The sequence below is a fragment of the Mustela nigripes genome, chromosome 1 (assembly GCF_022355385.1).
Source record: "Mustela nigripes isolate SB6536 chromosome 1, MUSNIG.SB6536, whole genome shotgun sequence".
Taxonomy (NCBI): Eukaryota; Metazoa; Chordata; class Mammalia; order Carnivora; family Mustelidae; genus Mustela; species Mustela nigripes.
The window spans coordinates 4,542,698-4,613,623 of record NC_081557.1 but is presented as its reverse complement, the minus strand read 5'-3'; the positions used below and the strand labels follow the sequence as shown (position 1 = coordinate 4,613,623).

The window sequence follows — 70,926 nt, the reverse complement described above, 5'->3', positions numbered from 1 at the left end:
TCCTAGTGACAATAATAATGTCCTTTATAGCAAGGGAACCCATCCAGAATCTGAGTTTCCTTGGTTGTCAAGTCTCCTCAACTTCCTTCTGGAGCATTCCTCCCTCTTTCTTTGACTTACATGCCCTTGGCACTCCTGAAGGTTACAGACCAGTCATTTTGTAGTACGTCCTTCCACTGCAGTTTTTCAGATGCTCCTTATGGTTCGATTAAGGTCAAGGATTGTTGAGAGGAATGTCGCGGGAGCGAGGCTGAGATCTCATCGCATCCTATCGGGTTGGCGGAGGATTTCAGTTTGCCCCATAAATGATGATGTTCACTTGGGTCACCTGACGAAGGGATGTCCGCCAAGTCTCTCTGCTGGGGAGTCACTAGTTCTCCCTTTGGACTCTGTGGAAAGGTGTGTAAGGGGATGCAAACACCATATTCCTCATCAAACCTGCAATGTATTTCTACAGATTTTGGGGGGCAGCTTCACTTATAGTAGCCCGAAACTGATCACAACGCAAATGCCCTCCAGCAAACGAATGGGTAGACAAAGTGGGGTCCCTCCCTGCACTGAAATCCTACAGAAATAAGGACAAATGAGTTGGAACCCGGGCGAATTTCAAAAGCATTATGTTGAGGGAAGAGATGCCAGAAACCATAGAGTACAGACTGATTTCAAATATGTGGTGTCCTAGGGCGCCTGGGTGGCTCAATGGGTTGAGCCACTGCCTTCGGCTCGGGTCATGGTCTTGGGGTCCTGGGATTGAGTTCCCCATCGGGCTCTCTGCTCAGCAGGGAGCCTGCTCTCCCCCCCCCCGCCTGCCTCTCTGCCTACTTGTGATCTCTTTCTGTCAAATAAATAAATAAAATCTTAAAACAAAACAAAACCAAAAACAAATATGTAGTGTCCTAGAACAGAAAAAACAAACCTCTAGGGATAGAAATCTGGGGTCATTTGCCTCCGGGCAGGTGGGAGAAACTTCCGGTACAATGGCAGCATTCTGTTTTGGAGGGTGCTTACCTGAGGATGTGAGCTTGGGAAGACTTTTGGGCCAGATGTCTGAGTTCTGCACCAATTACTTCATGTGAATTATACACTCCAAAGAGGAGGGAGGGAGCACCAAGGTGGCTCACACCTGTCTACAGGTCCCTTAAGCCTCTGCCTTTGGCTCAGGTCGTGATTCCAGGATCCTCATCAGTCTTTCTGCTCAGCGGGGGTCTGCTTCTCCCTTTCCCTCTACTGCTCCCCCTGCTCATGCTCTCTTTCTCTCTCTCAAATAAATAAAATCTTAAGGAAAAAAAAAAAAGACAGGAGGAGGGAAATCTCAAGGGAAAAAGAGAATGGAACCAGGTGACTGTGAGAATGCTCTCCGGTTTTTAATGTGACTTGTCTCTCGACTGAGTACATTTTGCAAAATCGCTTTTTTTTTTTTTTTTTTTTTTGCGTGTTTCTCAGACACTGCTCCTGGGAATGACCCAGGTTCAACGGGAGGCTCAGGGTCCAAAGCCCGGGTGAGGGAGAGGAAGATTCTTGCTCCTCCCTTCCCTGCGCTGTCAGAGCGGGCTGTGGCTGAGTGATAGGGAAAGGGAAGGAAAAAGTGCTCCTGCCTCTGATGGACGTGATAGAAGCTTCTCCCAGCAGGTGAGCCTCCCTGTGCCCCCACATCCCCAACCTGCAAGCCTTTGGGGCCCCTCCTAGCTGCCTGTCTGGACTGGAATCCTCCAGCCAATTTTCAGTTGACCTTGACTGTCTCTGGCCGGGAGATCTTGTGTCATCAGGGTTTGCCCCGTTTCATTACCCTTAAATCCCTTGTCGTACCTCACGGATACACTGTAGGCTATTGGCTTGTTCCCTCGTAAATTCCTAGGGGTGGTGTTTCCTGAGTCAAAAGTAGAGATGGCCCCGAGAGAAGGTGATACAGGGCCAAGGCTCTGGCAACTGGTGCGAAGGCCCTAGCTTCAGAGTTGGGGGGCTTAGGGGTCAGTTCCAGAAGGCGTAGGGTTGGAGAGGGAACTAGTTCACCAAAGGGGAAAGGAGGGGTTTGGGCTATCTCTCCTTGAGAACATTTTTTTTTTTTTTTTTTTTTAAATGTATGCAGTTGTACAACTTTATTTTTTTTTTATTTTTTTTTTTTTAAGATTTTATTTATTTATTTGACAGAGAGAAATCACAAGTAGATGGAGAGGCAGGCAAAGAGAGAGAGAGGGAAGCAGGCTCTGCTGAGCAGGGAGCCCGATGTGGGACTCGATCCCAGGACTCTGAGATCATGACCTGAGCCGAAGGCAGCGGCTTAACCCACTGAGCCACCCAGGCACCCGAGAACATTTTTAATTTAGCTTTTTTTTCCCCCTTTAAGTAATCTCGACACCTAATATGGGACTCGAACTCACAACCCTGAGATCAAGAGTCACACGTTCTTTCCACGGAGGCACCTCTGTGAGATCATTCTTGCTCTTCAATCAAAGAGTCAAAGAAACGGGACAGCACCCCCTTCCCTGGAGCCCACAGAAAGGATAAGCAACAGAGAATCAGAATCTTTGTTTGTCCTCTCCGTCCACAGGCACCAAATCCCTCCCCCAGGCCTCAGGCGTTGCCCGCTGCCGTGCCCAGGCCCTGGCAGGGACCCTCAGGAGACTAGACCCTCGGCAGCCGCGGCCCAGACTAGAGCTCGGTTGGGGGCTGCAAGTTGCCGCTGAGCCAGCTGCGGGAGGGAGGGAGAACTTGCTGGAGAGATGGAAGGCGGGGCCGACAGGCTGGTCCACCGGGCAGGTGGGCGGGGGTCGAACGAGTTCCCGGGGTGTGGGAGCAGCGCGCGGTGGCTCCGCGGGTCGGGTCGGCCGCACAGGTCCCTCCCACACCCGCAGCGCCACAGGCGGCTGCAGCCACCGGCCGTCCAAGCCCCTGGCATCCTGCCGCTGAGGCTCTGAAGGCAGAACTGGTTGTACAGGATCGCGTTCCAGCGGGATCCCAGGCCCGCGCAGGGTAGATCTCTGCACCGCGGGCTTTGACCCGAGCGGAGGAGAATGCTCCCATCCGCACAGGGCCCGGCTCAGAGGGAGTGGACGGGCTCCTCGTTTGTAGTTTCCCGTGGCTTCAAACAGCAGATGATTCTCTCACAGCTCTGGAGGCCCCAAGTCCCAAAGCAAGGTGTTGACAGGTGCTTCCTCCAGAAGCTTCGGGGAGGATCCCTCCCGCCTCTTCCGGCTGCTGGGGGCCCCCGGGCGCTTCGGGGCTCACCGAGGCGTCCCTCTGGACTCTGCCTCTGTCTTCACGTGGCCCGTCCTCTGTGAGGCTCTCTGTGTCAAATCCCCCTGACCTTTTGTTTTTCTTTCTTTTTTTAAGATTTTATTTATTTATTTGTCAAAGAGAGAGCGAGAGCGAGCACAAGCAGACAGAGTGGAAGGCAGAGTCAGAGGGAGAAGCAGGCTCCCGGCGGAGCAAGGAGCCCGATGTGGGACTCGATCCCAGGATGCTGGGATCATGACCTGAGCCGAAGGCAGCTGCCCAACCAACTGAGCCACCCAGGCGTCCCCTGACCTTTTTTTAATGACACGTGTCGTTGGATTCTGGGCCCACCAGGAGAATCCAGAATGGTCTCGTCTGGAGCCGTAACTTAAAATTCCAAATTAGGTCACATTTGCAGGTTCTGAGGACAAGGGCATGGACACACCTTTTTTTGGGGGGGGCACCCCATTCATCGCACTCCAGCGCTGTTCATTTTGATGTGCACATTGTCCTGGATTCACACTGGCTTCTGTCCCTTTTACATGCCTCCATGGTTCTCTGGCCCTCAGCCCCAGGAACAGTCATTTCTCCAAGGAGCTCTGGCTCCTGTCTGGGCAGCCAAGCTTTGGGTTCCAGGCATTTCTCAGGGCCATCGTCGTGCTGCTGCTCTCTGGCCTCTCAGTGGACCAAGAGAATGTGTATGTCTATGAGTCTACATGCACACACATATATAATATGCAAACATTTGTGTGTGTAAAAATATATATATTTATGCACACATTTATACCTATTTATTTTTTTAAATATTTTATTTATTTATTTTAGACAGAAAGAAAGGGAGAGAGCGTGTGTGTGCATGAGTGAGGGGGAGGGAGGGAGGGACAGGGAGAGAGAATCATGAGCAGACTCTAGGCTGAGCACGGAGCCCAACCCGGGGCTGGATCTCACAACCCTGAGATCATGACCTGAGCTTGAAATCAAGAGCCGCACGCTTAACCAAATGAGTCACACCCAGGTGCCTCTACACTTATATTTCATTTTTTTAAAAGATTTTATTTATGTATTTGAGAGAGAGAGAGTGAGAGCATGGGTGGGGGAGGGGCCGAGGGAGAGGGAGAGGCAGACTCCCCGATGAGCAGGGAGCGCGTCATGGGGCTCCACCCCAGGACCCCTAAGCCAAAACAGACGCTTAACCGACTGAGCCACCTGGGCGCCCCATCTACATGTATATTTCTACGTCTAGGTGTATAGAAGGTATTTGGGGGATGCATTTGGTTAAGTGTCCGACTCGATCTCAGGTCTTGATGTGAGGGTTGTGAGTTCAATCCCTGTGCTGGGCTCCACTTAAAAAATAACCATCAAAATAAGAAAATAAGTAAGTAAACAAATAAAGACGCATAAACACCGATTTCAGCCTAATTGCAACACAGCATTCCTGGTTCATTTTCATATTCTCCCTTCACCAACACTCAGAACCCATGACTAAGATCTTTGTTTGAGCTGTTACAATACCACCGACTGGGTGGCTTACACAACAGACTGGATTCCAGAGGCTGGGAAGCCCAAATCGAGGTCCCCACAGATTGTGTGTCTGGTGAGGACCTGCTTCCTAGTTCACAGACGTCCTGTCCTGCCCTCTTCTTGCTGTGGCCTCACGTGGCAGAAGGGACGAGGGAGCTCTCTGCTCTCTCCTTTGTGAGGACACTGATTCCATTCATGAGGGCTCCTCCCCTGTGTCCTAATCGCCTCCCCAAAGCCCTGCCCCCAGTACGGACACACACTGGGAATTAGGTTTCTGTACATGAATTTTGGGGAGACACAAACATTTGGCCAATGGGGCTACCATTACTTACTCTGATTGCCCCAGGCTTGGCCAGTGGAATCCCCTTCAAGCTGGCCCCTGTCCCCTTGGACATGTTCCTGTCATTCTTAGAATACTTCCTTACTTTGTGAAGTCACAAGAAATCCTAGAATCAACTTGTACTCTCCCCGCCCCAGCTCTGAACCAGTCATTTCTCTAGGAAGGGTCATTTCCTGTTAGTGGAGAATAGATTTGAAAGCAGGATTCTGTTGCCAACCGAGCATGTTTCCACCCGCCGATCGTAGCTCCTCGGCTGTGCTAGCAGACGCGGCTGACAGCGTGTGCCATCGAGGCAGCTCATACACCTACACACACATATCTCGAATACAACTGTTACTGTCTCTATGTCGTCCGTCCGTCAAAAACAAGGAGTTCAGTTCTATGTTCTTAACTCCCTTCCCCACCAGGGAGAGACCCGACTCCCACTAACCTCAATAGAGGTTCTTATTTGGTCAAGTCTAAAATACACAGAAGGTGGTGGATGTAATTTGCATTTCTCCGATGACTAAGGATGTTGAGCGTTTTTGTTTTGTTTCGTTTTGTTTTTTTGATGAGCTCATTGTCCATTGTGTATCTTTCTTTGGCAAAGCCTCTGTTCAGATCTTTGGCCAACTTTTTTAATTGGACTTTTTGTCTTGTTGGGTGAGTTATAAACATTCTTTATTTGGATACAGGATGATATGTGTTTTATATATATATGTATATATATATATGTATGTGTATGATATAGATAACCAATATATACCACTTTATTCTAATAAATTTGACAAGTTAGATAAGATGGGCATATTTCAAAAAAAAATGGGCATATTTCTCGGAAGACAAAAAAAATACTATGAATAACCAAAGAAGAAATATGAAAATCTAAATAACCCTATACCTATATCTATCAAAGTAATTGAATTCATTATGAAAAACTTTCTCTCTCTCTTTTTCTCACTTTCTCACGCGCACATGCACACACACACACACAGAGTCCAGGCCTAGATGTCTTCACTGGTCAATTCTAGTTTTTTTTAAGATTTTATTTATTTATTTGTCAGAGAGAGAGCGAGCGAGAGCGAGCACAGGCAGACAGAATGGAAGGCAGAGTCAGAGGGAGAAGCAGGCTCCCTGTGGAGCAAGGAGCCCGATGTGGGACTCAATCCCAGGACGCTGGGATCATGACCTGAGCCAAAGGCAGCTGCTTAACCAACTGAGCCACCCAGGCGTCCCGAATTCTAGTTTTATTTAAGGAAGAAATAATGTAAGTCTTACACAAACCCCTTCAGAAAAAGAAGAGAAAGGAACACTTTCCAACTCATTCTATAAAGCTAGCTCAAGTCCAGGGCCATAGCTGGAAAAGCCATTCCAAAAAAATAAAGTCGCAAAACAACATCTCTCACGACACACATGTAAATACTCTTTTTTTATTTTTTTTTCAAATTAGAAAATGAATTTATTGCAATATAAAACCAAAGAGTTTGAAGCCATAGACAGGAAAATGTGTAACATACTTGGCGAGGAGGGCGGGGGTCCTTTAGGAAATAACCCAGCCATCACTGACGCTTGGAGCCAGATGCCAGCAACTGCACCGCCGTGGTCCCCCTCCCCCAGCTCAGTGATGGTGGGGAACGGAGGTGAGGACACAGTGTGGATGAGGATGGGGAAAGCGTCCTGACTTCAAACCTGTCGCCCTCCAGTCACTCGAGTAGGTAAGAGATGAGCCTGTGCATTCACTTGTTCATTCCACAAATATTTATGGACTGTCTCCTTTCTGCTAAAAACCCATGCTAAGTGCTAGGGATAAAAGAACAAAGGTGTCTAATTCTTGCTATCATGGTGCTTCCAGGCTCTTGGATGAGACAGAGCCAAAGCAAACTGACCCATCTGGAGAAGGGACAAGGCAGGGTGGAGTTGCCGAGGCTGACCTGTTTCAGAGGCAGCCACAGCCCTATATGGGACTCCTGGGACCTCAGTGAGCACAGCTGCCAGGCCCTCCCTGGCCAGTCCTGGCTGTTCGCCCTGCAGGTGCTGGCCTCCTCCTCCTCCTCCAAGAAGCGGTTCTCCTTCCCTTTCCCAGAGTCCAGAGCTTGTGTCGAAGAAACACCTGGTTAACAGAGCCCTGCAGGGACCAGGGAAAGGAGGCTCCAGGCAGAAAGCAGGAGGCAGGTGTTAGGAAGAGGGACTGGCTTCCTTCCCCTCGGTTCTGGCTGCCAGAGTGCTCAGCAGACAAGAAGGGCTGCTGGGAGGCAGAGCAAGCTCATCTTATGGCCGGGAGAGAAAGATCCTCCATGCAAGGATCCTTACTAATATATTAGCAAAATAAACCCATCAATACATATGAAAGATAAAAATACAGAATGACAAAGTAGGGTTTAGTCCATGAATGCAAGATTAATTTAATACTGACAAAAATCAATATAATTCACTGTATTTACATACTGAAACATATGTCAATTAATTAAAATTAAAGGGAAAACCCACGTGACATTTTAATAGATATATTTAATAAGCATTTTACAGATTTCAGTACTTTGATGATTTAAAAGGAGAAGGAGGGGAAAGAAAACCGTCAGCAAATTAGGACTAGAAGAGAACTTGTTCAATCTTAAAAAGGCCGTCCTCAAAAAACCCACAGCTGACATCACACTTCATGGTTAAAAAGCATTAGGTTCTCTCTCTAGATCAGAAGCAAAGCTGTCCCAACTGGTAGATAGCATGATTGTTTACACAGAATATCACATAACAACAACGCATTAGTAGAACTGATATACGAATTTAGGGAAGTCACAGAATACCAGGTTGATGTAAAAAAATCAAGCGTATTTCTCTAAACGGACTACAAATTGGAAAAAGAAATTTTTAAAAAATTTCATTTACAATAACATTAAATAGTTTGGGCTAAGTTTAACAAATGGTACACTAGACCTGTATATCGGAAATTTCCAAACATATCTGAGAGAAATGAAAGAGAGTCTAAGGAAATGGAGAGAGATATCATATCATAATGGAGGAGAACCATTTTAAGAAATGGGCAACGGATCTGAACAGATACCTCACCGAAGCACATATACAGATGGCAAATCAGCATTTGGAAATCTGGTTAACATAATGTGTCTTTTGGGAACTGTACACTGAAACAACAATGAGTAACTGCTACCCACCTCTTAGAATGGCTAAAATCCAAAAAGTTGACAATAATGAATGTTGACAAGGATGTGGAGCAACAGGAACTCTGAGTCATTGCCGGCAAGAGTAAAGAGTGATACCGCCACTTTGCTAGATGCTTGGTAGTTTCTTACAAAACCAAACATCAGGGATACCTGGGTGGCTCAGTGGGTTAAGCCTCTGCCTTTGGCTCAGGTCATGATCTCAGGGTCCTGGGATCGAGCCCTGAATCTGGCTCTCTGCTCAGCGGGGAGCCTGCTTCCCCCTCTCTTTGCCTGCCTCTCTGTCTACTTGTGATCTCTCTCTCTGTCAAATAAACAAATAAAATGTAAAAAAAAAAAAAAAAAAAAAAAACAAACCCAAAACCAAACATCGTTTTATCATACAATCCAGCAGTAACATGCCTTGGTATTTACCGGATTGAGTTGAAAACTTACGTCCACACAAAAACCTGTACAGGAATGCAGCTTTATTCAATCTCCAAAATCAGAAACAACCAAGATGTCATGCAACAGGTGTTAAGGAGGAAGAGACTGTGGTAGGTCCATACAATGGAGTGTCATTCAGTGATCAAAATAAATGAGCTATTATGTTACAAAAGTCATGGAAGAACCTTAAGTGCATACTGCTAGTGAAAGAAGCCAATGGAAAAAGGCCACATACTGTGTGATTTCAACTGTAAGACATTCTAGAAAAGATTAAACTCTAAACACAGGAATAAGATCTGTGGTTTCCAGGGATTTGGGGGAGTGGGGAAGGAGGTAGGGGCAGCAAGAGAACTCTGAGAGTGTGCAACTGCTCTGTGTATCACTGAGACTGTGGATACAGAGAACGCACAACACCAAGAGTGCCGCTTTCCAAAGGCCACTTGCTGCTTTCCAACGGTGCACGGGGGAAGAATGAGCCACAAACAAGTCAACTTCAAGAGGGGGCAGGGGTCAGCAGTTGAGAAGACCGTTGCCCAGAACAGCTCCTCAGTTCCGTATTTATTAGATACAGATAACAATCAACAAAGGAGTTGAAGGAGATTATAGATAAGCAAGATAAGTCTGATCAAGCAGTATAGGATTTGTGGTTGAGTAAACACATTTAAAGGAATCATCTAATCTAATTAACTACAGGTGATCTCTGGAGGAGGGGAGATAACAGAAAACAGAAGCAGGCGGCCGTCCACCCTGAGCCGGCGGGCCTTCCCAGCGCCTCGCTTCAGGGATGTGTATCATCCTCTCGCATCAACAGAGGCCTGTGGCTGGTACGTGTTCAAGCCTGTTTGGTCAGTACATTGTTCTGACGGACGGTTACACAAGGGGGAACCTTCATGTAAAGTATAGGCTTCAGTTAATAATAATGTATCAATGTCGGTTGATTGAATGCAAAAAATGTGCCACACTAATACAGGATGTTGGTAACAGGGGACACACTGGGGTGGGGTGAGATGGGGGGTATACTGGAACTTTCGGTGTTCTCCTCAATTTTTCTGTAGCTCTAAAGCCGTTCTAAAAGAAATAAATTCGACTGGGCACCTGGGTGGCTTAGTTAATTAAGCTTCTGACTCTTGGTTTCAGCTCAGGTCGTGATCTCGGGGTTGTAGGATGGAGCCCAACGTCAGGCCCCACGCTCAGCGGGGAGTCTGCTTGGGCTTCTCTCTCCCTGTCCCTCTGCCCCTCCCCCTTAAATAAATAAATAAATCTCTAGGAAGGAAGGAAGGAAGAAAGTGAAGGAAAGAAAGAAAGAAAAAGAAAGAGAGAGAGAGAGAGAGAAAGAGTCGATTAATTTAAAAAACCAACTGAACAAGGGATTTGAATTTACAGATCAGAAATGTCCTTTGTACCCAACTGGTCTCCTGAATAAGGGTCACGTAAGCTCGGCAGTCTTCAGCTGGCTCCCTCACGCTGTGCCCCAGGGCTCAGAGAACTAGCTGGTCTCCCAAGAGAAGAGAGCAGCTCTGTAAGGAAAGGCAGAAAGTCGAGACTGGGGAAGGGGTTGTCCCAGACAGACCTTGAAGAACAGCCTCTTTTGTTGCTTTGTCTGTCTAGTTTCCTGTTCCCAACTCTGGGGCAGGCTAGCAGCCCCTTCCACCTGTGGGTTCCCTATGACATCCCCAAAATGGGACAGTATGGTATCTACCTCAAAGAATGACAGTGGAGGTTGGGGGCATTCGTGTAGGGGCTCAGTGAATGTCAGCTCTCACTCAATGGTCAATGTTTCACCTTCAAGTTCTTCTAATAAGGTCCTGCCTTGGGCCCTACCTGTTTTGACTTTTTTTTAATTTCTTATAATTAAGAGAGTCTTGGGTAAGATGAGAATATTCACCAAGGAGTGGTGGAGTTGGTGGTGGCCACGGGCTGCAAGCTGGAGAAAGAGGAAAGAGCTCGGGGGGGACGGGGTCTGGGTCAGGCTGAAATGGGTTCAGCTGGGGTCTCGGCAAGCTTGAGGAGGGGGCTCTCGATCTGGCGCTCTTGACATCTGAGGCCAAATGATTCTTTGTCGCAGAAGCTGTTCTGTATATTGTCAGACGTTAATGTGTGTCCTATCCACTCCAGGCCCAGTCAGGACAAAAATGTCTCCAGACATGGCCCAAAAAATGCCCTCTGGGGACGAGGTCACTCCCAGTGAAGAGCCACTGGTTTAGAGAGTGGTTGTTTTGAGTTATGAGCTAATTTGGGGGCAGAGTAATTCCCGGTGGCAGGAAGGCCTGGGTGGGGCCATGGGAGTGGGTGGTGCTGATGGCGGCAGGAAGAGGCCCCAAGAGATAAACGGGTCAAAGTATCAGGAAGCTGCCCAGCTCTGGCGAGAAGGTGGCTTAAGATAACCTGAAAACTCATCTGCTCACAAACGCCCAGAAATGCTGAATAAAACATACTCAAAATCATTTCTAATGTACCACTGAGATTTTTTAATTGATTGATTGCTTACTTAGACGCCATTTTATCTGGTTTGGTTTTGGTATATGCTTCTGTGAGATTTCACGGAAATCTTTGCATAGTTGTGTAGATCTCGGCAAACACCACCACCACCACAGTGAGGGTTGGAACAGCTCCATCACCCCCAAACTCCCCATTGGCCTTTGTAGTCAATCCATCCTCTAAACCCTGGCAGCCCCTGCTCTGTTCCCCATCCTTCTCTAGAACGTCCCGGAAATTGAGTTCTTCAGTAAGTAACCTTTTGAGACTGGCTTGTTTCATAGTGCTTTGAGAGGTTTTCATGATGTCAATGCACCAAGAGTTGGTTCTTTTAGGCTGTAAACTAGTATTCCAGTGTGTGGCTGTTTATCTGTTTGCCTGTCTGCTCTCTGGTCAAGGTCATTTGGGTTGTTTCTGATTTTTCACGACCACGAATAACGCTGCTATAAACATTCATGGACAGGTTTTGGTGTGAATGGAAGTTTTTGTTCCCCTCGGGTAAGCAACCAGAAACAGCATTGCTGGGCCCAACAGTGTATGTTTTATTTTATAAGAAACTGCCCGACCATTTTCCAGAAGCTGCGCCATGTGGCACCCCAGCCAGGTGTGAGGTCTAGCTCCCCAACTTCTTGTCCACACTTGGTTCAGTCGTTTTTGTTTTTTTTTTAATCCATTTTTACTAAGTCTGGAGTGCAGCATCATGTGGGTTTAATTTTGAATTTTCCTAGGGACTAATGGGGGTGAGCATTTTTTAAGGCTTATTTGCCATGCTTGTGTCTCCTTTGATGAAGTGTCTGCGCAAACATTTTACTGATTTTTAGATTGGGTTCTTTGTGAGACATGTGACTGGGTCAGTCATCAGAACATGGGACTCGATCTTGGGATCATGAGTCTGAGCCCCATATTGGGGGTTGAGATTACTGGCATAAATAAATGAATAAATATTTTAAAAAATGGATTATTTGTTTTCTTATTGTTTATTTATTTTATTTTTTTTAAGAGAGGGAGGAGGGGAGGGTCAGAGGAAGAGGGAAAGAGAGAGAATCTTTCTTTTTTTTTAAAGATTTTATTTATTTATTTGACAGAGATCACAAGTACGCAGAGAGGCAGGTAGGAAGAGAGAGGAAGCAGGCTCTCTGCTGAGCAGACAGCCCAATGCGGGGCTTGATCCCGGGACCCTGGGATCATGACCTGAGCCAAAGGCAGAGGCTTTAACCCACTGAGCCACCCAGGCACCCCGAGAGAGAGAATCTTGACCAGGCTCCACATCCTGCAAGGAGCCCGATCTCACCACCCTGAGATGATCTGAGTTGAAATCAAGAATCGGATGTTTAGCCAGCTGCACTACCTAGGCACCCCTCTTATTGCTTAATTTTGAGAGTTCTTTATAATATACCATGAATATAAGTCCTTTTTGGATAGGTGATTTGTAAATATTCTTCTGGTCTACGTCTTTTTCTCTTTTAAGACGATTTATTTATTTCAGTGAGAGAGAGAGAGAGAGAAGGGGGAGGGGCAGAAGAAGAAGAAGAGAGAAACACAAGCAAACTCTCCGTTGAGCACAGAGCTGAGGTGGGACTCAAATTCACCACTCTGAGATCAGAACTGAGCTGAAACCAAGACTCAGTTTAACCAATTGCACCACCCAGATGCCCTCAGTCTGTGTTTTACATCTCATTCTCTTGTTTTGTTTTGTTTTGTTTTTTAAGTAAGCTCTATGCCCAACATGGGGCTTGAACTCAAGACTCTGCAATCAAGAACGCACATGAGAGAAATGCTCAGGACAGGGAAAGAAACACTCAAAAGGATCAGCGGGAACAATCAGAATAGCTTAAGTAGGGCCAGGAGTAGATTCCCTGCTCCCACTAGTCAGAGGGGAAAAATACAGAGCTTTGGGTAGGTAAAGTACTCAAAAAGTTGCAGCCTGTGTAGTGGGGGAAATTAGCCCTAGACTAAACACTGCTTTGATCTTGCTGCAAAAAACAAGATTAGGCAGAATCAAGCTCTGTCTGAGGATCATAACTGTGTCCCAGAACCAAGTTCAAGAATATTTATGTGAACATAAGATAGCACAAAACAAAGTAACATTATTTTTAAAACTAGTGTAAATGGTATATGGCATCCAAAAGAAAGTTGCCAGGTATGCAAAGAAGCAAGAAACTATGAGCCATAATAAGAAGAAAATTCAATTAATTGAACTGAACCAGAAATAACACGAGGATAGAATGCGCACAGAATGACATTAAAGTAGTTATTATAACTGTGTCCCATATGCTGGAAACTAAAGCAAAGATTGCGAATGTTCAGTAGAGACATGGAAAACATTTGTTAAAATACCCATAAACTTGCAGATATTAAAACTACAATGGCTGAGGGTGCCTGGGTGGCTCAGTGGGGTAAGCCGCTGCCTTCGGCTCAGGTCATGATCTCAGGGTCCTGGGATCGAGTCCCGCATCGGGCTCTCTGCTCAGCAGGGAGCCTGCTTCCCTTCCTCTCTCTCTGCCTGCCTCTCTGCCTACTTGTGATCTCTCTCTGTCAAATAAGTAAAATCTTTAAAAAAAAAAAAAACTACAATGGCTGAGACAAAAACATACATTAGATAGGATTCACAGCAGATTAGGCAGAAGCAAAGGAAGTCCTTCAGGCAGAAGGAAAATGATACCTTAGGGAAACCAGAGTGGAATGAAGAGCTTTGGAAATGGTAACCAAGCACAAGATGTTTTCTTACTATTTAGATCTCATTAGGAGGTGACCGACGGTTTATACAAAAATATTAACAATCTGTAGTGGGATTTACATAAAAGTAAACTGTACGGTAACAACATCAAAAGACTATGAGGGAAGAAATGGAAGCACACTGTTTTAAGTTTCTTAAAATATGTGTGAAGTAATGTAGAGCACCTGAAGGTAGAACCGTGATAAGTTAAAGATACATACTACAAAGCAACCACTAAAATACAAAACCAAAAAGTTTAAGCTAATAAGCCAACAGAGGAGATAAAAGATAAAATGGAATTCTAAAAAATATACAACTAGTACAAAAGAAGGCAGAACGGGTGTGAAAAGGGAACAAAGAGGAGATGAGACAAATAAAACACAAATAACAAGATGATAGATTTAAGCCTAACCATATCCATAACCACATTATATTTAAATTATCTAAACTTCGCAATTAAAAGGCAGAGATAGTCAAATTATATTTTAAAAAGATACCCTCCTATATACCACCTCCAAGAAATCAATTTTAAATATAAAGGCACAACTAAGTTAAAGGCAAAAAGAGAGAGAGAGAAAGAGTAAGAGGGAGGGAGAGAGGGAAAGATGTATCAGGTTAGCACCAGTAAGAAGTCTAGGGAGGTTATATAAGAATCAAAGTGGATTTTTGGGGTGTCTGGGTGGCTCAGACAGTTAAGCGTCTGACTTTGGCTTAGGTCATGATCACAGGGTCCTGGGATAGAGCCCCTGAGGGGTTCTGTGCTCGGCGGGGAGTCTGCTTATTCCTCTCCTGCTACCCCTCTCATTCTCTCTCTCTATCCCCTGAAATAAATAAATAAAATCTTTTTTAATAAATAGGTTTTAGGGTAAAGAATATTGCTAGATATCAATAATTTTATTTCATTGTGAAAAGTAGGTCAATTCATTGAGGGGACACAACAATCCTAAATGTTTATGCATCTAATAACAGAACTTCAAAATACATGAAGCAAGAAGTGAAAGAAATATAAGAAGGAATGCACAAGGGGTGCCTGGGTGGCTCAGTGGATTAAAGCCTCTGCCTTTGGCTCAGGTCATATCCCAGGGTCCTGGGATCGAGCATCGCATCGGGCTCTCTGCTCAGCGGGGAGACTGCTTCTCCCTCTCTCTCTGCCTCTCTGCCTCTCTGCCTACTTGTGATCTCTGCTTGTCAAAAAAATAAAATCTTTTAAAAACAAAAAAAAGAAGGAATGCACAAATCCACAATTTTAGCTGGAGATTTAATACCTCATTCACAGTAGTTGATAGAACATGTCAATGGAAAGGCAATATTATCACACAGCTTGACTCTATTGACATTTATAGAACACACCATCCAATAACAGCAGAATACGTTCTTTTCAAGCTCACATGCTTGAAACCAACTTCTGAGCCATAAAACAAGTCTCAATAAATTAGAAAAGATTCAATTTATACAAAGTATGCTCTCTGATTACAATGGAATTGAATTAGAAATGAATAACAGAAATAGCTTTGGAAATTCTCTGAATATTTGGAAACTGAACAACACACGTATACATAATAAATGGATCAAAAACTCAGAACAGAAATTAGAAACTGTTTTTAACTCAATGAAAATGAAGCACAACATATCAAACTGTGTTCTTAAAGAAGTATCTAGGAGGAGATAATAAGCACTAAATATGTATATTAGAAAAGAAGAAAGGTCTCAGAGACTTCAGCTTCCACTTTAAGAAACCAGTAAAAGAAGATTAAATTAAACCCAAAGTAAGCAAAAGAGAGGAAACAATGAAGATAAAACTGGAAATCAATGAAATAGAGGACAGAAACAATAGAGAAAAACCAACTAATCCAAAAGTGGTTCTAGGAGATCGATCAGATTTATAAATCTCTAGCTATATGGATCAAAAATAAAGGAGAGAAACAAATGATCAGTCTCGGGCCTGAAAGTGGTAACTCATTACAGGATTCATATATATTAAAAGAGTAATAAGCAAGAATTACAAACAACATCCTAAAAATTCAACAACTAGATGAAGCAGACAAAATCCTTGAATGACAAGTTACTAAAACTCACTCAAGAAAAAATAGACCACCCAAGTAGCCATATAGCTATTAGATAAATTTAATTTGCACTTAAAATTCTTCCCACAAATTAAATTCTAGGCCCAGATGCCTTCACTAGTGAATTTTAACAAACATTTAGGGAGATTTAAAAGACACCACTTTTATGCAAAATCTTCCAGAAAATTGAAGGGGTGAAAATATTTCTTAACTCATTCTTTGAGGCCAGAATTATTCTGATCCTGAAACAAAGACATCACAGGGGAAAACAATGATAAAAAACCCTGCAGACCACTATCTTTGTGAACATAGACACAAACATTCTTAACACATTTTCAGCAAATCAAATCCAGTGAAATATTGAAAAGATAACATATCACAACCAAGTTTTGTTACTGTAAGAAAGCAAGATTTGTTTAACAGTAAGAACTACAAGAAAATCAATGTAATTTAGGGGTACCTGGGTGGCTCAGTTGTTAAGCGTCTGCCTTCAGCTCAGGTCATGATCCCAGGGATCTGGAACTGAGTTCTGCATCAGGCTCCTTACTCAGCAGGAAGCCTGCTTCTCCCTCTTCCACTCTCCTTGCTTGTATTTCCTCTCTTGCCATCATTCTCTCTCTGTCAAATAAATAAATAAAATGTTAAAAAAGAAGATTAATGCAATTCACCATATTAACAAGCCAAATAAGAAAAACTATATAAAGTCCAACATCCAGAGGTGCCTGGGTGGCTCTGAGCCTTCGGCTCAGGTCATGATCCCGGGGTCCTGGGATTAAGCCCCAAGCTGGGTTCCCTCCTCAGCAGGGAGTCTGTTTCTCCCTCTCCCTCTGCCCCTGCTCATGTTCTCTCTCTCTCTCTCTCTCTCAAATAAACAAATAAAATCTTTTAAAAAATCCAACTTCCATCCATCCTGATAAAAACAGTAAGCAAATTATGAACACAAGGGAACTTCCTCAACCTGATAAGGACATCTATGAAAATCCTACAGCTAACATTATACGTAACAGTCCACTCTAATTGTATCGATTCAAAATTGCCCTGGAATTACAGGTGAGTGTAATCAGGCAAGAAAAAGGAATTAATGATATCAGATTGGAGAGGAAGCAATAAAACTATCTTTATTCGCAGATAACATGTTAAGAATCCAGTGAGATCTACAAAAAAGCTATTAATAAAAGTGTCTAGCAAGATTGCAAGATACAAAAACTGATAGTGTTTTTACCTATTAGTAAACAAATAATGTTATGTATTATAGCATCAAAAAAGAAAACATTGAGGAAAAAAGAGGCAAAAGATGTGTAAGACTTACATATCAAAAACTATAAATAAATAAAATGTTAAAAAAGAAGATTAATGCAACTCACCATATTAACAAGCCAAATAAGAAAAACTATATAAGTAGAGATGCATAACTGGTTAGTGGAAATTTTAATATTGCTCAGATGTCAATTTCCCCCTATTGATCTATAGGTTCAACACGATTTCAATCAAAATCTTAGTAGACTTTTTTGTAAGAAATGGACAAGCTGATTCTAAAATTTGCATGGCAATTCAAAGGCCTAGAATGGCTAAAGTAGCTTTCATAAGAACCACAGAGTTGGGAGGACTAACATTGCCTGATTTCAAGACTTAATATAAAGCCTCAGTAAAAAATAGCATGAACATGAAGACAGACAAACAAAGCAATAGGACAGAATAGAGATTTCAGAAGTCTGTAAATATATCTACACCTCATTTTGACAAATGAACAAAAGCAAATCAGTGAGGAAAGGATATTCTTTTCAATAAACAGAGTTGAAACAGTTGCACGTGTGCATCCAAGAGCAAATTTCAATCCATACTTCTCAACATATACAAAAATTCTCTCAAAATAGATCATAGACCTACATGTAAAATAACAAACTTCTAGAGAAAAATAGGAGAAAGTCTTTGTGACCTTGGGTTAGGCAGAGCTTTCTTAGATATAACACCAAGCACATGATCCATTAATTTATAAATTTGACTTCACTGGGGCACCTGGGTGGCTCAGTTGGTTGAGCACCCAACTCTTGATCTCAGTTCAAGTCATGATTCTGGGGTCGTGGGATGGAGGCCTGAGTGGAGCTCTGCACTCAGGGCACAGTCTGCTTGAGATTCTCTCTCCCTCTTCCTCTGCCCCTACCCCATTTGCACTCTATCTCTCTCTAAAATAAAAAATAAAAAAAAAAGAAAAGAAAATCTTTAAATAAATAAATAAATAAATAAATAAATAAATAAATAAATTTGACTTCACCAAAATAAAAAAAACCTGTGCTACTCAAAAGAGATCATTAGGAGGATGAAAACATTAGCTATGTACTGGGGGGGGGGGGATCTTTGCAAATCATATCTGATAAAGGAATTGCATTGAGAGTTTATATGTGAAAAAAATATATATATATGTCTTGAAACTCAGCAATTAGAGAATAAGCCAATTAAAAATAGTCAAAAGATTTGAATAGACAATTCACCAAAGAAGATACATGCATAACAGATAAGCAGGAAAGTATGCTTAAAGCATTAGACTTTAGATAAATGCAAATTAAAACCACAATGAGATACCTCTCAAACCTATTAAAATGGCTAAAAGTAAAAAGACTGAAAGTATCAAATGTTGACGGGCACTGGAACGACTAGAATGCTCATACACTGATGGTGAGAATTTAAAATGGTACAAACGTGGGCGCCTGAGTGGCTCAGGTCATGTTCCTGCTCAGGTCTTGATCCCGGGATCCATTGATCAAGATGCTCATGTGCTCCCTGATCAACGGGGAGCTTGCTTCTCCCTCTCCCTCTGCCCTACCCACTGCTTGTGCTCTTTTTCTCTCTCTCTTTCTCTCCCTCAAATAAATAAATGAACTCTTAAAAAAAAAATAAAATGGTACAAACAGCCTAGAAAATAGTTTGGCAGCTTACTAAAAGGTTCAAGACAGGGCCATCTGGGTGGCTCTGTTGGTTAAGCATCTGTCTTCGGCTCAGGTCATGATCTCAGGGTCTTGGGTTTGAGCCTTGAGTTGTTGGGCTCCCTCCTCAGCAGGGGGTCTGCTTCTCCCTCTCCCTCTGCCCTTCTCCACCTGCCTCCACTCGTGCTCATGCTTTCTCTCTTCCTCTCCCTCTCGCTCACTCTCTCAAATGAATAGATCTTTAAAAACAAGTTAGACATCAACCATAGGATCCAGCCACTGTATTCCTAGTTATTTACCTTAGAGAAACAAAAGCAAATGCCCATACAAAGACTTGTACGCAAACATTGATAGAGCTGCAGCTGGGAAAAACACAATACCTACTGATAGAGGAAGGAACAAAGAAACTGTGGTAGATTCGTACTATGTAATACGACTCATAAATAAAAAGGAATGAAGTGTTGACGCACTCGATATACTAGTGAAAGGAGCCACACAAAAAGAAAACACATACTATACTGTTCCATGTATATAAAGCTTTATAAAATCCGAACTAATCAATAATTGCAGAAGGTAATTGAGTGGAAAAATGGACAACATGAAGGAACAGTTCAGGAATTCCAACAGAGGATGGAAACCAAAAGAAAGCACTAAAGAGAGACATGTTAAAATTTTTAAAAAGTCTCAGTTATGAAGATATCCTTCAACAGGTTCATCAGAAGACTCGATATGGCCAAGGGATCAATCAGTAAACCTCAATTATGACATAGGAAGTGCCCAAACTGAAATACGAAGTGAAAGAGTAGGAAAAAAAAACTGAATGGAGCCTCAAAAAACTGTGGGATAATAACAAAATTTTAAAATAATGTTATTGGAGTCCCAAAAGAAGAAAGAATGGAGTAAAACAAATATTTAAAGAATGTCTCTAAGAATTTTACAAAAACAATGGAAGTTCACAAACTCCAGTTTCAAGGATCTCAGAGAACCCTAAGCTCGATAAACACACACACACACACACACACACACACACACCCCTAGATGCATCATATTCAAACCACTGACAAGCCAATAGAAGAGAAAATAATGAACAGAGCTAAGGGGGAAGTACGTTGCTTACAGAAGAGCATAGATGAGACTTATAGCCAAGTTCCCATCAGAAAATATGCAAACTGAAAATAGAGTGACAGCTTTAAAACACTGAAAGAAAAATATGTCAATCCAGAATTCTTTGTACAGGGAGAATGTCTTTTAAAAATGAGGGTGAAGGGGCGCCTGGGTGGCTCAGTGGGTTAAGCCGCTGCCTTCAGCTCGGGTCATGATCTCAGGGTCCTGGGATCGAGTCCCGCATTGGGCTCTCTGTTCAGCAGGGAGCCTGCTTCCTCCTCTCTCTCTGCCTGCCTCTGCCTACTTGTGATCTCTGTCTGTCAAATAAATAAATAAAATCTTAAAAAAAAAATGAGGGTGAAGGGACCCCTGGGTGGCTCAGTCAGTGAAGCATCTGCCTTTGGCTCAGATCATGAATTTGGGGTCCTGAGAGCAAGCCTCACTTGTGGCACGTTAGGCTCCTTGCTCAGTGGGGAGCCTTATTCTCCCTCTGCCTGTTCACTCCCCCTGCTTCTGCTCGCTCTCTCTCTCTGAAAAATAAATAAAATACAATCTTAAATTTTTTTTTTTTTAAAATGAGGATGAAGTAAAGACATCTAAAGAAAAACCTAAAATCTGAGAAAATTCATTGCTTGCAGACCTATGCTGCAAAAACTGTTAAGGAAGTTCTTTGGGAAGAAACCTGATATAAGGAATAGGGTGCCAAACAGAAACTTGGGCCAACATACAAAAATGAGCTGTGGAAATGGTTACATTGATGGTGAATATTAAAAGACTCAAACATTTCTCCTGTTCTCTCTAAAACATAACCATCTAAAGTGAAAATAGTAACAATGTATAATTTTTTTAAATTTTTTAATTTTTTATAAACATATATTTTTATCCCCAGGGAACAATGTATAACTTTTTGAAGATTTATTTATTTACTTTAGAGAGCGAGAGAGACCGAGGGCGTGGGGGGAGGGGTAGAGAGGGAAGAAGGAGAGAATCCCTAGTCAACTCCTCGCTGAACACGGAGCCTGACGCTGGCCTTCGTCTCCCAACCCTGAGATCACGGCTTGAGCCAAAACCAAGAGCCAGACACTTAACCAACTGAGCCACCCAGATGCCCCAACAATGTGTAATTTATAGAATATGTAAAAGTAAGCTGTGTGACAAAAATTTAGCACAAAGGATGAAATGCAGTAATTGGAAGTTTATTGAAAATTGTGATGTTAGGGCGCCTGGGTGGCACCTGCCTTCAGTTCAGGTCATGATCTCCAGGTTCTGGAATCGAGCCCTGCATTGCACTCCCTGCTCAGAGATGAGTCTGCTTCTCCCTCTCTCCCTCTCTCACAAATAAATATATAAAATCTTAAAAAAAAAAAAAGAAAATTGTGATATCATACCAGTGTGTCCAATACCCATCCAACACCATAGGTTCTGTTCTACATTTCTCCCTTCTCCAGCTGTGAGAAACATGTCTCTAAATCCTTAATCTCTTGGGTGCCTGGGTGGCTCAGTGGGTTAAAGCCTCTGCCTTCGGCTTGGGTCATGATCCTGGGGTCCTGGGATCGAGCCCAGCATCAGGCTCTCTGCTCAGCAGGGAGACTGTGTCTTCCTCTCTCTCTGCCTGCCTCTCTGTCTACTTGTGATCTCTGTCTGTCAAATAAACAAATAAATAAAATCTTTTAAAAAATATAAATCCTTGATCTCTTTACCTAATCAATCTTTCAATGTAACCAACTCTGCCTCTGATGTTCCCTGATGCCAACAGACCCCTCAACAACACTCAGACTCTGACGACTTAGGCCAGGATGCACATAGCCACTTGGAAGCTCTTCTCAACATCCCTGGGTTCTAGAAATCTGCACTAGTTGTCCCACCTTCATGAACATTCTCTTCACTGTTCTTGGAGTCCAACCCCTTGCACCCGGCCACTACTCTGTGGGTGTCCTCTACACCCAGCTAAGGCTCTGACACTGCACCAAGATACCTCCTATGCAGACACCGTCCTCACTCGGGCTCTGAAACCCCAAGCTGAGCTGTCACGCATGTGGACACCTCATGGACTCTGGTCAGGTTCTAACACCCCACATCGGGCCATACCCACTCATGAATGCCTTCTTGAAAGAAGGGTGCTGTGCTGAGTCATATTGGAGCTTGAAGCAAAAGAATAATTCAGTAATACTGATCCTTTGTTTAATATTTTTGATATTTTGCTCATTCTGGATTTTTTAATATTTATCTTGTCTTTATAAAGTAGTACATTAAAATGTGATTTGTCTTAATTAATGCATTTTTGAACACGCTTTTAACATTTTCAGCCAACGTGAGTTCCTCCTTCTCCTTACCCTAGTCCTGGCCCTGCCCCTTCACCTCACTCTAGGAGATCAAACTGCCTCCACCTACAAGAATGCCTTCCATAGTCTGCCCTCCCTAATGGCTTATGGGCTGAATTGTTCAGAATAGTAAGAGAAAAAAAAAAGAGAGAAACTGGAAGAGACTCCTAACATCTAAGTATTTAGCACATTTTCAGGGCTCCCATTTTTATTCTTAGACCAGACCCTGCAAATGTTTGGGGCAAAGGGAATCAGTGGACATTCTTAAATTAATAGATGTTTCTTTCTTCTTGAAGAACTCCAGACTCAGCTCAAATACTAATGTTTATCTCTTCTCCGAAGGAGATATTTACAATCCTTTAGCCATTTTTTGGATAATATTTAAATATATTTTCTTTCAAAAAAGCAAAACTTGACCTCCTTACTTTTCTGCATGCTCTGCTAACCATCCTTGTCCCTTGACTTCTCTTATGTAAGAATTCAGTGCATCTTTTTCCAGAACTTTCCCCATTCTTTCATATACTTGTGTATATTTGTTTATTTAAAAATAACGGAACAGAAAAGCATTACGAAGGATGGACTGAGGTAGCCTCAATGGTCCCAGCCTCCTGGTATTCATAACCTTGTGTAAGCCCCTCTCCTTGAGTGTGGGAAGGACCTGCGACTTGCTTCTTGTAACCAGTAGAATGCAGCAAAGGTGACAGAATGTCTGTGATTACAGGTAAGTGGTTATATTACATACAAGGTCACACAAAAGGGTATTGTAGGAAGCTCTAGGAGTTGACCCCTGAAGCGATGATGCAGTAGGAAAGAGGGACTGGAACCAGCCACTTTGGAACTCTGAAACCTGACTGGATACTTACGACACTCAGAAGAATGTTTAATGAAGGGAGAAGCTGCTATTCTTCGGTAAGAGAGAAGTGTGTAATAACCATCTACTACCCCCTTTCCTCAATCTTGCCACAGCTGTGGGGGTAGGGAGCCCATGTTGCTGATGTGACTGGCTTGTGCCAGGGTTGGCAGTAGGGTTCCTTGTTCTTCAAGTATTTTGGAGTTGTATATTTTGCTGGGTTGGTCTGGCAGTGTTTTTGAGGAGTCAGTGAAGATGCTTGTCTTGGTTTCAGACTCCTTGGCAGCAGCAGCTGAGATCCCCTGGAAGGATCTATGGGGAATTTAAAGAGACAAAAAGAGACAATTTTCCCCCAGACATTTAAGGAAATCTTTGTCAGGTCACTGGATGACCACAGATTAAATGGGACAGACACTTCCTTGGCCATGCACAACAAGGAACATACACATTGCAAGAACAGTTTGGCAAAGTCACAAATGGACAGTTGCAGCCCTCAACAAGCAAATACCAGCAATCCTTGAGGAATGGGAGCATCAGATTGACAGAGTGACTTCATTATGAAATTTATAACATCCGGTTCTCAACTAAGATGACATGACACACAAATAAAATGGAAGGAATGGCCCATTCACAGGAAAAAAACCCCCAAACTTGACAGGATACATCCTTGAGGATGCCTAGACATTGGAATTGCTGGTCAAACACATGAAATCAATTCTTAAATATGCTCAATGAGCTAAAGGGAACCAGGGACAGAGAACTAAAAGAAATCAGGAAAATGATGCTTGATGAAAATGAGAATATCAGATAAAAGACAGAGACACAAAAAGGAGCTAAATAAAAATTCTGGAGCTGAAAAGTATAACTGAAATGAAAAATCCACTAGAGAGGTTCAACATCAGATTTGAGCAGGCAGAAGAAAGGGTCAGTAAACTTAAAGATAAGGTGATTGAAATTATACAATCTGATGGGCAGAAAGAAAAAAGAATAAATAAAAATGAGCAGAACATAAGGGTCCTGTAAGACATGACCAAGCATATTGACAAATGCATTATAGGAGTCTGAGGAGAAGAGAGAGAGGGGAAGGGGCAGAAAAGTATTTGAAGATACAAAGGCTGAAAACTTCCCCAATCAAAAAAACAAACTAACTAACTAAACCATGAATATACATATCTAAGAAGCTCAACAGATCTCAAGCAGGATGAACTCAAAGAGATCCACACTGAGACACATTACAGTGAAACAGTCAAAATCCAAAGACAGAGGGAATTTTGAAAGTAGCAAGAGTGCAGCAACTTATCACATACAAGGAATCCTCAAAAGATATGGGGCACCTGGGTGGCTCAGTGGGTTAAAGCCTCTGCCTTCGGCTCAGGTCATGATCCCAGGGTCCTGGGATTGAGCCCCGCATCGGGCTCTCTGCTCAGCAGGGAGTCTGCTTCCTCCTCTCTCTCTCTGCCTGCCTCTCTGCCTACTTGTGATCTGTCAAAGAAATAAATAAATTAAAAAAAAAAAAAAGATAGTTACCTGATTTTTCCTCAGAAACCATGGAAGCCAGAAAGCAGTGGGGTGAGATATGTGAAGTCCTGGGGAGGGGGGGAACTCAACCAAGGATTTTATATCCAGCAAAACTGTCCTCCAAGACTGAAGGCAAAATTAAGATATTTCCAGATAAACAAAATCTGACAGAGTTTATTACCAGTAGACCTTCCCTACAAGATATGCTAAAAGGAGTCCTTCAGGTTTAGTTGAAAGGACACAGGACTGTAACTTAAAGCCATAAAGAACATTGGTAAATGTGACCACATAAGTAAATATAGAGGCCAGTATTATTGTAGTTCTGATTCATAATGGATCTTCTTTTCAGATATGATTTAAAAGATAAGTGCATAACACAATAATTATAAATCTATGTTAATGGGCAGTAAATATGTAATCTGCGCAAAAACAACATAAAGGGGAAGGGACAGGGATTTACAGGGGCGGAGCGTTGCTATACTATTGAAACAAAGTTGGTATTCTCAAACCAGGTTGCTACAAGGCTAAGAGGTTAATTGTAATGCCCAAAGTAACCACTAAGAAAATAACTAAAAAATATTGAGAAAAGGTGGGGGGCACACCTGGGTGGCTTACTCTTGATTTACTCTTACTCTTGATTTCAGCAAAGGTCATGATCTCAGAGTTGTGAGATCAAGCCCCATGCTGGGTTCTGGGCATTGAAGCTGCTTAGGATTCTCTCTTTCCCTTTCTCTCTGTCCCTCCTCTCTCCCCTGCTTGTGCATGCACATGCTCTCTATTTCTCTCTCAAAAATAAAAGTAAAGAAAGGGAAAGAAAAAAGAAAAGAACAGAAGAAGGAAATCAAAATAGATTTCTACCAAAAAAAAAAAATCAACTATAATCAAATACAAAAAGAGGCAGTAATGGAGGAAATTGAAGATCAGAAAAATACAAAACAGAAAACAAATCGCTAAATGGCACAGTAAATCCTTCTTTATCAGTAATTACTTTAAATGTAAAGGCTTAAATTCTCCAATTAAACGACAGAGATGGGAAGACTGGGCATAAAAGCATGATCTAGCTATATGCTATCTATAAGAGACTCACTTCAGATACAAAGACAAAGAGAAGTCAAAGTAAAAGGATGGAAAAAGATATTCAACACAAGGGCACCTGGGTGGCTCAGTCGGTAAGTGTCTACCTTCAGCTCAGGTCATGATCCCAGGGTCCTGGGATCGAGCCCCACATTGTCCCTCTCCCACTCCCCCTGCTTGTGTTCCCTCTCTTGCTGTGCTCTCTCTGTCAAATAAATAAAATTTTTAAAAAAGATATTCAACACAAATAGTAACCAAAAGAGAGATGACTGCATTATTTTCAGAAAAAATAGATTTTAGGCCAGAAAGGTTACAAGAGATCAAAAGGACATTATATATTGAACACATTGATAAAAGATGTAATCCAGCAAGAAAATATAACAGTTATAAATCTATACCTACCTAACAAAGGCAACCTAAAATACATATGAGGCAAGAAGTTAGAGAACTAAAAGGAGAAAGAGACATTTCTACCATAACAGTTGGAGATATCAATACCTCACCTTTTTTTTTTTTTATTTTACCCATTTTTTGGGACAGGGACAGAGTGAGAATGGGAACAAAGCAGGGGGAGCAGCAGAGGGAAGGGGAGAAACAGGCTTCCTACTGAGCAGGGAGCCCCATGTAGAGCCTGATCCCAGGACCCTGGGATTATGACCTGAGCCGAAAGCAGATGCCTAACAACTGAGCCACCCAGGCACCCCAATATCACTTTCAGTAAGGGGTAGAACTATGAAACAGAAGACTAATAAGAAAATAGAGCATTTGGGGGACCTGGTTGGCTCAGTTGGAAGAATGCATGATTCCTTTTTTTTTTTAAGATTTTTTTTTTTTTAGAATGTATGATTCTTGATCTTGGAGTTGTGAGTTCAAGCCCCATGTTGGGTGTAGAGGTTACTTAAATAAATAGAACTTTTTAATTTTTTTAATTGATTTTTTAAAGGTTTGTATATATATTCATGAAAGAGAGAGAGAGGCAGAGGCAGAGAGAGAGGGAGAAACAGTTTCCCCGCTGAGCAGGGAGCTGGATACAGGACTTGATTCTAGGACCCTGGGATCATGACCTGAGCTGAAGGCAGATGCTTAACTGACTGAGTCACCCAGGCACCCATAAATAAAACTTTTTTAAAAAAGAGAACAAAAATAGAAGACTTAGTATTATAAATTGGTTGGAACTAGCAGAGATATACAGAACACTGCCTAAAAACAGGTGAATACACGTTCTTCTCAAGTACACATGGAATGTTCTCCAGAACAGATCACGTGTTAGGCCACAAAACAAGTCTTAAGAAGTCATAAGAGATTGAAATGATACTAAGTATCTTTTCTGATCACAAGGGAATGAAACTGAAATTCAAGGACAGAAGGAAGTTCATAAATATGCAGAATTCAAGCAACACACTCTTTTTTTTTTCTTTTTCAAATTTTTATTTAAATTCTCTTTAGATAACATACAGTGTAATCGTGATTTCTGGAGAAGAATTTAGTGACTATCACTTGCATACAACACCCCGGGCTCCACACAACAGGTGCTCTCCTTAACACCCATCACCCATCGAGCCCATTCCCTATCCACCTCCTTCCATCAACCCTCAGGGTTTGTTTGTTTTTTTTTAAGATTTTATTTATTTATTTATTTGACAGGGAGAGAGAATGAGAGAGCACAAGCAGGGGGAGGGCAGAGAGAGAGGGAGAAGCAGGTTCCATGCTGAGCAGGGAGCCTGATGTAGGGCTCAATCCCAGGACCCTGAGACCAGGACCTGAGCTGAAGGCAGACGCTTAACCGACTGAGCCACCCAGTGCCCCTGATCACTCCTCTGTAGACTTTGGACACTAACCCTTTATCAGATATGTCATTTACAAATATCCTCTCCCATTCTGTAGGCTCCCTTTTAATTTTGTTGATTCTTTCCTTCACGGTGCAGAGAAGTTAATTTTTTTTTTTTTATCTTAATGAGGTCCCAGTATTTCATCAAACAACACATTCTTAAACAACCAGTCAAAGAAGCAATCACAAGTGAGATCAGGGGGCGCCTGGGTGGCTCAGCGGGTTAAAGCCTCTGCCTTTGGCTCAGGTCATGATCCCAGAATCCTGGGATCAAGGCCGGCATCGGGCTCTCTGCTCCACAGGGAGTCTGCTTCCTCCTCTCTCTCTCTGCCTGCCTCTTTGCCTACTTGTGATTTCTGTCTGTGAAATAAGTAAATAAAATCTTAAAAAAGCCAAGCGAGATCAGATGACGCCTTGGGATGGATGAAGATAAAGACAGATCACGCCAAAACTGACGGGGTGCAGACAAAGTCACACTCAGGGCATCTGGAGCTGTGAATGTCTGTATTAAACAGGAGGAAAGATCTCAAATCAATAACCTAACCATATATCTTAAAGAACTAGAAAAAGAAGAGCAAACCAAGTCCAAAGCCAGGAGAAGGAAGGAAAACAGTAATGGTTAGAGTAGAGGCAAACATGATGGAGGAGAAAGAACAATCAAGAAAATCAATGACACCAAAAGTAGGTTCTTTGAAAAGCTCTACAGAATTCACAAGCCTTTGACTAGATTAACTAAGGCAACGAAAGAAAGGAAGGAAGAAAGAAGGAAAGAAAGAAAGAAAGAACACTCAAAGGACTAAACTCAGTAAGGGGAGGGCAAATAGGTTCTCCTTATGATCCTGCTGTACCTGGAACAGTCATAGTTCATAGAGACGGAGTCGGGTAGAGATTCCCCGGGCTGGGGGAGGGGAGCGGAGCCTTGTTGCTTAATGAGTACAGAGTTTCTGTTTGGGATGATGAAAAAGTTCTGGAAACAGATAGTGGTGATGATTACACAACCCTGTGAATATGCCTGATGCCCCTGAACTTGTACACTTTTAGATGACTTAAATAGCAAATTTTACGTTACGTAAAAGAATTGCATTAGGTAAAGTAAAAGACTCTATGTCTGTCTTGCTTGGAGACTCCCTCGTGGGCTTTGAAGAAGCAGCTTGCCAAGTTGCCAGCAGCCTACGGAGTAAGTGGTGAGGTGTGGGAGGTCTCCAGCATCCGGTCAGTGAGGAACCCAGGCCCTCGGTCTGGAGACTGGCCAGGAGCAGAGTCCTGCCGGTGCCCTGTGGGCGTGCAAGTGGCTCCTTCCCCGGTGAGCTTCAGATGAGAACGCAGCTCAGGCCAACTCCTTGATTCAATCTCTGTGAGTCCCTGAGGGACAAGACTCAGCAAAGCCATGCCCGATTCCTGACTCACAAAAAACTGGGAAACTCCTAAATTTGTGGAGAAATAGGTAATTGGGAAATGCAAGTAGTATGGTAACTGTCCTATCAGTAACTTTTCCTTTTCTGCTCAAAAATATGTCTTGGGAAACTATGGATTCTGTCACAGATAGTTCTAGCGCTTTCTTCTTCTTCTTCTTCTTTTTCTTTTTCTAAGATTTTATTTACTTGTTTGACAGAGAGAGATCACAAGTAGGCAGAGAAGCAGGCAGAGAGAGGAGGAAGCAGGCTCCCTGCTGAGCAGAGAGCCCGATGGGATGCCCCACTGGATCCCAGGATGATGACCAGAGCCGAAGGCAGAGGCTTTAACCCACTGAGCCACCCAGGCGCCCCCTAGCGCTTTCTTCTAAACCGCCGTCCACGTTTTGCGGTCCTCCTGAAGACTACTTAGAGCGTTTGCAATTTTTGTGCTTACAAGGAAGGCAGTCAACGATGCTCTAATCTGAGCCTCCTTTGTGCTTCTGTAGGGCAGGAACCGAGGCATGGGATTACATCTGTGTGTTATTGCCCCCATCATTTGCCCTACAAAGGGCCTGTGCCGCGCTGCGCTCTGATGCAGAGCCCAGGGTCCTCCATGCCTCCCACAAGCCTTGTTTGGGCCTCACCCTCCAATCTGAATGCCCCACCGGCCTGCAACTCTTTGAGAGCAGGAAGCTCATCCTTTGAGTCGTTGTGCCCCAGAGCTCAGGCCAGGGGCCTGGCACATGGCACAGAAACCCACCAAGATGTGGGTATCCTTTCTTCTCTGTCCGCACTCCCTTCTTCTTCTTCTTCTTCTTTTTTAAAAGATTTTATTTATTTATTTGAGAGAGAGAGAGTGAGAGAGAGCGTGAGAGGGGAGAAGGTCAGAGGGAGAAGCAGACTCCCCGTGGAGCCGGAGCCTGATGCGGGACTCGATCCCAGGACTCTGGGATCATGACCTGAGCCGAAGGCTGTCGCCCAACCAACTGAGCCACCCAGGCGCCCTCCACACTCTCTTCTTAACATCTGGGCTGCACCTTCAGTCTGCTAGGGACAGCCTCCTGGCCACGGTGGACAGACAACAGGTGACCCTGGGCCTGGACAATGCAGCTTAAATGGGCCACTGCTGGTGCCAAGATTACAACCAGAGCCCCTTGGGGGAAAGCAGACCCTAAGACTTACAAAGGCAGAGGCTCTGCCCAAAGGAGGACGGAGATACACAGAGAGGAGAGACAGCGCAGCTCCCAGGAGTCCTGGCTCTTCTTCCATCTTTGTGACAAACCCCTCTCCCTTTGGGAAGGCCCAAGGTTTCTGTTCCTTGCTACCCGAGGTGGTCTGAGACAAAGAGCTGCTCAGGGCTTATGGGATAAAATGGACTTGTTCTCTGGGGCTCTCAAGATGCTCCACTGGCGGTCCCCCCAAGGTTCAGGAGAAACGCTGAGGGGAGCAGGGGGTCTTCCTCTTTCACACCCTTCCATTTCCAGCGCCCCAGGACCTACCCACCTTGGAGCCCCTTGTGCTCCTTCTCTGCTTACCTGGATTCCTTTCTACCGGCTTCCCTGGAGCAGGGCCCTGGACACCGGGTGACTCCACGGTCGGCAAGGTGGGGCCAAGCCCTGGTCGTGTGCCCTGCTCACAGGACCTGGCGAGTTTGCTCACTGAGAATACCAAACTGGCCAACAGGCTGTGGCAGCCCCGACAGAGGAAACCTGGTGCTCTAGTCGATTCGGCAGAGCGAACGTGTGACCTGGAGATGGACCCGACGCAGTGTCTGGCTCAGCCCTTGCCTTTGGCCTTGGGCTAGTCATCTAACCTTCTGCCCTCAGTTTTCCCATCTGGAAATGGACAAAATAATGTTTCCTCCCGTGTTGGGAGGCAGTGAAGCACTCACTGTTTGGTGCTCTAGGATATTTGTTCTTGAAAAAAATCCTTCTTGCGGGGGTGGCTGGATGGTTCAGTTGGTTGGTTGCCTGGCTCTTGATTTCAGCTTGGGTCATGATCTCAGGGTCATGAAGTCAAGCCCCACCTGGGCTCCGTGCTGGGCCCAGAAATGGACCCTCAGCTCTATGGTCAATAACCTTCAACAAAGCAGGAAAGAATATCTAATGGAAAAAAGACATTCTCTTCAACAAATGGTGCTGGGGAAATTGGACAGCCACATGCAGAAGAACGAAACCGGACCATTTTCTTACACCACACACACAAATAGACTCAAAATGGATGAAAGACCTAAATGTGAGACAGGAATCCATCCCACTCCTAGAGGAGAACACAGGCAGCAACCTCTTTGACCTTGGCCACAGCAACTTTTTGCTGGACACGTCTTCAAAGGCAAGGGAAACAAATGCAAAAATGAACTATCAGAATTTCATCAAGATAAGGTTTTTTTTTTTAAAGATTTTATTTATTTATTTGACAGAGATAGACACACAGCAAGAGAGGGGACACAAGCAGGGAGAAGAGGAGAGGGAGAAGCAGGCTCCCCGCTGAGCAGGGAGCCCGAAGCGGGGCTCGATCCCAGGAACCTGGGATCATGACCTGAGCTGAAGGCAGATGCTTAACCGACTGTGCCACCCAGGCGCCCCAAGATAAAAAGTTTTTGCACAGCAAACGAAAACAGTCGACAAAACCAAAAGACAGCCTACAGAATGAGAAAAGATATTTTCCAAGTGTCTTATCAGATAAAGGGCCAGAATCCAAGATCTATAAAGAACTTATCAAACTCAACACCCAAAGAACAAATAATCCAATCAAGAAAGGGGCAGAGGACAGGAACAGACATTTCTCCAAAGAAGACATCCAGATGGCCAACAGATACATGAAAAATGCTCCACATCACTCGGGATCAGGGAAATACAAATCAAAACCACAAGGAGATACCACCTCACACCTGTGCAAATGGCTAAAATGAACAAGTCAGGAAACGACAGATGCTGGTGAGGATGCGGAGAAAGGGGAACCCTCCTGCACTGTTGGTGGGAATGCAAGCTGGTGCAGCCACTCTAGAAAACAGCTTCTCAGAAAGTTGAAAATAGAGCTACCCCACAACCCAGCAATTGCACTGCTGGGTATTAACCTCAAAGATAAAAATGGAATGATCCAAAGGGGCACGTGCACCCCAATGTTTATAGCAGCGATGACCACTATGGTCTAACTATGGAAAGAGCCCAGATGTCCATCAACAGACGAATGGTTAAAGAAGATGTCGTACATATATGCAATGGAATATTACTCAGCCATCAGAAAATGAAATCTTGCTCTTTGCAACGACGTGGATGGAACTAGAGGGTGTTAGGCTAAGCGAAATAAGTCAGAGAAAGACAATTACATGATTTCACTCATATGTGCAATTTAAGAAACAAAACAGAGGAGCATAGGGGAAGGGAGGGAAAAATAAAACAAGATGAGATTAGAGGAGACAAACCATAGAGACTCTCAATCACAGGAAACAAACTGAGGGTTGCTGGAGGGAAGGGGGTGGGGGCTGGGGTACTGGGTGACGGGCCTGAAGGAGGTCACGTGATGTCACGAGCACGGAGTGTTACTTGCAACTGATGAATCACTGACTCCACCTCTGAAACTAATAACACACTATATGTTAATCAATAGAATTTAAATTAAAAAATTCTCTGTCTCCCTCTACCTCTCCTTCCCCACCATCACCCCCCACCCCCATTCATGTGCGTGCTCTCTTTAAAAAAAAAATCCTTCTTGGGCATGAAGAGCACACTTACCACGATGAGCACTGAGAAACGTACCGAGGTATTAAATCACTAGATTGTACACCCAAAACTAATACAACACTGTACGTTAACTATACTGAAATTTGAAAATATCCTTCCTGGTTCCCTGAAAATATTCTATCCACCACCACCTGCTGTCCTGTCCCCCAACCCCACCCCCACACATGGCAAAACCTCTCCAGATCGTTGCCCAAGGTCACTGCCCTCTTGCTCACCTGCCTTCCTTCCTCATCCTCCCCCTGGACTTCCCGAAGGCTCTCTCCGTGGGGGGGCCTTCTGGGCCCAGAGATGCGTATCCCACATCCTACTGACACCTAAGGGACATCTCAGCCTTAACACCTCCCCAGTCTCTGGATTCCCCGCCCACCACCCCGCAACCCCCCAGCAGGAGGCAGCAGAGCCTCTGGCAGAAGCAGGGAAGCTGGGGCGTGGTCCTAGGGCGTGACTCTGGGCTCTGTCCCCTACTTCTGGATAATGTCGGGCAAGCTCAGTAATTCTCCAGCCTCAGTCTCCCCTCTGTGGGCTGGCGGTGATGATGATAATGATATTTCAGTCTCATAGGGTTGTCACAGTGAATTCATGCGCAAAGTGCTGAGAACAGGGGCGCCCTGCTTCCCACCTCCTGGAAATGACATCACGACCGTCCCAGTTCTTCAAGCCCTCCTGGCTTCTAGTGTGTGTGGGGGGGTGGGGGTGGGGGGCGGTGTGGAAAGAACCCGTGGAAGTCCGGTTGACTTCGATTCCAAAACATGTCCCCACCTTCACGTGCATGTCTTCCCCGGAGCACGCCCCAGTCCAAGTCGCGTCACCGTCACTGCCGCCTGGGACAATGGAGCAGCCCCCGCTCCCGAACCAGCCCTTGCGCGCAGCCCCCAGCCTGCCCTCCCTGTCACCACCAGGGCCATCATTTACTTGAGAGATTGAAGTGGCAACTCAGCCTCTCCCTCCCTTTCTCTTCTTTCAACTTGTCATCCCGGAATTTCTAGATGTGCACAGAGAGGGAGCAGGTAGTGGACGCTGCCACGCCCACCGACCCTATGGGATGGAGTGGCTTGCTGTCTTGTGGCATCTTCCCCCCATCACCTGCCTCTCATGCTGAGGTGAATCCCAGGGCGTCTGGCTGGATCCGCATGGGACTCTGAATTTCAAATCGTGAGTTCAAGCCCCACAGTCGCTAGGCATGGAGCCTACTAAAAAAAAAAAAGGGTGAACCCCAGACCGCACACCGCTCCACCTGTAGAGACTTCAGTGCAACAAAATAATGTCTAAACCCCAAATCAGATGACATGCTTCTGCAGAGCACCCTCCTGGGCCTCCGCCTGCAGTCAGAAGCCACCGAGGGACCCAGTGGGGGGTGGGGTATGATGCGGCTGAGCGTGGACGCGGGTGGCTCGCTCCGCACAACCCAGCGGGTTGCTTCTGGGAGGAAGCGCAGGGGTGCGCGGGGGAGGGTGCTTCGTTCTACCTGAACTGCTGTCCTTCTGCAGAAGCGCAGGTGACAGAATTCCACGGAGAACAGTCGTCCCACAGGAAGACAAGCCAGTCTGGGGGCACGCAGGGGCGAGCGTTCTTTAGGGTGGGCCTGCCAGGAATTCCAGGGGAGCTAAGCTGGAGGGATGCCCCTGGGGTGGGAGAGTCGGGTGCCCGGCGCCGCCGGGCCGAGCACGCGGGGTGAGGGAGGGAGGCTTGGCCACCAGGGGGAGCCCTTGGACTTCCCTGGCTTGGGGGGGGGGGGGGGGGGGGGGGGGGGGGGCTGCCCCCAGGGGAAATAGGCCGGGGCTCTGTTCCTTGGGTGTCCCTAGATCCTGTCCTGCCGTTTGCGGGATGGGTGGTCTTGGGCAAGCTCCTTGGCCTCCCCACACCTTGGTCTAACTCACTGGAGGGAAGAGAGACCCTTTGGGGGCCGAGCCCCGAATCTGGTTTTCCCTGCACGTTGGCCTTCCATTCAGACTCTCGAACAGGGACCATGCTTCTCCCGGCACTGACCCAGCCAGAGCCCCTTGCCTCCGCAACAAAACCCTAGGAAGAGAGCTCTGAGCCCCCTCTGCCAGGCAGCCTTCCCTGACCTTCCCAGGAGGGTCAGGCGCCTCCTCTGTGAACCGACCACCTCTTGCCTCCTTCCTCACATCTCACCGGCCCATGCGAGCTCCTGTGGGTTAGGCAGGTGGGTTCCTCCCTGAACCCCCGACGGGTTGGCAAACCGCCGGTGCTCTGTAAGTCCGCGATAAGCTCACGCTGAATGGGTCTTCCGAGCAGGCCAGGAATGGCTGCCTGCTCACCGCAGTCTCGGGGCCTCCAAGGCAGGGGAGTCGTCGGGACTCAAACCTGTGGCCCCCGTGGATTTGGACATCCCTGGCCTCTGGCACCTGAGATCTCTCTAGAGCCTGGCTCTTTCCCTTGTGCTGTGCTTGGCCGGGACCCACTAATGGGGTTCGTCTCAGTCTGGAGTGCCAGGCAGAGCAGCTTGGCTTTTCTTTTAGGAGGAAGTATTAGCAGGGAATGGTGGGGTCACGTGTGTGTTTGGAAGGGCCTCTGGCTTCCAGGGGAGGATGGCTGCGTTGGGGCTGGCCGTTGGTGGCGGGGCCCCAGGCAGCCCCAGCAGCTGTGGCAGGGGCCTGTTCCTAAGAACACGGGGAAGGGGTGCCTGCCCGCCTCCCTCGGGGGAGCAGGCGACCTCTGGTCTCAGGGTTGTTAAGTTTGAGTCCTACGCTGAATGCAGAGATTACTTTAAAATCTCTTAAAAAAAAAAAAAAAAAAAAAAAGCATGTAGGGTGGTTGGTGGGACCCTGGGCTGAAGGCCAAGTCTCTAGCTCAGGTAAACACCAATGCCTTTAGGTTTAGGAAGAATTCCAAAGGCCCAACACACTCCACGGGCCGGTGCTGAGCTTGGCCTTGGACACCATGAGTTGAGGCACCTGTGGCCCGCACGGGGAGCCAAAACGACTAGATGATCGGGAACATGAACCCCCAACGAGGGAGGGATGGACACTGCAACCAGTTCTCAGGGGATAAAAGGGCAGGAAGTCCCGGGCTGGGGCAGGGGACGCAGGCAGGCCCTGACACCCCAAGTCTCCAGTCCTTGTGAGTAGCGTGTCGGGCAGAGGCCCCTGGTTGCAAGCTGAAGATGAAAGTCATCCCTGTGGGTTGCCCCCATCCTATCTCCCCAGAAGGGAACAAAGCACCCAGCTTGTGGGACAGCCTCCAAGCTCTGGGTCTCGTGGGAGACTCAACCAGCCAGGGTGTGAAACCCGCCTTTGTAGGTGGGTAGGTCCCAACCCGGGCTGCGAGGGGGCAGCCGGTGGAGGAAAGGGCACCCTCCAAAGCCCCGATCCCCACGCTGACATGCAAAGCTGCTGTCCGGGGACAGTGGTGTAGGCTGGCGGCCGCCCAGGCATTTTCAAGCTCTGGGGGTTTTCTGATGCCCTGCTCCCTGCTCTGCTTCTCCATCCTCGGCTCCTCTGGCATTTCTAGGGGATTCCAGGTCTCCCCATTCCACAGATGAAGAAGCGGAGTTCCAGAACATGCCACACTCGCTCCAAGTCACCCTTGGTCTGGGAACACAGCTTTAGGGGCTGCCCACCAGCTCCCGCAGCCTGGGGCAGGTAGGCAGAGCCAAGGCCATGCCCTAGGGGCAGGTGAGTTGCCAAAGACACAGGACTCCAGAATGGGTTTAACCCCGATGCTGGCCCTCAGTGGGTGACTGCGTCTCCCCCTCCTGTGCCTCAGTGCCCCCACCTTTAGGATGGGGATCTAGTACTTCTGTGCTGGGGCTGAGCAGGGGGTTAGGTTAGTGTGTTAGGCACGAGGACAGCAGCCGGTACTGGACAGGCACTCTGTGTCAACTCTGAGGGCTGGAATCGGAACCCAGGGATATCATCCTGCTCGGGAGAGAGGGCCCTGGGTGCACTCAGGCCTGGGGCTCCCCTGCCTTCTGGGGTGACGTGGGGCAAGGTGCTAATAGGGACAGTCCCACCACACTGGCTGACTGGGTTTCCACGAGGCGAGTGCACAGTGTGAGCTGGGCGGGTTCACTGAGAATCCGTCCCAGCAGGTCTGGGCTGAGCCGCCACAACAGGCAGCTCACCGGCTTAGCGCGTGGGACTCAGCTCTCTCGTGCCCAAATCCGGCTCCAAGCTTGCACCAGTAAACAATTCAGAAAAGGGACATCTGTGGGAAGGCCCTGTCTCCAGGGGGTGCCAGACATGCCCAGGGCCTGGGGCGCCCCTCCCCCCACCCACTGAGCACAGGCACGTTCGGAATTAACAGTGAGGCCCCAGGAAGGGCGCAGACACAGCAGACCCCAGACCCCGGTGTTAACCGTAAATGCTGATGAACATGAACCCCATCACGCGCGTCCCAGGAAGGCCCCCCAGGCGCGATGGCGGACAGGACACGACCTTCACAAATGGGGGGACACGGGTCTGAATGGAAGGTGGTCATTGCTTTAATTCGGGTCAGGATCCACACGGGGGCCCTGCAGCCCCGCCCACCGCGCGATCGCTGCCCGTCGCCTGGACATGATTGTTTACAAAAATAAATACGAAAAAGCAGCCACTCTCGAGTGATCGTGAGCTTAATCCGACCGCGAGGAAATGTGCAGAGACGTCCAGCCTACCTCCTAATTGCACCAAAAGGATCTGGAAGCACTTGGTTTGGTCTCAGAGGCAACAGGCAGGAGGGGCGGGCTGGGCGCGCCCTGCCACTCACATTTCCGAGTCCGCGTACATCCCGTTGATGAGATAGTCCACCTGCGTGTACTCCTTCTTCCTGTAGCTCTCGTAGGCCTGCAGGGCGAGCAGAACCACGACGACGACGAAGAGGGCCACCCCGAGGAAGAGCGCCGCCAGCAGGAAACCCTTGTTCACCAGAGACGGGCTGAGGGGCCTGGTGGGGACCACCATGTACTGGCCTTGGGTGCTGAGCGGGCACAGGTCTGTGGCTGACATCTTCGTGCTCCCGGGAGCCCCCGGCGTCGGGGCGGAGGACGCCGTGCCAAGAGGGGTTTCAGGCGGCACGTGCTCGGGTGTCCGGGCTGTCCCTGGCCCCGCAGCCCCAGGTGTTGATGGAGCAGGGCTCGGCCGGGTCGTGGGGGACGTGGCCTCCCCCTTGGGGGTCGGGCTGGTGGGGGGCACAGGTGATGGCGCTGAGCTGGTGGTCGGCTCCTGGGCATGGGCTGTGGTGGTGGTCCCTGCTGTGGTGGCCACGGGAGTCACGGATGGGCGGGTGGGCTCCGAGGCTGTGCTGGTGAGGGTGGGTGTGGGCCCTCTTGATGTGTCAGCCGTGGGCCAGCCTGTTGATGCCTGGACGGCGGGGGCTTGTGTGGACACGTTAAGCACTTGGGAACCCGAGGTGGCCATGGGACTGGCTGTGGAGTTGCCGGGGGTATGCTGGGAAGGGCTGTGTGTGCCCATCGGGGCGTGGGCAGTCATGACAGGCCCAGTGGTGGGCTGAGCACTGGTGGCCAGTGTCGTCAGAGCTGCTGTCCCTGGCAGTGGGCTGCCACTTGGCACCTGTGTGTGGGGGACACGGATGGCGGTGGAGGATGGGGTCCGCTGTGATGCCGCCGGGGCAGGGGGCTGGGGTGCCCTGGAGGCTACTTGTTCAGGGGAACCTTCCGTCCCCTCATCTGTCCTGAGTGTTCTACCTGCTGTGACTGCAGGAGAGCTGGCGTTGGCCACCGGGGTCCCTGTGGCCAATGGGACAGGAGAAGGGGTCACTGCGGTCATTATTCCGGATATTCCATTAAGGACTCTGGTAACTGTCATCACAGATACACTTTTCTTGGCTGGATTATCTGTCTGGTTGAGGACTAAGTGCCCTTAAAGTCAGAAAAGGGAGAAAAAGATACCGTCACTTTCTGTCCTGTGCAGGGAGATGGCTCAGAGTGTCTTAGTTTGTGGCCTGTCAGTCTGGCCCGGGTGGCCTTTTGGCCTCAACCCCGTGAGAACGACGGAGGTGAATCGTGAACACGCTTCCCTCCTATCCTCCTGCGTGAGCACACGCAGCCTGCTGCCCCGCAGAGGGGCACTCGGCACTTGGACGTAAGAACTCCCTCGTCCTCTGAACCCGAGCCCGTTGAAGGCTCAAGAACTTCTCTCTTGGGTCCAATTCCCAAAACATCAGTCAGAGGGAAAGTCTCACCTCAGAGGTGTGATTCACCATTAACAAAACCCATCACACCACATGCGCTTTAGAAACCAGATACATCATCAACAGACAGTCACATCGTAAAACAATTCTTGGCTTTCTGGAAGGATTTGTGGCAGGAATTCCGGGGATGGTCAGTGTGTGGCACAGAGCAGGAGTGTAATGAGATATATGATGTGTGAGCGGACGAATCCCCCAGTGAAGATGGGTTTTATAGGAGAAATTGTGCAGGGCCAAGCAAGTGGCCTTGTCAGGACTCAGAGCTCAGAGGCCCAGTCCCCTGGGAGCTTTCTCCCCAAGCTGGCCCTTGGCGGCTCTGGGGCTCGCAACTCGCTGGACTAGGCCTGCACATGTCCCGTGGGCTCAGGATGCTTCGGGATCACTGTTGGCCTGACCAGCAGTCACAGGGTTTTCTCACTTACGTGCATCCTGGGATGGCACTTGGCTCTCGGATAAGGACAAGGAGGAAATCCAAACGAGCACAAGGGCTGTCCACATCTTGTGGGTGAGCTAGGAGCCAGGCTGGGCAGTCCCGGGGGCTCCCAGCTGGCCGCTCCTCCGGCTGTTGGTGACTCCCTGCTGCTTGGCTGAAGGATCTGGTCAAGAAAGGTCTGGTCAGTAATGCACAGCCTCACCTGGGCCATGGGGCATGGTGGGGTGCCTGCCACGGAGGCTTCTAGAAGGTCCAGGCTGCAAACCGAGCTGAGTATTTTGACCAGGGCCTGGCACCCAGAACAGTGTGATACCTCTCATCCATGGCAATCTAGTGACCTGTCCCACACCTGTATTTGATGGGTTTAGAGACTCCTCGACCCACTTTCATTCTGTGTCTCAACCTTTGTAAGCACCCACTTTCCCACCCAGAGTTCCTAGTGTGAAAGAGCAGAAGAGCTGACCTCACCTTTCACATGGGAGATATCCTTTAGCTAGCCAGCCAACTAGCCCCCATCCATCGTGTGTCACCCATTCACCCATTACCCTCCCACCATCCATCCAATATTCCCCGAGTGCCTGCTCATGGGCCGGGCAATGCATGTAGAACAAAAAGACGAAAGCCACACAACTCTGTCCTCTAGGCAGCCTGCCATCCAGGAGGAAACACAGAAAAGAGGTCACTGCAAGCTTCTGCAAGCATAGAGGAGAGGCGTGACTCCGTGCCTGGAGCAGGCAGGGGATGGTGCACGGGAAGGCCTTGACATGTCAGTCGGAGGCTGGTCCTCTGTGTGGAGGCCCCAGAGGTGAGTGGGGGAGGCAGGGTGCTGTGGGGCCTAGGGGAGCCACTGAATTCTGGTGGGTGGAGAGGCGTGGCCAGGGAAGGCTTCCTGGGAAGGCGACAGGTGGGCCATGTTCTGAAGGATGGGTGGGATCCGCCTGGTGGGGAAGGTGTGGGGGAGGTGGGGGGAGAGCACAACAGGTGACAGCACCGGGGCCAGAGGCGGGGAGACAGTGTGCTGAGACCTGGGATCAGACCGGAGATTGGCGGACCACCACGGCGCAGCTAGGGTTTGCGGGGGCACCGAGGCCGGTGTGTCACCAGCACGGGAAGATGCTTGGGCAGGAGGGACAGATGAGGGGCAGGCGTGACAGGAGCCCAGTGAGGAGGTGGCAGGGGTAGCAGCACGGGCAGAAGGGGACAAGGCCGCAGGAGCCTGAAGGACTAGACCAGGGGGTGCCACTGCAAGAGACAGAGGTAGTAGCGACGACCTGGTCACCTAGCTATCTGCAGAAACTTCCAGAAATGCCACAACAGCTTGAGCCTCACCAAGAGGAGGACTGGGCCCAGCTAGACCTGGCTTCTCGAGCACACAGGGGTCTCTCCACCCTCACCCCGGGGCCCTCCAGTGTGCTGGTCGGCTGGTGTCCCTCACTGTAGGGGTGCACTGGGAAGCAGAGGGGCCCACTAGCCTTAAGAGTCCCATCACTTCACACCCTCCTGGTCCTGGGTGGCCCCAATCCTGTCCTGAGACCCGCGTGGCTGTCAGCAAGGTCCAGGTCCTCTCCGGACAATGATGCAGTCACACGCAGTCATGCTTGGTCCCATGACTAAACACCTCATTTGAAAACAAGCCTGTTGGGAGGAGGGCAGGCAATGGCCCAGGGGCTCCCGAGGGCACCGGCCCGCAGACACCCAAGGCCTTTGGTCTTTCCAGTGGCCCTTACCATGAAGCTCTTGAGTTGCACAGGACGTCATGGAAGGCAGCACTCGAGTCACACTAAGTGAAAATGTCCTGATCGGCTCCTCAGCTGGCATGAGGACTCCCCACTACCCTCAGTGGCCCCACACCTAGGCGGCCCCTGGTGATCGGGCCAGGCTCACCGTCTTTCCACAAGCCCTGAGTCATGAATGAATCACCTTCATGCATCCCCATCCTGGCCCTGATCCGCATGCCACCCCACAGCTTCCAGAAAGATCCTTGGAACCCACAAAGATGATTCTGCCTCCACTGCCTCCACTCAGACCCCACACTATCCCAGGATAACCCCAAAACTCATTAACACGGCCAAGGAGGCCTTCAAAATCTGGCCCAGCTACCTCTGCCCCCCAGGCCCGGCCCCATGGGGCATGTGGAATTCCTGAAGTTTCTAGCCCTGCCCCAGGCTTAGCCACCAGTGTGCCCCAACAAGCCCGTCTGGCCCTGCTAGGAGCTCCACCAAGCAGCCCCTGCGTGGCAGAGAGGGACATGTAGAGAGTGGCCGCCCGGTGGCTTTCTGGCTCCTGTGATCAGAGGGGACTGTGGGAAAGTAGCCCCACGACAGGAAAACGGTCCATAAGGGCTCCTGGGAGCTTAGAGGTCTAGAGGACTCGGCCAGAAGCTACCAATCTGCGTCTTTTCTTTTCTTCTTCTAGGTTTTGTTTATTTATTTGACAGAGAGATAGAGCCAGAGAGGACAAGCGGGGGAGGGGTGGAGGCAGAGGGAGAAGCAGTTCTCTCTGCTGAGCAGAGAGCCCAGCGGGACTCGATCCCAGGACCCGGGGATCATGACCCGAGCTGAAAGCAGACGCCCAACCGACTGAGCCGCCCAGGCGCCCCCGCATCTGTTTTCTTGAGTGCAAAAGACATTCTTTGTTCTGACAGAAACAAGTAGGGGGCAGGGTGGGGAGAGAAGACACAGACCAATGCCACAGACGAAAGAACTGAAACTGGAAGGTTTCGGGAACAAAGAAGCCACACTCCCCATGAACTGAGGCCACGCAGCTGGCGCTCAGTGAATAAATGTATTTAAATGGCTCTTTCTTTGGCCGCTCACATCTACTGAATGTATTTAAAATGCTAGCACTGCCGGGCCCAACATGCTCCCTGCACGGCTCTGGGCTCCGCCGGGGGTGGGGAGGATGACCTGACCAGGCTTCCTGCATGCACCCCGGGCACCAGTGCCATCTGCTGCCCCCCTCGCTACAAATCTCCAGGCCAGAGTCAGCAAACTTTTTCTGTAAAGAGCTAGACAGCAAATATTTTAGATTTCATGGGCCATGCCGTCTCTGTCTCAGCTACACTTGTGAACGATGGGTGTGGCTGTGTCCCAATAAAACTTTATTTACAAAAACAGGCAGGAGGCGGGACTCGGCCCCCCGGCCATAGTTTGCCAACCCTGTTCTAGCACTGGAAGGAACTCCAGAGCGGATAATCGAGCTTAGGGAGAGAGGCACTGAGTCACAGTGCCGAATGGATTTCCTCCTTTTCTTTCAGCTCCTCATGCGGAACAGACATGGACTGGACTGTCTCGCTGGTGGTCAGGGGATAGACTCTGGCCTCTCTCCTCCCAGGATGACTGCTGCTAGGCGGCTCCTCACCCCCCAGCCCCAGCATCGGTGAGGGGCAAGCATTGCGAGATCTCAACACCAGGCCCAGAGGAAAGCTGCTGCGGTTTGGGAGCCTGTGTCACCAGAACAGCAGAGGGCCACAGAGGACCATGTGCTCCGAGCCCCTCCTATCTGTCCCTGCTCCTAGCCCCGCCCTCCTGGTCTACCTGGGAAGGGAAAACCCCTGTCCATGAAATGCCACAGAACAGGCCACTCTGGGCTCTGCTGTCTGTCCTTTTCCCCCACTTTGCAGCGAAGCCCTCGAGGGGCCCTCTCAATGGTGAGCAAGTGGACACTCACCGTGGACACTCACCAGATGCAGCTGCTCCGGGCAAGCTCCCACGCTGGGCCCTTGTCCTCCCTGGAGAGTGGCGGGCTTGGCACCGTGTGCTTGCGGGGCGAGGTCTGGCTTTGCAAGAGGTGAGAGCAGCCTCGAGGAGCACTTGCAGGCCACGGCATGCTTTGTGGCCACGTGGGACATGGGCAGATGCCCCGCTCTGGGAACAGACGCATCTACGGTTCAAAAAAGAGTAAATACTCCTTAGGTAAAGCAGAGCGGGGCAAAGCCTGGGAAGGAGGGATTCACTGGCAGAACAGCCTTAAATAGACCGTTGTGCTGGGAGACTGACAATGTCTATTAGAACTTTCAATGTTGGGCATCTGGGTGGCTCAGGGGGTTAAAGCCTCTGCCTTTGGCTCAGGTCATGATCTCAGGGTCCTGGGATCGAGCCCCACATTGGGCTCCCTTCTCTCCCCACCCCTGCCTGCCTCTCTGCTTACTTGTGATCTCAAATAAATAAATAAATAAAAATCTTAAAAAAAAAAAACTTTCAATGCCAAGACTTGGCAATGGAGCGCTTTCTACTGCTGGAATTTCTTCCAGGGAAGCAAGTGGATGGATGTCTAAAGATGGAGGTCTAAAAAGATGTTCATCATGGTGTTATTTATAACAGCAAAACAACTGGTGTAGTTTTAGAAGATATGGCCCCACCCACATATCAAATACTATGGCAGCTGTTCAAAAAATATACAACTTCCGGGTGCCGGGGTGGCTCGGTCGGTGGAATGTGTGGCTCTTGGTCCCAGATTGTGAGTTCGAGCCCCACACTGGATACAAGGATTGCTTAAAAATAAAGTCTTAAAAAAATATATAGCTTTCTCTTTATTGACATGGGCCACATGTACCAATAGATGAAAAAAAGCTGGTCATACAACAGTATATGCACCAGGATTCTCTTTTTATTTAAGCAGACATTTGTTGGGGCACCTGGGTGGCTCAGTCAGTTAAGCGTCTGCCTTTGGCTCAGGTCATGGTCCCGGGGTCCTGGGATTGAGCCCCATGTCGGGCTCCCTGCTCCGCGGAGAGCCTGCTTCTCCCTCTCCCACTTCCCCTGCTTGTGTTCCCTCTCTCGTTGTCCCTCTCACTGTCAGTTAAATAAAGAAAATCTTTAAAAAAATAAATAAATAGACATTGGTTAAGGGATCTGGAGAGATTTACACCAGAGCGTTAGTGATAGTTATGCCTGGGGAACAAATTTACTGGTGATTTTCATTTTCCATCATTTTTTTTTTTTTCTTGCACAAGCATTTTGGAAAACATTTCGACCCATGAAGGAAAACGATGTCTGATTTTCTTCAGGTATTTGAGCTGCAGGGGCAGAGAGGCACAGAGTAACCCTGCTGGATATAGTTTTTCACATGTAGATTTTAATGATTTAGAGAAACTCCATAATTTATGTATCAGGAACTTCATTCTTCTAGGAGCTAGCCACAACTTCAGAGGAATCAGGAGGACAGTTGTAATGCAAAGACAGTAACCAGCACAAATGTTTCTCTCCCTGGTGACTATTTAATGGAAACTTGGGAGATTAAGAAATAGCGCCTCACCTCCTTAGGAGGTGGGGATGGTGAGGACCCCCATGGGCTTACTCTCTAATACAAACTCCCACAGGTGTACACACAGACACACACACGCACACACACATGTGTGCAATCGCACACACAGTTACAAACACATGTGGGTGCACAGACGGAGCATGTTTCTAAGACTATGTCAAAGAAACTCCACAAGTTTCTCTAGAAACTTCTACCGGACACCATCACTGCTTATGTACTCCCAGCCCCTGGCGCTGGTGGTCACTCCTACAGAGATGGGAATTGGCCACCCATAGAGTCCAGAACAGGCCCCTCATTGGGCCGTGACTTCATCTGTCTGGAAGGTTCTGCCTTCACTTTCCAAAAGCACATTCTAAATGTCAAGATTCACGTGTGAGGACCTGCACTGATCTTTGTAAGCTGACTCACAATGGACAAACCATGAGCAAGATTTAAATGATACTCCGTCCTGCAAAGGCTTCCCAAAGCTTTAAGCGAGGGGCCGGCCAGTCATTCTCATTATTAGGGTGCAGGGAGACTAGGTAGCTCGAGGCCTCAGACTATAATAGATGGAAAGAAAAGAGACCACTGGTGCAAGAAGGGAATAAACAAGAAAGAATGAAGTTACTGTTAAATGGAAGACCCACAGGTGGAGAGACAGGGGCGGGGCTGCTGCTGGGATCCCCTCTTTTTCAGCGGTCAGCTCCCCACAAGTTCCGCTGGGGGGGAGCACCCCGAGCCAGGTGACCCTCCATTAGAAAGGCATCCCCGGACTGTGGCCCTAGGTGTCAACTTCCTGATCCTTATCTGGTCCATGATCTCATGATACCTTCCAATACCCCTTGTCTCTGAATTATTATGTTCCCAACCTTGGCTTGATTTTTTTTTAAGATTTTTAAAATTTATTTGAGAGAAAGAGAGAGCAAGAGCAGGGGGAGCTGCAGAGGGAGATGGAGGAAGCAGGCTCCCCACTGAGCCAGGGAGCCCAACATGGGGCTTGATCCCAGGACCCTGAGATCACTACTCAAGCGGAAAGCAGATGCTCAACGAATTGAGCCACCCAGTTACCCCTTGGCTTGAGTTTTACAAAAACTCTTTTAGGAACCTGTTACATGCTGATTACATGGCCGCAGACTCTGAATGGCTGGCTTCCTTCTCCTGGCCTAGATTGTTCCCAGGAGCTTATACAAGTAACCCTTAGGCTTGGTAAGGGATTATAGGTGTCACCCCCACATTCTATCAGTCCAGTAAGATCTAAATCAGCAGCAGCATGGCCTGGGCCCCTACCCCAAGCTGGACAAGCTTTATACAGCAAGGAGCAGGAAGTGCAGAAAACAAATACAGGGCAAACCCTAGATACCTAATCCCAGCACCTCACCTGGCTGAACTTTGGCAGCAGAACCCAAGGAACACAGGTGTGTGGTTTTGCGTATACAGACATTGCCCTGTGGTCTAAAGGACGTGTCTTCGTGGCAGATGGGAACTGAAGTGGATATCATCCTAATTACCCTGCTTGCTTCTGTAAGTTTAAGTTCTGTAAGTTTCTGCACCTTTTTGTATCACAGCTAAATGCTGATCAAAGGCTAGTTTTCGCTGGCACTGTGGGCAAATCTGGCACTCCTTTGTCCATGAAGCAAGTCCTGACTATAGGTGGAAAATTCGTATTTTAAATATTTTCCTCACCAATTTCAGGGAAATTTTTAAAGATGCTTCCTCCGGGTGGTAAAAATAACTGCATGTTGGGATAGGCAGGTTTCTAAGCATGATGTTTATGTCTTATGGCAAACCATGTGGATGCTGATTCCGCCTCTCAGCCCGATCGTGAGCTGCACACAGTAAGCAGCCACCGGGCTCCCACGGGGGAGGGAGGCAGGCGGATGGAAAGGCACAACCCCTCCCAGGTGGAGGGCCTGGGGAAGGCCTGGGTCACCTAAAAAGCCAATTCTTTCTTGGAGGGCAGCACTCTGGGGCCCAGCCTTGCCCCGGGAAAACCTTTCAGTTCCCCGCGCATTTGGGAGTGTCCCGACTCTCCCACCCTCCGCTCCCAAACTCCAACGAGCCGGCCTCTCCCCGGGTTAGGGATACCCCCTGCAGCCCTCCTCCCCCCTCCGGCCTCTCGGTCCCCCATCGGTGCCCCACCTGACTCCCTCCGTTCCTTCCTCCCTCCTGGCCTCCTTGTCTTGCACCTGTGCCCCCACTGATCTTTGCCAGGTCGCCCTCCTGCCTCTTGTGCCCCCATTCAAGCCTCCTCCTGCCCCCACCTCCCTCCTTCGCTCGCAAGCCGGTTCAGGGAGCCGTGACAACAGCTCCCCGGCCGGCGGCGCGGGCCCCTTACCCGGGCGCGGCAGGCCTGCGGCGGCCGGGCGGCCGTCGGACGGCGGGGGAAGTACCCGCGGCCCGGCGTGGAGACGTGGCCGGCAGCGGAGCAGAGCACCGGAGCCAAGACTGCTCAAGGCAGCCGCCCCAGCTCGGGCCCCGCCCGGACCGCCCCGGAACTGACGTCACCGGAGGCGGGCTCGAGTGGGCGGGGCAGCCCCGCCCGGAGCAGGGAGGGGCCCGCGGTGCCAGGAGCCGCCGAAAGGGTGCCGGAAGCGAGGGGCGTGGTTGTCCTCAGGCTCCGCCCACCGCGGGGCGGCTCGGACTCCGTCGAGCTCGTGGCCGGAAGCGGCCGGGAGCCGCGGTTTCGGACTGGCGTGCGGCGGAAGTGGTGGTGCTGCGCCTCAGCAGCTGGCCTGTGGGAGCTCGGACGAGCCCCGACAGCGCGCAGGGGCCCGCGCCCTGGGGTGGCCCTCAGTGCCGCCCTCCTCCCTCCCACTCAGCCCAGCCCCGGGGGGGTCCAGTCGGTAAGGAGTCGTGGGGGTGGTGGCCCCGCGCGGGGTTCCGTGTCTGACCTGCAGGTTCAGTGCCACAGCTCTGTGGGGGCTTCGTGCCTCTTTCACAGATGCAGAAGCGGAGACCCCGTGTCCGGCCGCTGTGAGACGCCGGGGAACGACGGGGCCGCGTGGAGCGCGAGGGAACGTGCGTAGCACCTGACCTAGACGGAGGCTGTGCGAATGGCTGGTTGTGTGACCGAACCCCGCTCTGTGTAAAGCTCCCTCGGGACCCCCACGTGCGAAGGAAGCCTGTCTGCGAAGGCTGGTCTCCGAAGGCTTTATTTTCAGGCCGCCGTGTAGCCTGCCCTGGGGTCCTGGGGTCCTGGGGTCCTGGGCTGAGAGACGAAGCCAGGCGGTGTGCGGAGAGGAGGTCACCTCCCTGCTCGGAGCGCGGGGAGCGCCTGAAAGGCAGTCGAGAGCCGCCAGCCCCAGTTCGACCTCCTCCTTTCGAGTGGCGTAGAACTGCGCTGCGCACGCGAGTTCGCCGCGACCCAGGCCAGGTGCGGGGCGTCGCGAGGACAAGATGCTTTTGCTTTGAGTTTGCTCTGATCTCCCCAGCTCGCTCGCATCCAGCAAGGGCAGCGTCTGTGTTCAGGAGAAAATATCCCCACTGGCCGGTTGTAGTTCTGCGCCGGACTTCCTCAGAAATCGGTTTCTGCGGCTGTTTTCCTCTTCGGCAAAATCAGGACGATTTTTACTGCTGAGGCTGAAATTAAAAAGGTAAAGACACGCGCCTCCCTGAAGACCTCCTAGTCTAGGGAACGGTCTGTTGGGCCTCTGTCTGCTCTTGCAAGTCAAGTTTTATTGGGACACGGTTACACCTTTTAGGTATCGTCTAGGCTTTTGCACCGCAAGGACAGAGTTGAATAATTGCAGTAAAAACTGTGTATGACCCACGACACCTGAAATACGTACTGCCTGGTCCTTTACAGAAAATATTTGCAAGCCCCCAGCCCAAGGTGTTACTAGAAAATGGTTTTCAGATGACAGTGGCACTATGTTGCCATGATGGTCCAGAAGACAGGGAAGTTCATTCTCTTGTAGAGGAATCTTGCACCTTTCCAGTGAATTGGGCTTACCTGGAGCCTGGTGTCAAGCATAGCTCTGGGAACTGCATAGCTGCTTCTGCAGAGTATTATGAAGAGTAGAGAGCAGGGCTCTGCGCTGCTGTTGGTGGTAGTGGATTCCGTTAAGTGAAGGCTTTTCTCTCAGGGTACAGATGATCTCGGGTGCTTTCTATGCAAAAGAGCTAATAATAAACTCAGAGCCCAGTGTTCTTAGTTGTTGAATTGCGTTATTATTTGAATATACTCCATGCTCTGGAGTAACCCTGCCTGGCTTCAAACTCCAGCTCCACTTTTTAGCTTGGGGACAGTGAGCGAGAGGTTTGGTCTTTCTGTGCCTCAGTTTTATCGTTACTCAGGGTAGTCCAGTTCAGCCAGGTTTCCATGAAGACCGAATTAGTGAATTCTGAACCATCACTCCTGGAGGAAAAAACATGGGCAAAAATTTCCCTTCATGCTCAGCCCTTCATTGTCATTATTAATTGAAGCTTCCTTTTTACTCCATAAACAGAAAATTAAGGACATAAAAATTATGAGAATTTGTAGACGAAAAAGACTGGTAATGATGAGGATAGAAATATAATTCTGTATGCATTATTGGGCTGATGTTCCTGACCCATCACTTATAGTGTTCAGAAATATTAAGTTTGGGGGCTCAGTGGGTTAAGCCTCTGCCTTCAGCTCAGGTCATGATCTCAGGGTCCTGGGATCAAGCCCCACATCGGGCTCTCTGCTTGGTGGGGAGCCTGCTTCTCCCTCTCTCTCTGCCTGCCTCTCTGTCTGCCTGTGATCTCTCTCTTTCTGTCAAATAAATAAATAAAATCTTTAAAAAAAAAATACTAAGTTTGATAGTCTCCTAGCTAATTACCCAAAGGAAATGAAAACATATGCACCCACAAACACCTGCATGAAAATGTCTACAGCAACTTTATTCACAATTGCCAAAAGCCGGAAACACTCAAATGTCAATCAGTGGGTGAGAGGATATAACAATCAGTACATCTATATAATGGACTACTACTCAGCCATAGAAGGCAGAATTACTGTTAATAGTCACCAACACTGAAGAATCTCAAAAGCATTATGCTAAGAGAAACCAACGAGACAAAAGAAACTATTGTTGAGGAAGGTCATTGAGAGGACGTGAGCTTCGGTTGAACTGTGAGCTGGAGCCCGGCACTCAGAGGCTACTCAGCTTCTGTCCCTGGAATGTGGGTTCTGCTTGCCTTTCCCTCTCCCAGCGGCTGCTGCAAGGATATAGGCTTGAGATAGTGACGTGATGTTGAGAATACCTGCACGTTTATGGTCCTGAACCTGAGATATAATTACCTCAAATGTCTAAAAGAGTCGACTTAAAAGTCAATTAAAAGGGGCGCCTGGGTGGCTCAGTGGGGTACAACCTCTGCCTTCGGCTTGGGTCATGATCTCAGGGTCCTGGAATTGAGCCCCACATCGGGCTCTCTGCTCAGCGGGGAGCCTGCTTCCCTTCCTCTCTCTGCCTACTTGTGATCTCTGTCAGATAAATAAGTAAAATCTTTAAAAAAAAAAAAAAGTCAGTTAAAAGCTATAAGAACAAAAAAAATTTTGTAAGAGCAAGTCAATCATCTGTCTGGATGCAAAATAAATACACAACAGTAGATTTCTTGTATACCAACAGTAACAAGCTAAAAATTTTTTATAATTAATTAATTAATTAATTAAAAGTAGGCTCCACACTCAATGGTGGGGCTTGAACTAATGATGCCAAAATCAAGAGTCATATGCTTTACCTACTGAGCCAGCCAGGCACCCTTAAAAAAATTTTAACATCTGTTACTCTGATAACAAAATTATAAAATACCTAGGGATACATTAGTAGAAACATTCAGGACTTACACAGGCTTTCTGATTTGTTTTATACGGAGAACTTAAACTTGAGTAAGCAAAGAGGTGCATCACGTTTCTGGACTGAAAAATGAAATCTCATAAGATGTCAATTTTCCCAAGTTAATCCACAGGTTTAATGCAATTTTTAAAAGATTATTTATTTATTCATTTGCCAGAGAAATAGAGGTCACAAGTAGGCAGAGAGGCAGGCAGAGGGAGAGGGGAAAGCAGGCTCTCCCAGAGAGCCCGATGCGGGGCTTGATCCCAGGACCCTGAGACCATGACCTGAGCTGAAAGAAGGGGCTTAACCCACTGAGCCACTCAGGTGCCCAGGTTTAAAGCAATTCTTAAAAAAAAAAAAAAAAAAAATCCAAATCCTCATTTTGTTTTCTTTTGGAACTTGAGAAAATAATTCTAACGTTTGGACAGCCTGCTGGCTCAGTCAGTAGAGCACGTGACTCTAGATGTCAGGGTCATGAGTTCAAGCCCCATGTTGGGCGTAGAGGCTACCTAAAAAGGCCCCATGCCTTGAAAAATGCACATGAAGTTGCTTCTGTTCCTCAGACGAACCACCCTCTACCGCTCCTGGGCACTGCCTTCTACCAACCTCCGCATCCCACCTCTGATGGCATCAGGCCACTGTCATCCCCCATCCCTCCTTTGATATCATCAAGGGGGCTTCCATGGTTTGTGCGCTCTGATTCAGAGTCCTATCTGAATTATTGCACGGGTCCATTTGTTACTTGAACCACAATTTCAGGACCCTGTCATCATTCATGTGCAGAGGCTCCCCACTCTTGAGCCATCCTTCCAGCTATCCAACCTCATTACTCCCACTGCACCTGCCCATGAGCCTCCCCCTACCTGTAGCCCGTTCCCCTCTCTGCTTTCTTGCCCTTTGCCCTGCCATCCTCCAGCTGGGATTCTGCGATCCAACAAGCAAGTCACTCTAATGCAACAACTTCAACTTCTGTGTTCTTCAGCTTGCCCATATGGCAACACCATGTCGCTGGATGAGTCCAGCAGTCTACCTCTTTCCTGCCTACACCTGGGTGCTGAAGAAGACCCGTGGTGTCCAGCCTTGGCAGGGCCCTCTGGGCTGCCAGAACTCCCACACTTTCCTCGGAGGCCCTTTGCTTCTACTTCCTTCCACCCTCTTCAAAGCCCCATACTCCCCCTCTCCACTGGCACACAGGCAGGCCTGGCCCACAGCCACCCTTTCCTTCTCCCTTCCTATTAAGATGGAAGAGGAGTTCCCTCCTGTGGAAGATGATCTCCTCACCTGATATCCAGTGTTTTTTGTAGAACTCAGGACTGCCAGCCAACAATTCCCCTTCCATCTGATGTACTTGTCCCTCTCTACTGGCATCTTCCCATTAACACTCTAACACTTGGGTTCTCATCTAACTTGTGAGTTGGATATTTATTCCGTTAATGCTCCATCCTGTCTTTTTTTCTAAGATATGTGTATGAGACTAAAAATGCCTTCTCTGTACCCCACAGTTTGGGGATATAGTATTCTTATTATTTTTCTCATTCAAAGTTTTTCTCAATTCCTGTCTGAATTATTCCTTGTATTCATTTGTTACTTGAATATGTGTGTCTTTATTTCCCAGCAAATAGGGATTTTCCAACTTTTTGTTTCATTTTGGTTTCTAATTAGTTGTGCTGCGGTCAGAGAGAATGTGCTGTAGTATATCATCCCTTGAGATTTGCTGGAACTGCTTTATGGGCCAGGATATGGTCACTTTGCACAAATGTTCTGAGTGTGCCTGAAAAAAAATGTGTGATCTTCATTGCTCTATACCCATAAATCAAGCTGTTCGCTATTTATGTTTTCCAAATCTATATCCTTACTAATTCTTTGTCTACTTGTTCTGTCAATTAGTGAGAGAGAAGGGCTAACCTAGCCTGTGAATTACAGCTTTTCCATTTCTCTTTGGTGTTCTATCCATTTTTGCTTTACTTACTAAAAGGCTGTGTTATTAGGTGCATATCAGTTTATTTTCAAGTCTGTATTTATTTATTTATTTATTTGAGAGGGAGAAAGCATGAGCAGGAGAAGGGGCAGAAGGGGAGGGAGGAAGACTCTACAGGTGATTCCATACCAAGCCGGAACCCAGTGCAGGGCTCAAACCGTTGACAGTAAGATCATGACCCAGGAAAGGAGCCTGCTCTAAGTCAGACTTGCAGGCAGCCACACTGAGATCTCTAGCAACAATGCAGGAAGGTAAACATCACTCTCGCAGCAACCAGCCCGGTATGGCCAGGATTTTATTAACAACTGCCCATCTCCATAATTTTTGTCCCTGCTTTCACTGAAGGCCAACCACGGGAAGCCAAGTATGCTCCCCTTGCCAGTCACATAGAACTACCCACTTCTAGGCAGTCTGCCTACAACTTCCCAGGCCAACAGCCTCCAATCAGGGCACACGTGGAGCCTTCCCTTCCCCACAATAGAACCGTCCCGCCCTTCAGCCTACCTGAGTTTCTGCTAACCATGAGCAATGGTGGTTCACTTCTTTGCTGTAGCAAGCTTGACTCAGTAGCCTCAGCTTGTTTCGTTTGGGCGGTCTTCGTTTACTTCCACGCTTACTGTTCAACTCTTTCCCTACAGCAGAAGTGACCCTCTTTGGGGGCTGCAGAGTGTTCCTGTCCACCACATGGGCCCCTCAGTTTGCAGCTGGGAAAGGACAGTGTCCTGCCCAGCACAGCTCTGCGGAGGGCCTGGCTTGCTGAGTGCTTTGCAGCCAGGTCCCTCGAACAAAGGCTCCCTTTTCGTCCACTACGTGTGGACTTTCTGCTGCCCAAGAGACACATTTGCAGTTAGGTTCCTGGAAGTCAGACTCGGAGATGCCTGGGGTTCGAGTGCAAGAGGTTTATCACGCAGGTTTTTGGGACAGACACCCATGGGGAAGTGCAGGATGCAGAAATAGACCAAAGAAGCCTCTGGACTGAGATGGGGCCAGAGCAGAGCCTCAGGTCATTCTACAGGGCTCTCTGCAGGGGGACGAGGGGCTGGGCCTGAGTCTTTATGCCCCGACATCAGCCAGTCATTGAACGAAGCTGCCCCAGGAAGGGGCCGTGACCTTGGGACAGGCAGCTTCCATTGTCCAAGATCAAGTTCAGGAGAGGGACTCCACTGAGAGCAGCTGGCTGCCCTCGATCCAAGCCACCAGGGAACAAGTGCTTCAGTCCCAGGGGAGGAAGGGTGGGTGGGTGGGGTCTGTCAGGGTACACTGCAGAACCCTAGAGCCTGCCCTATCAGAAGCCAGAGGAACCTGCATATTTGCACTGGCGAAGAAATCAATGGCAGTCGGCTTGTGGACTTCAGTGCCTCCAGAGAGTGAGGGCAAGCCAAACAAGGGGGCTCCCACGGAGTCAGAGCTCACAGAAGAGCCTGGGAGAGTCTAATAGGAGCCTCACAGTGGGCGCACATAGGCCATATACAGTTTCCCCAAACCAAAAAGACATCATTTCCAACATTAACAATTCAAAAGAGGAAATATGAAAAAACAATAGTCACAGGTGAGAACCTTCTGAAAGATCAGATGGAAAGCTGAGAGCAGAAAGCAAAATTATAGTGAAAATGGAAATTGACACGAAGAGAGCAGAGATCTGCAAGTCAGATCTAGAAGGCCTCTGCTGCGAAGGATGGAACTTCCAGAAGGGAAAGGGGGTTAGTAATGGGGTAGGGATGACAGGAGTAACAGCGCTGGCCCCACCAGCCTGCGAAGAATATGGGGAGGTGCCCAGGACATAGTATCAGGTGGAAAAAAAAAAAAAAAAGATAAAAACTGCATATAAAATGCAATTACTCTTTTGTATTTCATGAATTCCATGTGACTGTATTTCCAGTTTAAAAATGTAAGGAACAGGGGCGCCTGGGTGGCTCAGTGGGTTAAAGCCTCTGCCTTCAGCTTGGGTCATGATCCCAGGGTCCTGGGACCGAGCCCCGCATCGGGCTCTCTGTTCAGCAGGGAGCTTGCTTCCTCCTCTCTCTCTTCCTGCCTCTCTGCCTACTTGTGATCTCTGTCAAGTAAATAAATAAAATCTTTAAAAAAAAAAATGTAAGAACAAAATAAAAGATGCAGTTAAAAGAAGAATGTAAAAATATGTATAAATGTAGGGGGAAAGTGGTTAAATCATCCTCTTTCTCTCTCTCCCTCTCTCTCTTTTTAGCTGAAATGATTAAACAGCTAGAAATCCCAAGACAATCAACATAATAATAATAAAAAAAAAGATGCACCTTGCCCTTGATCTTGGTTTCTTTTTTTTTTAATTTTTTAAAAGCTTTTTTTTTGAATTTATTAATTTGACAGAGAGAAATCACAAGTAGACGGAGAGGCAGCCAGAGAGAGAGAGAGAGAGAGATAGGGAAGCAGGCTCCCTGCTGAGCAGAGAGCCTGATGCGGGACTCGATCCCAGGACCCTGAGATCATGACCTGAGCCGAAGGCAGCAGCTTAAACCACTGAGCCACCCAGGCGCCCCCCTTGATCTTGGTTTCTAAATACCCTTCTTTTTTTTTTTTCTTTTAAGTAGGCTCCACATGTAGCATGGAGCCCAACACAGAGTTTGAACTCATGACTCTGAGATCAAGACCAGAGTTGAGATCAAGAGTCAGATGCTTGGGCGCCTGGGTGGCTCAGTGGGTTAAGCCGCTGCCTTCGGCTCAGGTCATGATCTCAGAGTCCTGGGATCGAGTCCCGCGTCGGGCTCTCTGCTCAGCAGGGAGCCTGCTTCTCTCTCTCTCTCTCTCTGCCTGCCTCTCCGTCTACTTGTGGTTTCTCTATGTCAAATTAATAAAAAAAAAAAAAAAAAATTAAAAAAAAAAAAAAAAAAGAGTCAGATGCTTAACCCATTGAGCCACCCAGGTGCCCCTAAAAACCACTCTTTGTAAAAGGAACAAGGTTCCCTGGAGAACTGGTGAAGTGATTGACTCTAGGGCTGGGCAGGGAATATGCCAGATAATCCCAAAGGACCTTTAGAGTCAACAAGTAGGGAAATGCTGAAAAGAATACAAATAATTGGGGTGCCTGGGTGGCTCAGTGGGTTAAAGCCTCTGCCTTTGGCTCAGGTCATGATCCCAGGGTCCTGGGATCGAGCCCCGCATCAGGCTCTCTGCTCAGCGGGGAGCCTGCTTCTCCCTCTCTCTCTGCCTGCTTCTCTGCCTACTTGTGATCTCTGTCTGTCTAATAAATAAAATCTTTAAAAATAAAAAAAGAATACAAATAATTATACAGTGCCCCTAATGGAGGGTGTTTGTCAAAGGAGCACAGGAGCCCACTGAAGGGGTTTCCAGTGACTGCAGCTGAAGAAATTTGAGCAAGAAAACAAATAAAATAGTATTGAACTAAGCCCTAAGTATAAAATAAATACCCACAAGTGATATAAATAAATGTCTGGTACGTACATAGGAGCGGGTCATGGGGGGCAGGAGTTCAGTGTCCTATGCAGAAGAATTGTTTTTTTTTTTTTTAATTAAGATTATTTATTTATTTATTGACAGACAGAGATCACAAGTAGGCAGAGAGGCAGGCGGTGGGGGTGGGTAGGTTTCCCGCTGAGCAGAGAGCCTGATATGGGGCTCGATCCCAGGACCCTGAGATCATGACCAGAGCTGAAGGCAGAGGCTTAACCCATTGAGCCACCCAGGCGCCCCACAGAATTGTAAATAACATATATAGATGGCCACTGTTGGGGAGATGGAGAACCTCGTCCTTCCTTCTCTGTGGGCTGCCCCGAGGGATTTCCTTCCAAAAAGCACAGTGTGGAAACGAAGTGAGTAACTTTGCCATGAGGAAATCTCACACACACCTCAGGCTGTCAAGGTCATCATGAACGGTGGTAAGCCAGTCATGTTGACGTTTCCTTCGTGTGATGTGATGAACCTCTGTGACCTGATGAACCTCTGTGACCTTCCTCCTCCAAGCCCCTAAACCCTGTCTAATCATGAGGGGAAAGACTACAAAGGAGAGATATTCTACGTACAGACTTGTGACCAGTGCTCCTGGAAAATGTCCAGGTGAGCCAAAGCAAGGACAGTCTGAGAGACTGTTCCAGCCCAGATAAGCCTATGAAGAGAGGATTAGATGTGAGGTGACATCCCACAGGGGCTCCTGGAACGGAAAAAGAACAGGTAGAACTACGGAAATCTGGGGATGCCTGGGTGGCTCAGTCGGTTAGGTATCAGACTTTTTTTTAAAGATTTTATTTATTTGTCAGAGAGAGAGAGGGAGAGAGAGAGAGAGCACACAAGTAGGGGGAGCGGCAGGCAGAGGGAGAAGCAGGCTCCTCACTGAGCAAGGAGCCCAATAAAGGGAGGACTTGATCCCGGTTACTTGGGGTCATGACCTGAGCTGAAGGCAGATGCTTAGGAAGTAATACACAGACATATTGGAAAAGAAAGAGTAAAACTCTCTCTCTTTGGTAGCAATATGATTAAATAGAAAGCCCAAGGTAGAAAAATTTTAAAATCAGGCTCAGTGGGTGGCTCAGTGGGTTAAAGCCTCTGCCTTCTGCTCGGGTCATGATCCCAGGGTCCTGGGATAGAGTCCTGCATCGGGCTCTCTGCTCGGCAGGGAGCCTGCTTCTCCCTCTCTCTGCCTCCCTCTCTGCCTGCTTGTGGTCTCTGTCTGTCAAATAAATAAATAAATAATCTTTTAAAAAAAATAAAGTAATTACAATACAGGGGCGCCTAGGTGGTTCAGCTGGTTAAGCATCTGACTCCTGATTTTGACTCAGGTCACGATCTCAAGGTCATGAGATCCAGCCCCCTGTCGGGCTCCATGCTGGGCGTGGAGTCTGCTTGGGATTCTCTCTGCCCCTTCCCACCCTGCAGGTGTGCATCTTCTCTCTATATAAATAAATAAGTAAATAAATTTAAAAATTAAAATAAAAAATAAGATGAAACAGACTTAGTACTCAGATCTTGGTTTCTAAATACCGTTCTCTCATCCAAGGAGCCAGGACTTCTGGGAGAACCGATGATTTTAGCTCTGGGGCAGGGAAAATTGAAGATGGTCCCGGAATGTTTATGGGGCCAGACATTAGGGAAGCATGGGGGGGCGGCTCACATTCGTTACAGGGACAGGAGCCAAGTACAGAGCTCCCATGACCAGCACTGCAACAGCTGGGCTCACAAAATAAAGAAGGGCAGTATGTGATTAGGACCCAAAGAATAAACCCGATACCCGTGGGTCCACACTCATCTACACAAGTGAGAAAAACGAAGAAACCCACAACGCTGTCCTACGGTTTCTCAGGCTCACGTGGCTTCCTCCCACACACACAGCGGACGTTACCACTACTGCGTACATTTATTTTGTTTTAACCAAATGTTTCCCACTTTTGTTGCCTCCCTTTCCCCTAAGAACGTGTTTAAGCACCGTCTTTTCTGAGGGTGCACTGGCGAACTCTCTTCGTAATGTCTGAAAACGGTTTTCCTTGCCTCCAAGCTCTAAGATGGTTGTGCTGGGTCTGGGATGCACCATGCAGGTGTTTCCGCTCTGAGGCCCTCCCCCGATGCTGCCCCCCACCCCACTGCCGGGCTGGTGGGCACTGGCCCATGTGCATTCTCCCTTCCCTCTGGCCACCTTTGGGAGCTCTTTCTTCTGTCCTGAGGTCTCGCTGTTGGGCAGGGGGCAGAGGACCCATTGCTTGTCCTGCTTCTGTGTGTTCCTGCCCCGCTCTCCTGGACAGCTTCCTCCAGGAGGGCCACCAGCCGGACACCTTGCCACGATAGGCTTCCCTGGCACTCGAGGGTGGGTTTCCAGGAAGTGCTGCTGGCACCACACCTCGGTGACCTCTCCAGCATCTTCTGCCCTCTTGGGTGAGGAGGGCTGGATCTCTGCCTGGTCTCTGCCTGGGGATCATCTTTGCTGGGCCCTTTGTCTCAGTCCTTGTATCTGCTGCTCCTGTGTTCTTTGGAACCTCTTACTCCCCCATCCCCCTCACTCCCCTCCCCGTTATTTTTTCTTTAGCATAAACTTTCCTTGTTCAATGACTATGTGATTTCTGTCTCTTGACTGGGCCTGAATGTGTCTAGGTGTGGATTTCTTTTTTTCTTTTCCTTTCTTTTTAAAAAAAATCCTGTTTGCTGGGCACCTGGTGGCTCAGTCAGTTAAGCATCTGCCTTTGGTTCAGGTCATGATCCTGGGGTCCTGGGATCGAGCCCTGCATTAGGCTCCCTCCTCAGCGGGGAGACTGCTTCCCCATCTGCTTCTCTCCCCGCTCATTCTCTCTCACATAAACCAATCATAAATTAATAACATCTAAAAATAAACATGTAGGGAACACATTTATTATTAAAAAATAATATATAAAAATATAAATATAAAATATTTTAATAAAATTATATAAAATATATAAATAATATAAAAATAATAAAATAAGGATGCCTGGGTGGCTCAGTCGGTTAAGTGTCTGCCTTCAGCTCAGGCCATGATCCTAGGGCTCTGGGATCAAGCCCCACTTCAGGCTCCTTGCCCAGTGGGGAACCTCCTTCTCCTTCTGCCTGCTTCTCCCCCTGCATGTGCTCTCCCTTCCTCCCCACCCCCGACAAATAAGTAAATAAAATCTGAAAAAATAAAATAAAAGAAATAAAATTCCTGCTTGGGATTCCCTGGGTTTTCTGACTCTGAGGACTTCGGGTCCGCGATCACTCCTTTAAACTTCTGCAAACTCTGAACCATTAGCCCAATGAGTAGAGCCTCTGCCCCTCTGTGGCTTTTCCTTCTTCAGGCTGGTGCTCTGCGAGGTCTTCTTACCTGCCCCCCAGCCCTGTGTCCCTTCCTCTCGTTTACAAAAATCTTTGTTGAGCTGTAATTCACATACAACACAGGTCACCTATTTCAAGCAAAGAATACGATAGTTTTTCATACGTTCACAGGGTTGTGCAACCATCCCTTCAACTGACGCTAGAACATTTCATCACCCTGAGAAGAAACCCCACGGCCATCAGCAGCCGCTCTCCATCCTCCCATCCCCCCACTCTTGGCAACCTTTAACCTGCTTTGTGTCTGCGGATTTGCCTCTCCCGGCTGTTTCAAATAAACGGAATCATGCAACATGTGGTCTTTTGTGCCTGCCTTCTTTCCTTCAGCATAACAGTTTCGAGATTCCTCCCTGTCTTATTGCCAAATAATATCCCCTTGTATCGATAAATGGCATTCTGGATTTAAAGATACAATATTGATACATAATCATTTGGGTCGCTTCTACTTTGGGGCTATCAGGAATAACCCCGCTGCAAAATTTCATGTGCACGATTTCATGTAGATTTTTCCCTTCGTTTCTCTTGAGTAGATGCCTGGGAACGTGGTAGTGCTGGGTATAACCTCTGGAGGATCTTCCAGAGTGTTTTCCGGTAGAAACAGCATAGAACACACCATTGCACGTTCCCACCAGAAACATGGAGCTAACTTCCTTTTTACCTGTTTGTCTCTCTGACTTCACTCCAGGCAATCTCTCCCATCTGTCTCCACATCACTCACCACTCCTGTCACATCCTTAACCTGGCCCCTCGGTTCCCAGCTGCAATAATCATTTTTATTTCTGGAATCCTAGTCCTTTTAATATTAAATATTAATATTAATTAAATATTAAATATTAAATCCTAGAATCCTAGTCCTTATTTAGTCCTTTTCTGTAATTTCTCTGAAAATATGATGGTTTCTTGCTTCTTTGTCATACTTTCAATATCCTGATTTCTTTTTTTTTTAAGGATTTTATTTATTTTATTTTATTTTTATTTTTTTAAAGATTTTATTTATTTATATTTGACAGAGAGAAATCACAAGTAGATGGAGAGGCAGGCAGAGAGAGAGAGAGGGAAGCAGGCTCCCTGCTGAGCAGAGAGCCTGATGTGGGACTCGATCCCAGGACCCTGAGATCATGACCTGAGCCGAAGGCAGCGGCTTAACCCACTGAGCCACCCAGGCACCCGAGGATTTTATTTATTTTATTTGACAGATAGAGATCACAAGTAGGCAGAGAGGCAGGCAGAGAGAAAGGGAAGAGGAAGCAGGCTCCCTGCCAAGCAGAGAGCCTGATGCGGGGCTCGATCCCAGGACCCTGGGATCATGACCTGAGCCGAAGGCAGAGGCTTTAACCCACTGAACCACCCAGGCGCCCCCTGTTTTCTTTTTTTTAAAGATTTTATTTATTTATTGAGAGACAAGAGCCCGTGAGCAGGGGGAGGGGCAGAGGGAGAGAGAAAATCTGAAGCAGGCTCCCCACTCAGCACAGAGCCCTACGTGAGGCTCGATCTCACGACCCTGAGATCATGACCTGAGCCAAAATCAAGAGACAGATGCTTAACTGACTGACCACCCAGGCACCCCTCCCCTATTTTATTTTTTCAAACAATCAAAGAGGATTTTTTTTTTTTATGGTTCGCGACCAAACTTCCTCTGGAACTTGAGGGTCTGCAGCCCTCACAGCTCTGGACCACAGTTTGCTCTTCTTGCTGGCACTTGCTCATGGTTGCTCATTTCCCCGACGTGCTCCGTGCACTCCTTTGCTTCATTGGCGGAAAGCCACTGTGGGTTTGGTCTGAAACGCATTTGCTCCTGAGTTCCTTTGCTTTGTCAGGCTCTGTGGAGCAGTACCGATGGGGACCGATTTATTTATTTATTTATTTATTTATTTATTTATTTTTAAAAGATTTTATTTCTTTATTTGACAGGCAGAGATCAGTAGTAGGCAGAGAGGCAGGCAGAGAGAGAAGCAGAAGCAGGCTCCCTGCTGAGCAGAGAGCCTGATGTGGGACTTGATCCCAGGACCCTGAGATCATGACCTGAGCCGAAGGCAGAGGCTTAACCCACTGAGCCACCCAGGCGCCCTTCTCCGTATGGTTTTGAAGCAAATTCTAGACACTAGGTTCTTTCATCTGAATTATTGGGTACGAGTCTCCAAACAATGATAGCTCTTTAAAAAATAGAGCTGCAACATCTGTATTCACATACCAAAAATTTTGAATAATAATTCCCTAGTATCATCAGTGTTTACATTCCTGCTATAATCAGGGCTCAACTTGCCCGTTGTCTCAAAAATATGAATATGGTTTTCTTTTTACATCTGGCCAGGAAGATGTCCCCTACTGTCCTACCAACTCCACCATGCCTTAAAAAAAGTTTTCAAAAATTAATATCATTTCAGTATTTTTACATGTTCTGTATCAAGAGGTGCCCTCTGGATACAGCCTGTCATTCTGCCAGAAACAGAAGCTTCTGACCACAATTTTGCAGTAAAAATGTCATCGCAGGGGCACCAGGCTGGCTCAGTTGGATGAGCCTGTGACTCTTAAGTTGGAACCCCATGTTGGGTGTAGAGATCATGTAAAAATGAACTTAAAAAAAAAAAAGTCATCTCTGAGGTACCGGGATGGCTTGGTTGGTTGGGCGACAGACTTTGGCTCGGGTCGTGATCCTGGGATCCCAGGATGGAGTCCTGCATTGGGCTCCTTGCTCAGCAGGGAGTCTCCTTCTCCCTCTGGACCCCCCCACCATGTTTTCTCTCTCTCTCAAATACATTAATAAGAATCTTTAAAAAAAAAGTCATCTCCACATATATGCTTAGAAACAAAAAGACTGGAAGGAAATAAAGAACAATGGTAACAGTGCTGAGAGCTCTGTCTGAAGATTCTGTAGGATTTTTGTTATCCTCTTTATCCCTTCCCATCTGCAGTGAGCATGAATGAATTCTATAAGCAGAATACAGAATAAATCCCATTAACCTAATGGAAGCCATAGGCCTGCCTCCGAAGCTGGGCTCCTCTCTCTCTGACTTTTAGCCTCATGGACACTAGCCTTACTGTAATGATCACAGGGCTGCCCCAGGCCATTTGTATGTTCCTCAGTCTACTGGGGCTACAAAGGGATTGGGGGGGAATCCCAACTGCATCCCTCCCCCACCTGCCCATTGTCTTGCCCTTGGCTGAGGGTCCTGAGCCAGCAGGGAGGGGGCAGGGCAGGCTAACAGTGGAGCTGCCTAGAGTTTTTCCTCAGACATCTGGCAAACGTGCCCAGGGCAGGCATGAGGAAGGACAACCCTCAAAGTGTCCATGGCAGCTGCTCACCTTGGTTGAGGGGATTTGGAAGGATATCAACCTCCCTGGCCCTGCAGAGGTCACTTGAACAGCCTTTAGTGAAAGTTTTGGGACTTGGGAGGCACTGCCCCACCCCCATAAATCCCCTCTCCTGGGATCCTTGGTAAGGCTGGCTGGGCTCCAGACGGGGTGCTCAGCCTCTCTGAGCCTGTTGTCTTATCACAAGATGGAGATACCAGAGTCCACCTGGGGGGGTGGTGATATGGAGGCTCAGTGGCTGTTATGGGTCTCCAGATGTGTCGGTCCCCAGCGTGGGCTGAGGAACAAGGTGCCCTGCTTGTGAAGGTTATGGGCAGACCAGGGAGACTTGGAGTGGCTCTGTCCTGAAGGGCACCTACCCAGGTGTTAGGAGACTCCATCCAGCCTAGGTGCCCAGGACCTCTCCTCCCAGCACATGCTGGAAGCCCAGCCAACAGGTAGCATTTTATGTGTGTTGGTGGTGGTGGTGGTTTTTTTGTCCTTCTCTGCTCTCTCTCTGTCTCTCTCTCTTTTTTTTTCTGGAGCATTCTTTCTGCCACACCCCTTTAGTAACTAATGGGAACCTTAGGCTTTCAGGCAAGACTTTTCCAGGTCTGGCTACCTGGTGATCTCAGTCCCCAACACAGCCCAGCCAGCGATACGATTACCTCCATTAGCACAGACTAGAAAACTGAGGACCCCAGGGAGGAGGGTTCAACAGCCTGCCCAAGCAGGCATTCCATCAGTGTCCACCGATCAGCGAGCCCGCGTTCTTTCCTCTTATCATGACAGCATCTGGTGTGCTGTGGTTTCTTCGGCGGGGGTGGGGGTGGGGGGGTGGGGGGGGGATCCGCCTTCGCAAGAGCGGTTCCGCTGGTTCCCCCAGCGGCCGGAAGAGCCAGGCCGGGCAGGAGGCTGCTGCCCCCTCCTGGCCGCATGGCTGACTGCAGGCCAGGGGACCCGGAGCGCCCAGAGCCCCGGGATTCCTTGGTCAGCCCTCCCTGGCCCCGGCTGCTTCTCTGCAGAAAGGACGCAGAGCCTTGTGGAGAGGAGAAATAACGGAGTCTGCAGCCCCATCCCTTGGTCACTGAGGAACCTCAGTCAAGTCACCCACCTTGGCCCTGGCCTCAGTCTCCCCCTCTGCAAAATGGGCATAAATAAGTGAGACCTTCCTTGCTCCGCGGGGCTCCTGGATAGCTCGCCCTGCAGCCTCTGGCACAGGGAGATCATGGAGAAGGCTTGAGGTCCGCTTCCTCCTCGCAGGGACAAAACAGGACCATACAAAGTCTGCAGAGTTTTGTTGACTGAAAGCCAGGGGCCGCCCATCAAAGGCGCTTGGTGCCCTTGTCCACTGCCCGCTGTGATCTTTGGTCAGAGAATCACAGGAAAACAGGAGGGACATGTGATCCTGGCCTGGGAGAGGACACTGGCGGGAGGCACGTCCCCCATGGCCAGGTATCCCCAAACTCAGGCTCTCAGCGTCACCTCCTGCACCCGAGAAGGGCTGAGGGCCAAGGCTCAGGGAGGAGCAGTCAAGCCCAGGGTCTCCCTCACCAGTTTCGTGAGGGTTCCACCTCCTGGCCGCCCCGACGCTCCAGCAGTGCCAGGCCCGGCTCTCCTGCTGACCTGCTGAGGCCACTCCGACCAGAGCCTAGGGGCTGCTGTTCTGAGACCTCAGCAAGGGGACGGAGGGGACTTTCTGGGACTAGTAGGGACACACAAGACCCCCTGGGTGTGCCCTCAGCCTGAGACTCACGCCCTCCTCCACCTGGTCCAGGCCAAGCCTCCTGCCCTGAGTGCCTTCCATGACTCCCCTTGTCACGGCTCCCAGGGGTCCACATCCCAGGATTCTACTGGGAGGGAGTGTGTCCTCCAGGAAGGACGGGGCTGAGGCCCTGACTGGGTTCCTGGAGCGCCCCGAGGGGACAATGCACAGTATTCCAGCGATGCAAAGCCCTCATCAGGGGGATCCCCTGTCTGGGTCCCTGCCCCTACAGCCTGCCTACCTATAGACCCCCTTCCCCTCCGCACCCCAGAAATCAGCTGCGCCTGGCCCCAGATCTGAGAGTCAGCATTCCAAGCACACACCCTGTCTCCTACCAGGGGCACCCAGCCTCTCCAGGGCTGCCTGTCCCAGCTGACCCTCAGTGAGGGCAAAGTTCACCCGGTTCACCCTCAGTGATGGCTGATGGGGGCCTCCCCCACGCGGAGCTTCTGCAGAATCTACTTTCTCTTTGCCCCTCCCCCATCCCTGTCTGAGCACATTCGTTGGCCTCACCCAGTGACCATCACACCGACAGAAGGACAGCCACTAGACCCAGAGAGCCAGGGCTCTGGGTTGAAGCTGAGCGGGTAGAGCTGGGACAGCAGTGTCAGGAGGGGTCCTGGCGGGAGCTGAGTTCCTGGGGAAGGAGAGGTGGTCTGAGAAAGGAAGGGGATTAGCCTGGCAGGAGGAGTGCCCCCACCCCCCCTCGGACCCTGGATCCCTGCTCCAGCAACACAGAGCTCGGAGTCCGGGCTGTGTGCTGGGCTCCCTCGGACCCACGCTCCCACCTGCCGATGTCACCTGGGGCAGAGGTCAGGTGAGCTCACCTGATTCTTGCTACCAGATTCCAACGCAGAACTCCCGAGAATCCAGACGATTCTACGCTATTCTACACGGCACTGGCTTCCTGATGTTAGGAAGGACAGAACTGATGTCCGGGGGGACAGAACATTCCGTGTTCCATAGTCTCATTTATAACTTCTTTTTTCAGTGACCACCCAGAATCTCACCACCCAGATTCTAAATTTGCTAAGGTTTTGTTGCCACATTTGCTGAAAATATAAATACCGAGGACATAGGGTGTTTCTCCACTGAATAGTTTGGAAGAGATCTCCTAGGAAAATTCTCCTACAAACACAGTTTGTCACAACTAAAAAAATGTTTAGGGGGTGCCTGGGTGCCTCCGTTGGTCATGCGTCCCACTCTTGGTTCCGCTCACATAGGGCTGCCCGCTCAGCGGGGAGTCTGCTTCTCCCTCTGCCCCTCCCCCTGCTCATGCACTCTCTCTCTCTCTTGCTTACTCTGTCTCTCAATTACGTAAATAAAATCTTTAAAAGATGCTCATAATTTTTAATATCATCAAAATTATTTTTTTAAGCAGGATATACCAGCCGGGATATCTTTTTTGTCTCTTTTTATTTAGGAAAATCCCTCTATTTAAAAAAAAATAAAATCAGGGCACCTGGGTGGCTCAGTGGGTTAAAGCCTCTGCCTTTGGCTCAAGTCATGATCCCGGGGTCTTGGGATCGAGCCCCACATTGGGCTGTCTGCTCAGCAGGGAGCCTGCTTCCTCCTCTCTCTCTCTCTCTGCCTACTTGTGATCTCTGTCTGTCAAATAAATAAATAATCTTAAAAAAAAAAAAAATCCAACATCGATGTGTTCAAGAGGGATTTTCAACCTTTAGGTGGTAGGCACAGTGCCGGACCTGCTTTGTGCTTTTGCCCCGGGTCCCCATGGTCTTGCTCTGTGCCTGATGAATTAAAGGTCAAGGTAGCTATACCTGCCTGGTCAGCCACGGAACTGGGCAGTCGTGTGTCCAGGGGTCAGACAGCATCTGAGAAATAGCCAAGGTGTCCACAAAGACCCCAAGAGGGAAAGAATCGACATTTGAAATCCCCAAACCTACGGGTGCCCAGCTGGGTCACAGGGAAGCCTGCGGGTCCCTCGCTTCCCCCTCCCCCCACTCCCGCCCCCACCCTGCCCTCCCCCATGTCCCTCCCTCCCCTGCTCCAGCCTTGAGAAGGGGAGCAGAGGCCAGCTGGCCCTCTCACGCTGGGGCTCCCCTGCCCCCAGCCCAGTCCAGCTGGAGGAAGGGAGAAGAAATGACTTTGAATAAACTTTAGTTTTGATCCTTAAGCCACCACTGGATTGCAGCTGCTAACCAAAGCTGTTTTGGGGACCAGAAATGACCCAAGGACCTTACTGCACCTGAGAGTGACCAGAGAGGTGTGGCAGCTGCCTCAGTTTCCACAGAGGTGCTTGGGCCCAGGTGCTTTCTGCCCCCACCGGGGAGTCCTCTGTGTTCAACTAACTGTGCGCTGCATGCCTGGTGCTGGGGAAAAGCCAGGTGCATGTGAGCCGCTGTGCGTTTCCGAATGGCTCCTCAAGGTCACAGACAACCACCCAGCTGCTGAGTCCGGGGTGCGAGTCTCCAGCCCCAGGCTGCTCATCCGGGCAGCAACCAGACTTGGCCCCGGCCCTGCACTCACTTTCTCCCCTGGCTTCTGGGAGCCCCTCTGTCCTGGTCCCCACACCTCTGAGCTTGGAGGCCCCCAGGAGCCATCTTGGACCCTTTTCGGCTTGGATGCTTCTCCAGGATCCTGGCCTTAACACCGACGATTCCCGCGTTGCTATGCCCACCCCAGCCCCCTCCCTGAATCCCAGACCCCCGCCTTCTACTCCTCCTCCGGGAAGTCAATAGCTAGAGTTCACGGCCAGACGCCACACCACATCCTTGACTCCTGCTCTCAGCCCTGATACTGCTCTGCATGTCCTCTCTGGGTCTCCCCCAGAGAGACCCAGAATCCAACGACTTCTCACTGTCTCCGCTGCTGCCATCCTAGTCCCCACCACCTTGAACTCGGATCCTGCAGGGGCCCCTCCACTTGCTCTCCTGCCCCGCTGCCTATTTCCCACACAGTAGCGGAGAGATTCCGTAACCTAACACAGAAATCAGACCCTATGCTCCCTCTGCTCCTGGCCCTCTGGGGAGCCCTCTCCCTCGGAGAGGTGAAGGCCTCCAAGACCCCGCAGAGCTGGCCCACTCCTCTCTGACCTTGGCTCTCCCTGCTTGGCTCCTCTGGCCCCTCACTGTCCCTCTGGGCCTTTGCACTGGCCTTCCCCGCTGGCTGCAAGGCTCCCTCCCTCCCTTCTCCCAGTCCACAGATGTTGCCAACGGATGTTGCCTTTGGTATCCCTTGATCCTCTTAACGTGGCTTTATTTTTCCAGAACAGGCATTACCATATGACTCCCCAGAGCACGGGTGGGAAATGTGTCTGTAAGCGAGCGGACAGCAAGCAGCTTAGGCTTTGCAGGCATCTCTGTTGCAACTCCTTGACCTTACCCTGATGGTCTGAAGACAGTTCGGGGACGGTACCCTGGACAAACCCTTACCTTTCTGACCTCAGTTCCCTTCCCTGTAAAATGGGTTTGAGAAAATTAGGATCCGTACTACTGGCCTGTGTCTGCTGTAGCAAACCATAGGCTGGAGGTCTTAAAACAGCAGAAATGTATTGTCTCGCACCCTGGAGGCCAGAAGTCTGAGACGCAGGTGTTAGCAGGCTGCGTTCCCTTCTGAGGCTCTGGGGGAGGATCGTTTCTGCCTCTTCTGCCTTCTGGGGGCTCCAGGTGCTCCTGGGCTCGTGGCCGCATCCCTCCCACCTCTGCCTCTGTGCCTCTGTGGTCACACAGGCTGCTCCTTCTCTTTTTCCTCTTCTTCTATCTCAAGTCACCCTCTGTCTTTCTGGCATAAGGATGACTGTCACTGGGCTTAGGGTCCACCCAGATAATCCAGAATGATCTCCTCATTTTGTGATCCTTAACGATACCTGCGAAGACCTTTTGTGCACGTAAGCGAACGTGCCCAGGCTCCTGGGATTAGGATGTGGGATATGTCTTTTTTTGGGGGGAAGGGGGGAGCCACCATTCAACCCACTACAGGTATCTTTAAAGTGCCTTAAAAGGAAAACAAAACCGGAACGACAGCTTCTTAATCTGCAGTGAAAAGAAAAGGAGATGGACAACCAGAACCCGGTGCCCCTCGTTCGAGAACACGGTCCCCAAGGACGCAGCTCACACGGCTGCCGAGCCATCAGGAGGGCTGGAGCTCGGGGCTGCAGAAGGTCAGGGCTGGTGACAACTATCCGAGGGAGCAGGCGAGGCGGGGAGGTGACACTGAGTGGTTGCCAGCACGTCCACTGTCCTGCCCTGTCTGAGGCCCATGTTGATCACAATCCACATCTGGGCTGGGTTTTTAAGCCTAAATCTAGCATTTTCTCCGTGTGTCCTCTTACTCAAGGTTCACGCCAGCACCGGCAGATAAGAAGTCGATCAGACAGCACCAATCCCATTGTGCGAATGCGGTACAGAGCCTCAGAGAGGTGAAGTTCAGCTGTTTCCGTGCCATCATGCCCGCTGCCACCTAACCCTTCCACTGCCCACCCCCACTCAGCAGTGGCCACCATCCCTCGTCTGCCCCCCGCGCAGGTGGCTGGGAGTCAGCGGTGCAGGGGAAAGGCTGTCGGGCTCAGCGACATGCCCGCCGCGCAACTCTAGCGAGCGGCCCTCGGGAGGATGACTGTGGCCGGGAAAGCCCGGGAACACTGGGACCCCAGGGCATGCCTCTGATCACAGTAGCCAGGCCCACCAGTCAGGAGGGCGCTCGTGCCCAGAATAAATCTCCCTAGAGTCAGAGCTTGGGAGGAAAACCTAAAAGGCACTTCCCCCCAAGTGTCCCGGGGCTGAGATATCATCCTCTGATGGGCTCTACATGGACCCCAGTTGAGCCCCTGTCCCCGGAAACGATGAGATCCAACAGGTGCCAAGCCCGTTACCTCACCGGGACGGAACTTGCATCTGAGGGACGAACTGAGAGCCGACGCTTCCACGCGGGAGGCCTGAGGGAAGGTCGGCGGGGTGGCGAGCTGTGACAGGCAGTCTTCGGGGGAAGTGGGAGCTTAGCACGTTCTCCGGTTGCTTCTTACGTGAGCGAGGCGTCTAAAAATTACTGCCCTCGTGACGATGGAATCCTACAGAATCACATAGGGATTCATTCTCCTGTGTTCTCTGCAAATGACTTTTCTGAAGTTCTGATAGGAGTCAGGCAACCTAGGATCTTGCTCTGATGCTTTGAGACCCGGGGCTCGGTTCTTCCCTTCTTGGGGGTGGCCTCTGCTGGCTCCTCACCTTCCACATCTCAGGGTCAGCACAGGAAACCGAGCGGCGCGCCCGCAGCCCCAGCCCCACCATCCCCTCCCCAGCACGGCGTCTTCTGTGTTGACAGAATTCTCCCATTTGGAGAGTCAAGCTTTCCATCTCCCTCTTTGAGAACCAAGAATCTCAATGTCTGTCTGTGTGTCCTTTTAACTCTGGTTCATTTTCCTTTTAATCATTCGTATAACTGGGTACTCTATTCCCCTCTGTTCCTTCTCAGACCTAGAACCTTGATTCGAACTTCGGACCAGCTGCTGTTGGAGGCGTCCTCTTAGCAGAGGCCCTGGGGCTCTTCCCCAGCGCCTTTAGCCAGTCTCATGAGCTTTTCCTAAAGCATGTCCAACCCAGTTCCTTTTTGCCATTCGGGAGCCTCCTGCCCCCCAACCCTGTCCGCCCTAGCCACCATCTCTCCTGGCTGCTGCCATGGGACCCATATGCTGACCGGTCTCCCATATCGCCTCTTCTCTCCTGTCCTGTCCCCACTCAGCAGCTAGAGTGCTCCTTCTATGAACATAAGTCAGAGCTTTTTGCTTCATTTTGTCATTCAACAAACATTTATTGAGCACCAACTGTCTCCCGGTCTAGACTCGGGATACACAGAGAACAAAACAAATGAAAATCTCTGTTCTCTAGAGATTCTATTCTAGTGGAGGGCAGAAAAGTGAGTCAACAGTATGTCAGATGTTGGTAAGAGCCAGGAGAAAAGTAAAACAAACAAAAAAAAGGAGCAGGAAGTATCTGCCAGGCTGGGTGAGGGAGGGGGTGCGGTTTACTATTTTCAAAAGAGAGTCAGGGGAGGCCTGGATGAGGAGACGAAGAGGTAAGGGTAAAAATCAGGTGGAAAACTGGGGTAAAAGTACCAGCAGAGAGAAGAGCAAGTGCAAAGGCCCTGGGGCAGGAGTGTGTCTGGTGTGTTTGAGGACCAGTAAGGGGACCTCTGTGGCTGGAGCAGGGTGAGGAAGAGGAAGGACAGTGCATTAGGAAGTCGGAGTGAAAAAGGGACAGATGTGGCCAGATGAGGCCCGTAGGTGCCATAAGGCCTTCGGCTCTCTTCTGAGATGGGAGTCATAATAGATTCTTGAGCAGAAGAGGGAACGTGATCTATCTTGTTTCAACAGGCTCACTCTGGATGCTGGGAGAGGAGGATGAGGGGGGTCATGGCAGGAAGTGGGACACCCATCAGGGTGGAGAGGTGTTGGTAGTGGAGAGGCTACAAGCACTGGGATTCTGCATCTGGCCCCAGGAGAGGCAGCACGACGGGCTCCTGGACCCGTGCCTGGGGCCTGCGTGAGGAACAGCAAGGAAACAGGTTTTGCTACTTAAACCCATATAATGGTTTCCTGTTGCTCTTGTGATAAGTTCTGGACGTGTTTTCCAGGCCCATCCACTTCTCCTACTGCAGCACTGCCCCCTTCCACCCTGACCCTCAGCTTCTGCGGCCTTGGCCTTTGGGCTTCCTCCCAGGAGTCCAGCATCCAGGCGGGCCCCTGCCCAGGCCTTCACCCTTGATGCTGTCTCTGCTTGAACTGCTCTCCCCACAGCGTGCCTGGTCCTGAGTTGTGGCCAGCATGTCCCACCTCCCTAAGTCACAATG

The 70,926-nt window shown here is 48.7% G+C and overlaps 1 protein-coding gene and 1 long non-coding RNA gene across 3 annotated transcripts; one reads left to right on the top strand and one right to left on the bottom strand.

Moving 5' to 3' along the window:
- Nucleotides 1–37,081: 37,081 nt before the first annotated feature.
- On the bottom strand, nt 37,082–46,975 carry C1H11orf24 (chromosome 1 C11orf24 homolog). Of its 2 annotated transcripts, none has more exons than XM_059399582.1 (4): nt 46,819–46,975; nt 42,909–43,121; nt 39,229–39,402; nt 37,082–38,477 (listed from the first exon to the last, which is right to left on the bottom strand). In XM_059399582.1, the coding sequence occupies exons 3-4, from the start codon at nt 39,302–39,304 to the stop codon at nt 37,363–37,365; spliced, it is 1,191 nt and encodes a 396-aa protein (XP_059255565.1). In that variant the 5' UTR covers nt 39,305–39,402; nt 42,909–43,121; nt 46,819–46,975; the 3' UTR covers nt 37,082–37,362. The 2 variants fall into 2 exon arrangements, with proteins under 2 accessions (XP_059255565.1, XP_059255557.1); XM_059399574.1 differs by having other exon boundaries at nt 42,922–43,121.
- A 131-nt stretch (nt 46,976–47,106) lies between these two features.
- Nucleotides 47,107–49,257, top strand: LOC132004924 (uncharacterized). Its single transcript, XR_009400691.1, has 2 exons — nt 47,107–47,326; nt 47,425–49,257. It is a non-coding gene; the product is annotated as an uncharacterized LOC132004924 (long non-coding RNA).
- Nucleotides 49,258–70,926: the final 21,669 nt, after the last annotated feature.

Coding starts and splice junctions, on each gene's coding strand:
- C1H11orf24 (XM_059399582.1), bottom strand. CDS start 39,304: ATGTGGACAGCCCTTGTGCTCGTTTGGATTTCCTCCTTGTCCTTATCC. Junction 38,478..39,228: donor AGTGCCATCCCAGGATGCAC/GTAAGTGAGAAA, acceptor TCTGACTTTAAG/GGCACTTAGTCCTCAACCAG.